Below are 72089 nucleotides of genomic sequence, written 5' to 3'. Positions count from 1 at the left end.
GTACCTCTGTAAAAGGGGGGAGAGGGTCCACAAAAAAGCAGGCAATGAAAGAAGACACAGGAGATGCGGAAGATGACAGATAAACAAGAAGAGGCAAGAGAAGCGGAGCTGCGGGAAAGGAGACAGGGACACCAAAGCTGTCAAGGCAGAAGGTAGGGAAAAATTGAGAGAGAGGAAGAATTTCAGGGAAACTTAGCATCTCTGTGTGCACCCCCAATGTGCAGACCCTCCCCTAAGTATGCAACTGTAAAAACCCTGTAATCAACTTTTACAAGCCTTGTCATGGATACTGGTGTCCGGGTATGGAAACATTGCCTACCACTGAATATGTCACAATAGGATTACATAAGTGACCTTTCCTTAAGTCATTTGCCTTATCCTTACTCTACCTTACAAATAGCTGCCCAAATAAATCAACAACGTAACAGTCACATGGCATGGAGCGTGCATATAACAAGATGCTAATTTCTAAAATTCAGTATAGTACAAGAAAAGCCCTGATTACAGGTGCCATAAGGGTACTTTGGTTTACATTTGCATTTACTTTGATCAGAGGTGTGGCATGGAATGAGTGAATGTATCATTTGTGCATTGTTTGGTATTCATATGTCCATCTGCTGAGAAAATTCATAACATTGTTGCTGCTTTTATAAGGTGAAAATTATATTCTTGTATCCCTTGCAATGATGATTGTCATTTGGGGTCTTTTGTTGCCCTTCCTGCCCCAGTGTCTTGCTCCTTCCTGCCCCAGTTCAAGCCATGCTTTTTTCCAACCTTCACATGCACTTTAATGCATATGATATCCAGCAGGTCCCTTTAAATTTACATGATGAAGACCTTGCAGACATATGGAGGAGATTTTGCAGAATCCCCTCATATGAATTTGTCACTTAGCCCACTTCTCATCTTCCGTGCAGGATATGTTTTCTAACGAGACCAGCCATGAGTATGCTCGGAAGGGAGTACTTTCACGCAACTGGTAGGCTGCTTCAAGCAGCCAATCAGTGATAAGAATAGTCAGACCACTAAGGAAGAGGGGAGCTGCAGCTTGGTAGCTGCAGTCCCTCCCTAACGTAAATAGTTTACTTTGATTCTTATTGGTGAGGCTGTCGGGTACAGTATACTGTCTTTCTAACATCTCCCTGGGGTGGTGAAAGAAAAAATAGGAACTGGTTAATCCACGTTGCTTACTAAGACAATGTCAGCGTCACTATACTCCCTGGGCTCAGGTTATAACCTCCTCACCCTGTGAAGAGGAGGATAAACCAAACCTCTTACAAAACGCTGATAGTATCTCTACAAAGACCAACTTGTTCCAGAAGATCTTGTAAACTTTACAGGGACACCGAATTCTACATAACTCGAGTTCTGAAGAAAGACATAGGATACCAGGTGTGTTATCATCGGGAATAGAAGGCATTTCTTAAACTCTCAAAATACCAGAGAAGAAAAACTATGTTTATGTGTGTAGGTTTTCTAGGACGACAGCAGCCCGTGCGAAATCGCCTGCATATTCAGAAACGGCATACAGGTGTGAAATATTTGGGAATGTTAACGTTCACAAAAATATGTAGATTATTGGGAATTGTAAGGAATATAATGGGAGATTTTTTAAAGTGCTGGTCTTTAGGAACTTTGTCAGTTTATTGGTTTACTCTGTCATTGGCTTATTTGTGTTATTGAAACAAATACAAAAATGTTTTTTTGTGGGTTCACATATTAACCCATTTAGACAACTTTACAAAATAACATAAAAGCCAGGAGGTAAAATAGACACTATATCATACTTATTATCATTTATCTCTCTCTCTTAATAGTACATCTTCTGGAGGGCAACAGGGCCGGTTAGTTTTGCGTTTCTGTCTCATGTTTTTGGGTCATAATTTTCTCTGCTTACAAATACATAGCAGTGAATGAATAATTTTTTATACTTTTTAGCTTCTCACCAAATATGACACAAGCATGATCTATATCCTTCTGGAGATACGGTCTATGAGATTTGAAATCACAAACAAAAACAAACTGGTACAAAAGGAGCTTACAATCTAGCTACTAAGCCAGTGCAACACAGGAATAAAATAAAAAGCACAATCAAAGCTATTGTTGGGGGTTCTGTTTTTATTTCCTGTTTTCATTTTAGATCTGGTATGCAGGCAAATACAGCTGATGTCATTTTAAAAAGTTTCCACCCAAACACATGGCAGCTGTTCCCTTCATGGGAACAGTTCCCGTGAACTTGCATTTCTTTTTTTATAGCTTGCTTTTGTAATGATGTTCAAAAAGATATTGTATGAAGCGCACAGATCACATAGGCATTTAGAGCTTTAAAGAGCAGTGACTCTCTTTCTTTGTAAGCTTTTTTTTGATCAGGGCACTCCTCAACTTTTCTTCTTGTGAGTAAAGTTTACTTATTGTACAGATCTGTGGGATATGATGTAGCTACATAATTCAATAAATAATATCTATTTTGTTTATTGTACCCCCATATTGCAATGTAAACTTTTAATTGCTCATGCTCTGAAAATGTCGGACATCACTTTAATATAGAGCACTCCCATTCAAAGCACCAATAAATTGTACTCGCTCAATTCAATCATCCAGTTTTCCATTTTAGAGCTGTGTGAGTTGATGTGGGCTTGGGCCCGGTTAATGGCCCAATGATTCACTCATCCATTCTGTTTTTAGCCCATGCGTCCTGAAGCGGCTCCCTTGTAAAAAGTGCTTGAAGTTTTAATTATGATGAATGGTGTTTCTGTGGTTTTAGTCTTCTTATTCTCTTTGCAGATGTCCATATACCATCTGTAACTGTGACAAAGAAGCATTTGTTACATCTCTAATTTGTGTCTCCCAATAGGTGGAAATGTATACTCAGCTTTTATTTTTGGTTTGCATTGCTGGATATTGTGTGCCTGTATTTGGTTATCCAAATGGAGCTATAAGCGATTCCTGTGATACGATGCTTCCAAGACATGGAAATAATATCCTGCAGACCAGTACGCCACCCTACAACATCAGTGTGTCGAGAACCACATTCAGTCCTGGAGATGTTATTACAGGTAAAGCCCATGGAAACACAAAGCTACACCCAACTAACCAACATGGCCGTATTTCCCAAAGCACATATTTACCTTGCAAATGTGTCTGAACTAGAAAGTAGTACTGGATACAAATTACTAGACTTGTTGAAGTCTTTGTGTTCGTCTCCGGGGGGGGGATCTTCGTATTCTACTAATATTCACTCGTTCCCGTGTTTGTATAAATTCATCACATTCGTTTTTCTCTTCTTTTTCTGCCGTTTTCCAAGCCTGTCTTAAGACTTTCGTAGTATAGCTACTAAAGCTAATAGTGTAAGAAAAACAGATCCCTAGCACTCTTAAGCATCTCGGCTTCATCGGGGCGGGGAATCGCTAAGAGGAAACCCAGCTCTGGCGCCAGGATTTAAAGGTCTGTAAGAGCCACACTATTGGTCACTGGCAGGGGCTCGTCTGACATCATCCAATAAAGAGCATTTGCCCTTTCCCATTCATTCTTTAGTGTAAATGCAGTTATGTCAATGCTGCTGCTAACTGTTACAGTGTAATACATTTGTTTCATTCATAGGTTCATTTTATGAATGAGGGACAATGTTGGATCATTCATATAAATCGCCAGAAGCAAACCTATGACTCAAACAAATAAATACATAGAGGTTATATGTTAATTTAGTTTATGGACAGTGATTCTCACATATCCTAAAATTTAATAGGAATGGGCTGGGGATGAAAATCAGCCCTAAAAGTTTTAAGGCTGGGGCCAATGAATGATGTGTACAGTTGCCCGAGGCACACACATGGTTGTGTACGGCTGTCATGCCCTAAAGCACTGGATTGGCAGCATGAGCAGCAGTTAAGGTACATGACAGGCATTACTGGGCAGCGACCTTCTGGGCACTTACCTGCTATACTCTATGATCATACTGCGCCCAACAACGGTACACCAGTCATCTCTCCATTCCCTTCCACCTAAAATCCAACCTCAAGTTGTAAACTTTCAGTGATACATTTTGTATTCAGTACAAAACCTCCAGTAGTGTCATTTTTACCACCATCAATCATGACTTTCATTTCTGCCCTGGGCTGTCATCTGCTTTATTTAAGAAAAGGAGGGACTATAGAGTTCCCCTTCTCCCTCTAGGACTTTGGCACTTGATATGTTGATGTCACTCATAACTAGGGGGCAACACATTATTACTAAAAAATGCATCCCATGCCTAGGTCACATCACTAATAATGCTTAGCAGACCAACCCATAGGTCTATGGTGTGTACTACAGAATTACTCTAATATCTGGTAACCTGTAACTTTGTTTCTCCCTTCAAGTTACAATACAATCCAGTTCTTCCGGTTTCAAAGGATTTCTCCTGCAGGCAAGATCAGTGGGAGGCAACAGGATTGTTGGATCATTTACAAGCACAAATGGGAACTCTCAACAACTTAACTGTGGACAGCCAGTGAGTTCTTTTTTTAACTCTACCTCTTCTCGTTAATGGTCTGTCTCTCTACAGTAAACATAATAAATATTTAATGGACTTCACCAACATATATTTGTCTTTAATATTAAAAGTCCTTCATTGGGGCCCACAGAAAGTCTTGTAAGAGAAAAGTCTCTTTTATGGGCCATTAACATCATTAGTCGGACCACCCTAGCCATCTTGCTAGTCAGAAGCTCGAGAGGAGGACTTGTGCCGTAGCTACTGAAAATATAGTTGATGTTAAGATTTAAAAACACAGATATATTTTAAATATATTTTGGTTGCCTTGTGTGTCAGTTTAGTCTCTAAGCCATTTTCTTTTATTGTTTAGAACACGGCACTCAGCCACACGAACAACAATATAAAAACATCAATCACAGCTAACTGGACAGCACCCACAGGAGTTGGACCTTTACGCTTCAGGTATATAGAAATGATGGGATTGGAGGTTCTACATCCTTGCTTTTGCAAATGGTCTATAAAAAATATTTTTCTTATTTATGGATTTTTTCTTGTTTGTGGGTTTTTATCTTGATTTTGCATAGTTTGAACTTAAAGCAACATGGGTTCCTTGAACAGGGAAATCCACCATAAAGCAATTCCGAGTTGGTTGTTTGATACAACTCAGCTCCAGACAACTGGTTAAAACAGAGCTTACAACAAGATTCTACTAGTTCAGCAATTTTGGGAAGTTTACAGTAAAGATTACCCTGAGCCCTGAAATAAATGGTTCGTGAGAACTACTATAGTTTTTTATAACTAGCCAGATCTGAATTGGTCCAAAAGCAGTTTAGTATGGAAGATTCTTTGCTGGGTTTGTGGATCCTGTGTGCCAGGTTATGATATCCCATTAGAGTGTTTTAGCTATCTTCAAACGTTCAAAAGACTCCAACAAAGTTTCTTGTACCTGTTACCCTTTTATATAATTCTAAGGGGTGAAGCCTTATTCTGTTCCAGTCACTTAAACAGTAGCAGAGATGTAATTGCATGTCAGCCCTTAGACATAATATTTATTTAATCTCAGTGGATTTGTGACATTTGTAAAAAAAAAATATATATATATATATATATATATATATATATATATATATATATATATATCAGTGAATAGTCCTAAGAAAACCCTTTATATACATATTTGCACTGCGATTGCATAATTTAACATCTCCTCCATTTTTGGCATTCTTGAAATACCTTGAAGTAGCCAGTTTAGTAGTCACAAGTCTCCCATTTTTTCTTAACAATCCTGCAACACAGCTGAGCAGAACCACACTGGCAATTAAACACACATTAACCTGAAAATCTGAGAAGTTCTTTATATTTAGTATTACTTTATTGCTTGAGCAATAGTTATATAAAACATATATTTTTGATATATATATTTTCTAGGCTTAAGTGACTTATTTAATTAACATATTGTGCTTCAGGTGTTTCTAAAGTCAAATAAAAACATGTCTTTATATTCAATTTTTTTTTATTTATTTAAATCAATTTCTGCTTTTTCTTACAGAGCTACTGTCCTGAGCAGTTATAGCACTTTCTGGCAGGTTGAGAGTGATATCCTGATAGCAGTAAGTTTATGTGTGTTTTGCTTAAAATTAACAATGTTTTCCAGTCTGATAATAGTCACATGCCTCATCTGTTGTTTCAGATTGTTATGTTATATACTACTTGATATGTTCTGTCTATCCGTTGTACGGCGCTACAGAATATGATGGCACTATAGAAGACAATAAATACTAATAATAATTTCTTGAAACCCATAATTGAAGAATTTCCTTTAAACATTTTGATTACTTAAAATTACTAAAAAGGCATAGACCTCATGTTTGGTACAGTTTCTTCTATTCGGGATGCAATTCTTCTAGACAATACCTTTTTCTGTAATCTTCAGAGTCTAAATTTAACAGAGGTTAGGCGCTACCCCTCACTTTGCCACATTGTGATCAGTTGTATTCTAGCAGAACCATCTCTGCTGAAAGTAATTTTCATTATTTGTTCTCTGTTTTGTGTTTCTAGTTGCAGATATCCAATGACGCGTGTGGTTCGGAGAAGTTCTGCCTCAGTAGTCCAGCAAACTGCAGTCCTAACAACACCAACTGTATGTTCATGTCTTCAGTCCCTTCTGCTGATGGCTACGTGTTTGAAATGAGTGGTCCTACGTCTGGATATCTTGCCATTGGGTTTTCTGATGATCAGCTCATGGTAAGATGTACAAAGCAGACTAGACTACTGGGTAGGAAAGGCACATTCTAAATAGAATTGGGAATTAAAATTGACTTTATAATAGTAAATGAGAAACAAAATGAATCCCTTCTGATCAAAAAACTGTGGGATCTATCTTGTCCCTTATTATGGGGTGGGTTATTTTTGAGTGCCTTCCCAGTAAAATTGTAATGTTGGTAGATATTGTATTTTTGACTCTGTTGATCCCTGTCTCCTATTATATTCACATATTAACTAGACTTGGATTTTGTCCTATGCACTGTATATTGGGTTTACTGAGCCCTTGTTTCTTCATTGTTGTAATAGTCTTTTGACTGCTGATATTTTTGTGAGAACTCCCAGATAAATGTATCTCAAAAATAATAACATATCTTTATGAATATAGAGTAAACTGGAGTACTAATCCCAATTTATATTGCAGGGAAATGATGACGTTTACCTGTGTACAGTGAATTCTAGCGGAAATATTTTGGTTCAAAGAGCCTTCAACACTGGACGAAGTTCTCCGACTATTCTTACTACGGTAAATACAAAACCCACAGAGAGGATTTTTGATAAATTCCTCCTATGGGTTAAACTATACAAGAGATTTTGCTTATGATCCTGCTGTTCTGTACCAAATATATATATTCCAGAGGAGTACTGGTTACTTTAAGCCTGGGGCTATGCCCAACAAACATGTAGGCTTGGTGCGTCCAGTCCATAAAAGTCCTACACAGAATTGATCCAGTCTTGGTGGCCAAGACTTAAAACTTAAAACTTCTTCCTGCAGCCCTGTCACCCCCAATTGCTTAACATGGAATTGCAGAAAAACCTTGTATTTTGAGTTCACATCCTTCTTCAGCAGTGCACTTGTTCCCATGCTTGACATCTACCTTGTTTACAGGTCAGAATACTAAAAAGTAACAATGCCCCTCATGATTACAGAGTTCCCTCCATCACAGAAAAGAAAAGTCCATTCATTATACGTTAAAATTACGTTATTATCGAAGAAATTCTCTCTGTAATGCCTATGCCATTACAACATTAACTTGCGGAGACCCCTAATCAATGCATCACCCTGTACATAAAAAGGTGTACATGAGGCTCAAATACTTTTCCTTTCCAACTTTTCACTTCATAGTAAATTCAGCCCACTGTTTATTCTCGGAATAGACTATGTATTAACATGTCCATGCTTTTGGTAACTGTGTCTTCTCCCCCATGATAATAGTGCTTGGTTAGGGTTAATCAATTATTTAATCAGCCCTTTTGAAAAAAGTGAAATATTGTCCAGACTGTTTGTTTATACTGTTTTTGTTTCTTTAGTACACATCAGCATCTGTTGTGACTCGGAGTGTAAATGGGATTTTGCAATGCTCCCTCATTACCCAGACAAGCATTTCCACCCAGACAAGAGCCACTGCAGGTTCTAGCTATTACGTTTTCCTGGCCAACGGGGATTCTCAAGAAAATGGTGAGAATGGCAAGAGCAAAGTCAAAGATAACATGGGAAGAATATGTCTCATTGGCATACGTTAAGCTGAGCCCAGGTTGTGGCATAATGGAGGGTCAGGGCATGTGATAACATTTTATTAGACTACACTTACTTGTTGAGGTGGCATAACCACCCCATTACCATCCATATTAACATTTTCAAGGTCAAGGTCTTAAGTCTTCTATTAGATTTTTAGCTACTTTAACCGTTTTACATGTTTTATGGTTTATAGTTTTTGTGACAAAACAAGGGATTCGAACGGTTTTGGAACCTGTCTGTGCTCATAACTATGAAGTATGAATAATTTAGTTGCGTTAATAGTTGGTAATACACTACATGATCATGAATTTGGCGATGGGACATTAAGAACCAAAGAAAAACACTAAGGATTCTCTTTGTTACTCTATATTTAAACACCTGTGATATAAATAAATACATGTAAAACGCCGCATCAACGTAGACTAACATATTACATACATAATACCTTTCGTGTCTACACACAAAGAATAAATAAATAAAGCCAAATTCATAGGAACACATTGAAAATATTGTCTAGTTCTAATGAGTGTCATCTTGGTTGGGTATTTCATAAAACTTGGAAACTAGGTATATATATATATACATTTTTTTTATCCTTTATTCTTATTAATAAACACTATAAAGAATGATCGGTTTGTCTTAGTCTGTCAATTCTCGTCTTGTCATACCCCTTGAATATATGTATTGTATTAAGCACTGCGTAAACTGTTGGCGCTATATAAATAAAACATAATAATAAATAATAATAATGTGTTCCTTGTTGTGTGTAGCCTAGTAACATAATCTTTTCTTCACAGGACAGATTCTCAAACATGCAACAAGACCTATCATATCTAACACAAGAGTTGATCTCTCAAGTTTTTTGTCATCCGGTATACAGATTGGAGGAAATCGTGTAATTCTGGCACATGGTGAGAAAAAAAGATGCCCTATTTTACAGTTGTATTTTTTACTTGAATTTTCCTTATTTAAATTTGTGTGATGTATATGCATTGTTCATTGCTTAAGACCACACTAATATACTAGATAATATAAATATTATAATCCGGTTTCCCTGATGATATAAACTATTATGTCCCACTCCCTTTTTACCCCTTAACGACAAAGCCTGTACATGTACGGGCTCAAAATGCATTGTTTTCAATGGGTTTAGGGACCACCCATTGTCCTTAAGGGGTTAAATGCAGCACGCTGTATGAACAGTATCATTATAATCAGAACAGTAGCTGAACCTCTGTTTGGGTGAATATTTGTTCCTCAGGTGCTCTGATGCTAGTCGCTTGGATGACGACAGGGACCATTGGCATGATTATGGCTCGTTACATGAAGAGTGCAGCTGGAAAGCCGTTCCTGGGAAAGGCTCTTTGGTTCCAGGTGAGAAGAAACTGATCATCTGATTCACTTTCTTATGAAGCACACAAGCAAAAAAGCTTGGCTCTCTGGAGCTTTCTGCATCATGGGGTTAGAATGGGTATAGGTATTCCTATGTTATGCCTCTATAGAATAATGTTTTCCTTCTTTAAGGCCTTGTCTGCTCTTTGGACAAAATTTCCATTAAGTGGATTTGCTTTCTGTGTTACTCATTGGGATTTTCTTTGGCGTGTCTTTTGCGTGGAAAGTATTGGTTGATTTGTATAGAATACACCATATAGCTCTGTGCACGTCTAATGTGTTTCAGACCATAATGTTAACCAGCTTAGCTTTCCCTCCAGTGTGCCTCAAATGAACCATGTTGATTGGCTCTTTTGTTTCTGTGTGTGTGTTTATATATAGATATAGATGTATTTATATATATATATATATTTATTTATTTATTTTTTCTTACAGGTCCATTTGTTTCTGATGATACTTACTGTCATTCTCACAATCATCGCATTTATAATGGTTTTCGTAGAAGTTTCAGGCTGGGTAAATGTGAGTATTCATGATAATTAGGAGAGCTTTCACTAGTAACCTTTTTAACCCCTTAAGGACAATGGGCGGTCCCTATACCCATTGAAAACAATGCATTTTGAGCCTGTACATGTACAGGCTTTGTCATTAAGGGATTAATGCACCTATTCTACTGTGTAGCAAGATGGCAGCCCTCTGATACATGAAGGAAGATGAAACTAACTTACAGTTTAGTAGACTCTTGCAGTAGTTGAACTCAAACATCTCCACACAGGGGGAAATTGATCCTTTATGATGCCAGGCACAAAATAAACAGACCTGGATGTCCTGCAATGGTTCTGTTAGGTCAAATAATATTCTTTGGATAGCTACTAGAAGCTCTGTAGCAAAGCAACTCTAAGATGGAGTCTGAGCACATGTGAACAGGAGTGGGAGGGGCCATGAAACAATATTCAAAGCAAATAGCTTTATGTATAAACACTGGAAAGAATGCACATTACTTAAGTAAGAATGACAACAAGATAAACATGACAGCACCTGCTTCACAAAATTACATTGGCTCTGTATGTATGAGCGCATATACAGTAAACAATCTTATGACGGTGACGTGTTTATATAATGATATAGGATATGTGCTAACAAGAGAAGAAAGTATCCCTAGGCACAAAGAAAGCCTATTTATTTGGTATTATTAAACATTACAGAGTAGTGCCAGGGCAGAGCATCTTCTCGCACACACCCAGGATACCCTACAAACCTGGATACTATGGATCTCAATTAAGGAATGTCCCAGGGAAACTAGTGACATTGCAGAGGAGAAGAAGCAGCTTTTATACAGGACTGGCTTTACAAGGCAGGCAGCCACAGTATGTTGTCAAAGTGTTGCCACACGAGAAGATCTATCCTACTGATTTCAAGAAGACAAAACACATAAATACCGTTACATAGTAATGTTCGCTGATAGACTTCATCAATTGTCTATTGGTGAACCAAACCAGTGAACCAGTGTATCTTGCTGCATTACTGCTACAAATTATCGAAACCCATTATGTTGTGTTTTATTCACACAGGGGGCCCATCCAGTACTTGGATGCATTGTGATGATCCTCTCTTTCATTCAACCTATTGCTGCTTTCTTTCGCCCAGACCCAAAGAGTGAGAGGTATATTATAATGAATAAAAAAACGTTTAATTCAAATTCCACACTACTAAGCTATGCAATCTTCGTGAACAGCCAAATTCATTATGGAGGAGACTTATTTATACAAGAGGCAATCTTCAAACAAAATGCTAAACTACAGTTTTAAAGGTCAGATGTAGGAATCTTTTCCATGGTGTGGACTACAAAGCTCCATGACGTTTAATCAGCCTGGTGTCTGGTAAAGCATCTGGGAGTTGTACTTAACGTCAACCGCAGCTGTTCTTTCTTAACCAGTTGTTTTGTTGTTGTAATTGCAGGCGTTTCATCTTTAATTGGGGACACAGTATTAATGCACTTGTGATAAAGGTGTTGTCAGGTAAGATAAGAACTTCCATAGCCCAAAATACCAAGCACAATAGAATAAATAACCCTTGGTTGTTAGAGATCTAACTGTCTGATGCTACAAAATATTTAAGTATGTAAAACAATAACCGTATAAAATAATTACGTGTGTTACCATGGAAATTCTTTAATTTGACATTCTTCACCTTCTCTTCTTCTGCTTTGTCTGTAGTGGCCACTATCTTCCTAGGTCTGCAGTTAATAGACACATCCCCAACTCTTTGGTTGTCCAAGGTGATGGGGGGATTTTTTGCATGGGAGGTTTTATTCTATATCATCCTTGAGACAAACATGCGAATAAAAACTAAAGGTAAGCAACCATTGGCTTGTTTGGCTACATTCTGAAAGTAATTCAAAAGTAAGATAATTGTAATGGTTTCATATTTTTACATTTGAAGAGCCAGGCAAATCCACAGCACATTTTAAAGCAATGTATTTATTAGTTTTCCAGTATTCGATGGCTAAAATTGGAATATACTCCAAAAAAAATGTTATTTTGTGGGCAACATCATATTGGTGATGGATTAGATGGCCAACAATTTTGGTTCGAGGTCCCTACTTAGAAGGGAAACTTTTAGCCTAACTAAATTATATAATTGCAATTACCTATAACTTGTGCCTTTTATTTTGTCAATTATTGTGATGCTTTGAAGATACTGTTCACAACACGGAGATTTGTTCGGATTACAGAAGTGTAGAACATATATTTACCTCGGACTCTGCTCTAGGCCTAACCCAAGGCAGTTCCTCCATCTACTCCCTTCTTGATTGCCATCCTTGCTGAGGAGCAAAGGGATGTGAGTTTATATCACAGTGCACCATGCCTTTAATGGATCCCAAGAAAAGTCTTCTTTAGTGGATCCCAAGAAAAGCGGCAGGGAGACTGTCACTTCCTTAGGCCTAGATGGCCTAGGCCAGGATACATCACTCAATTAGGGGATCCACTTCAAATTTTTACCATCCATCTTTGTATGTGGGGTGAAGCTAAGCGTAACTCCCCACACATTTGTAATATTGCTTTAAAACATATTTGTTGACGCAAAGCCTTAAGAATGAAACCTTAATTTTGCTCACAAACACACATTACTAGCAGCGTTTTTTATTTTAGAGCTGACGATGGTATATTATGCTGACATCTTTGTTACGTTTTCTTACAGAAGTAAAGGAAAACAGTGAAAATAAGGTAAACTGTGTGATATGCTTATTTTTTGGCAATATGTCAACTTGTGAAGTATTGTTTATGATCCAAAATGTATGAAAAAAAACATTATAAGCAAAGTGTTTGATAAGACAAAAAATATCAATGAATTGTGCTATTCTGAATAAAGTGGGCACAATTCTTGGAGACTTAAAGTTGGGCCTTGGCCCACATTACAGGAAACCATGAAAGCAGCTCTGTAGGCTCACATGTAAGAGTATTTCTGTCCACTCCATTATTTGACTCCAAGCAATTATGATCTTCAGAAGTGACCCCCAACTACTGTCCCCTGTAGCCACTTGCCCACTTCATGGCTTTTGGAACTGTGGAAGTACAACCTAAAACACTCCTAGGTGCAGTGCTAGATTATTTTGATTCCATATAATTTTCTCCTGCTGTAGATGGGAGAGTAGGGTATCACAATTACAAATTCTATTACCTTACTTGAAGTTCTGTTTTTCTTTTTATTATAGATTGCGAGTGAGACAATTGCTGTGGTGGTTTTCATCTGTGGAAATTTGGCTTTCCTGATATCGCTGCTGGTGGGCATCGGAAGTTCTTAAGATGTCTGTTGACGGTTCCACAGTCAAGCAAATAAATCTCAAATCATATAGGGAAGAAAACATTTCTACTCCCTGAATCCGAATGTTATTTATGAAGTGCCTGGGAATTAAGTTTTTCATTATACTGGACAACTGATACGTTTACAATGATGAATCGCTCGGCGTGGTTCAGAAGGGCCTTCAATGGCTGGTTTTGTAGAACACTAAAGAAAAGACACTAGCAACATGAACAGTTTATATGTTTGATACGTTTGTATATTTTTTCATTGCCCTGTAACTATTTTATATATGCATTTTATTTTGTTTATTTTGAGTGCAGTTAATGTGCTGTTTTTTTAAAATTGGTAATCCCTGCACAAAACTTATTTTAAAGGTAGATATTTTTTATAGTCAAAGGCAACTTTCCACTGGTATCCATTTGGATGTGTCATGAAACATGTAAATATGTATGTACTAAATAAAACTATAAAATCCTAATGTCGGCTTCAAGGTTGAGTGATGGCTCAGATGAGTGAAGACTGTTAAAGTAAATATACAGCAACATGGTGGATTTTCTACACTGATGACTCTCAGCAAACTCATGGCATTAATGCAGTACAGGTGCACAAAGAATAATGGTTTGCTTTATACTCTTAGAAATTAAAAACACAAATGCTTGGTAGGCAGGGTATATGAAGGAACCGGCACGCATGTGGTTAGAAATGAGTGGGACATGCTTATAATGGATGGTGTATGGTCTAAAATAGACAGTACATGCAGGAGTGAATTGAGCTTTCCTATTGTGTCCTGGGCTCCATTTAGTCATTAGTACAGTAACCCAGTAATATAGGGGTTTAAGACTGCCCTTCATCTTGTAACACAATGTTTACTTATTTATAGTACTGCATCTACTCATTTTCTGGAGAGAGTGGATCCGGATCCCATGTAAGAGGAGACACCAGTGGTCTACATGCCCAACTAGTGCAAGGAACATCAATGGAGGGGAGGAAGGGACTTTAGCCAGTTGGCCCTGGCTCATGCTTTACCCCTCAACACATAAAAGCCTGAACCAGGCATTTGTCTAGAGCCCACGTTGTCTCCTAACTCTAATTCCACCTGCTTTTTATACCATTCCCTTACTTATCTTTCTGAAGATGACAAAACGTTTCCACCAGTGAGGTATAATAAATTATTGAGGAAGAACAATCCTAATAACCTGTTTAAATAGCATTCTCCTAGAGTGGTTAGGATATAATTTATGCTACTGTGGCCATATGTTGGCAAACAGGTTGTAAAGAGAAATCAGCAGACCATGACCTATCTGTTCCTACATATCCAAACTACTGAATTATACTTTCTAGTTAAAATCAATTATTTATTACACATTACTTCGTGTATTTTCTACCTTTGTGCTCTATAAAAATTCAGATGGTCATTCCCTAATCCCCTTTTCATACAGTATCCAATCAGAATGTTCTGGGGATTTCCACACCCTGGAGATAATCCCAGGGGATTAATTATATGAAACAAATATAATCTGCTCTATATGTGCGGTGGTTAATTCCTTCCTTACTCTTGAGCTCAATATAGAGTGCCCTTGCTTGGCAGTTTATAATTTTTATATTTATTTGTTCATTTGATTATTCATGTATACCTTTTTGTAATTTTATTTTTAAAACAGGCTGTGCAGTTAAGGTGTTGGGACCCTGTGTGGCTGGGTAGATGGGGGTATGATCAAAGTATGTAGCAGTGTAGCTATGGTACCCTCTAACGATAAAGTGAGTTGTGTTATTCCATTCTGTGTGTACATACTCCTACCTAGCATGGCCCTAATACCATTTTAAATGTGAATACATTCTAGAAGACAAAATAATTATTATGCAAGAAAGCAAGCATTCTTACAGACCCCAAATGTTGCCCGTAGTCTTACACCCTTAACCAAGAAACTGGAATGCTGGATAAAGAGCTTATGACAATGCCCTAGGAGTTAATAGATACTTTCTTACATACACACTAGGCACTCTATGGTATTAGACGTGACAACTTAGGGTTGTCTACTTTCTCTGTGTCCTCCAAATACGAAGACACACAACACAAAGAATCTTCCTCTTCGTCTACTAATCTCCCTGGTCCCTTCCCCATCTACCTACCTTATCTACGCAGCATTGCAGGGGTTAACGGAAGCAGAAATTCGTAGGTTCACAGGGGTTAAAGGGCCATGCGAACGACTCTATTGGTCGCCTGCAGGGGCCTCCTCTGGAGGAGGCTACTGCTGGCAACCAATAGAGTCGCTTGTAACTCCAAGCCCGTACGAACGACCAATAAAGTCGCTTGTACAGACCTTTAACTGTTGGAGCAGGGAGACCAGTGGTCTCTCCCAGCCAAGTTGCAGCACCAGGATTTTAAAAGTCTGTACGAGTGACTCTATTCTATTAGATGCTTTCCAGGGGTACCATTGCAGTTACCTAGAGCCTGATGTGTCGTGGTTTGCTAGGATCCTGAGTAGGGAACAGGTCACAGTCCAGGACTTTGGCAAGCTGATCCTCAGATTGCTCAAAGACCGCTTGAGGAGGAGGATTCATCTGCAGCCTTCAGGCTCCTGTCTCCCTCAACTTTTGGACTTTTGCCATATCTCTTTCCACCTTTTCCCCTCTCCATATTCCCATTCTCACGGGTGTCATTCCCATCACAATACCACTTTTTTAGCCCAGGAACTGTTTAATGTTTTTACTTTTTCATGATTGTAGTTACCCCTTTGCACTATGAGTTACCTCATGTCAATGCACGATTGTTTGTCTTAGGTGTACTTGTTCAATTATTAACCGTACACATATCTTGTGCCTGTATATGTTTGATTTGGCTGTCGGTCGCAGACTACCTTGTGTATAATAGGTATGTTATGTTATTGAATAAACTCAATCAAGTTGTTTAGCCCTAGATGGCAGAACGTCTGAGATAGGGGAAGAGTTTGGAAGAATGGTCTAATCTGGGTTCATGCCAGTGAAGGTGTTTGGGTGATGGGTACACACTGTGTGCACAGTGGTGGTGCTGGTACGTGCACACATTATCGTCCTGTCCTATTTTTATAATGGCAGCCCAAGGCTTGGGCTGTAATGGCACATTTTTTATTATTCTAGGCCTGGGATGGGGGCAGGTTCAGGGGATGCACAAAAAAAACTCCTCCTTTGGCACGCTGCTGATGAATGGCCCTGTTACAAGGGAGATCTATGATCTCCCCAACCAGGCCATTTATACTACTGCATGAAAGGGCACCTTTTAAACACAAGTCTCCAGTATATGCATATCATGGTAGACAGACCCGGACATGCCATCTAGGACACAGGGCAAATGCTTTAAAATGTCAGGGCCTCCATGACATTGTGGTCCCAGAGATAACCTCATAGCATGGATCATGGCTGCATTATTCTTAACCATTTAGGATATAGAATCAGGTCATCTCAGACTGCCATTTTGGGCAGAGTTAGGTGATATACCCGAGGAAATATTTACTGTTAAGGCAACAGTGACTTAAAATCTGAAACCCTACTGAGCAGGCAATCACTGTAGAGCAGGTTATTGAGGCACTGTCTGCTCTTGGCTAAGGTAATTTGATTTGTCTTTTTGTATGTATTTTACATAAAATACAATATGTTATAAGATGTGCTACATGCTGTAATGTGTGGATTATATTTTTAATAATAAAGGTAGTATCCAATAGCACGTGTCAGTCTCAGTAGAAAGGAAGAGAACCAACAGCCTTATAATCTGATTCTGTACGTGTTGACCATGCTGCAATGCCCCAGAGCTCTGGTTAGCATATACAAATGGCTTATGGAAGTGATTAACTCTAAAGCCAGTAATTGCCCTGAGATAAAATCCATTTTATTTTTCTTTGCACTGTGTGCAGAACTCACATCCACACCTGGGAACTCTTTTGGGGTTTAACACAAATCTCAGGCCGAACAGCCTAATTCTAAAGGTCACAGATCTAAAGATGGCTTTTAATTATTCTACATTCATGCCGGTTTACATCCCCCTCCTTATAAACTGCAATTATTTATAACCGAATGCACAAATATGCCTTCAATGTAAAGATGTTTAAGTATTAGATCAGTCAATAACTGGCATTGCTGTAAGGACCTTTTTATGTAAATATCATATTATAATTTCTGTAATTGAATAGATTGGTGATTTCCCCTTATGAATCAACAGGTTAATTTACATAAATGCAAACTAAAAAGCCTTTATTATCCTGCCAAAATATTTGTTGTTAATGTAGTAGCCAAACCTGTTTTCGCAGTTAACATTCTTAATGAAATTGGTGAACCCATAATTATGGAAAAATAACAACAAAACTGATACAATATTTATATGTTACTGTTTCTGTAAAAAAAAGGTATAATGCATTTGGCTGCCATCTATTATTAGACAATAATATATACAAATAGATATTATGGCCTTTATATGAAATAAAGGCCATAATATCTATTTGGATAAAGTTACTAAACTGGCAAGATTAGATATGTATTGCTCAAGTCATTATGTGTGAGGCTTGGTTGAAGTAGACCTTGGTTGGTATTATACTTGTGCATTCAGAGTCGTAGGAATTGCAAATTTACCGAATTTTGGCAAATTCGGCAACTCTTACAAAGCCACGAAACCAAGGCCAGACCCCCCCATGAATCGGCCGAAAACAAAGAAAAAAGCTTTGAATTTTTGTCCAAAGTTGACAGATCCTTTTGCTCCTTCAATCTTCTGAGAGGACATTACCGAAAGCCATTTTGAAGCAGTTCACCTTAGAGTGCCACCATTTTGAAGGAAGTTCACACCAGGTTACGTCCCATCCTCCAACCGGATGAGAGGTCGTCCCCAAAAGCACCGCCATTTTGCAGAAGATGAACTTCCACCAAAATGACGGCACTTTTGGTGACCTTCTCATCCCCCATTGTAGGAACTAGGGAGAAGACATCACCGGAAGCACCACTCTTTTTGCGGAAGTTCGCTCCATATTATTTCTGGGGAGATGCGGACGAAGATAGAAGATAAAAGAGAGAAGATGAAAAGCAAGAAGATGCATAAGTGGAAGTGGTTGGTAGAGAAGGTAGGGAAATATTTAGAGAGTATGAGAGAGAGAACAAGAATGAGAGGGTGAGTGAGAGAGAATAAGCAAGATTCTTGTTTGAACCGAATGGGTAGGAAACGTAATTTGTTGCCAAAAAAAGCAACAAATGGGCCAAAAACAAACCAAAAAACTTGTCGGAATAATTTTTTGGCCCATTTGCACATGTCTAGTACTGACAGTCAGCTTGCATTTCACACACACTAGTTTGCTGGCCAAGTGCCTAGTGTACATTAAGGGAGAGTTGGCCATGAAAATTGCTAATAAAACAAAACAATCAGAGCAGAGAAATGTCCACACTTTATACTTACATGGAACTAATTATACAAATGGATTAGCTTACAGTAGTATTAATATTAAGCTTGAATAAATAATGTAAAATACCGAAAGTAAATCCTTAAACCATAGAAGAAAAAAACAATTATTCCCTACAGAGTCAATAAAGCTTGCTACAAATTGGGGAAGCCTGTGATACTATAAGAAAGCCTGTACATAGTTTAATATTAATTGTTTTATTTCCAAAGTATCTTTGCTTAAGTTAATAAAGAAAACTATGAGCATATTTGTTATCGTGAATAAAAAGAGATTTATTTAACAGGTATATATACACCAACATTCCATTTTACAAAAATAGGGCTTTCTGGGGGTCAGTACCCATCTTTAGTCCTGGTCATACCTGATATAGTGTGTGGGAGCAGCCGCTGGCACAAGTACTGTGCTACTTCCCTGATCGTCTCTCAAGGGGTAATATACCCATTAAGAGATATCTATTAAAACAGTATGTGGGCTATAAAAACAAAAAGCTTTCAGCGATTTGGGTATACTTGTTTGAGCTCCTACCAATCTAAAAGGGCTTTAGAAGCTGATCATCTGTAAATTCTGCTGAGAATTAAACTCAGGTTTTAAGGAAAAACTGTTTCTCCGGACAATGCACGCTGTAGCTGAAGGTCTTCACCATAAATGTAAGTAGACATTATAATACACACTTTATTTTCTGTTGCAGTTATAATAATTTTTAAGTCTACCCTAGATCACATTTGAAACGTTCTAGTTTATCAAGAGGCACTCGTTAATGCTTTCCTTTACCAGGGGCACTCAATGGAGACACATAAACATGTTCAGCAACCAAACTGACTTTATTTTTCATTTGTGTTGATTAGAAAGTATATTTTGATAATGGGTAGATACTTATTTGACTCCCAATGTCAAAAAGAAACAGTTGAAATTAATTTGTCATCAAACAGATTATTTTATTTGGCTTTGGATAGCGTAAGGGCGGACTGGGGAATGCAGCAGCAAAATGCCATCAAACAGTAGGCTTAAGTATGAATCCAGCTTTTGCCTACTATACAAACAAGTAAGCAAGATAAACCTGGAGCACTAGAAGAACGCTTAAGAGAAGATGACCTGGTACCTGCAGCAATATACAGTACAGTATATGTGAAAACCATTAGAATATCAGCCAATGTTGGCAGCCAATGGCGCACTCTGTAAAGATTGGTTAGAATTGAGTATGGGGTGCGGGCAAAAGGCTTCCATGTTGCACAAGTCAGCCACTACGGTTCCTGAAGTCAATGCTTACCAGAAAATTGTACCTTTCACAAGAGTGATGCAAATTCTGCTCACAGTAACTCTTAACTATACATTACTAAAAACAGATGTTTGCACCTGTACTTCCCAATGACAAGGATGCTATTTGGTTATTGATCAATATCATGGAATGAGGAACTTAATTTACAATTTAATCGGGGATTTTCTATTGTTCGTATGTATCATGTTGAAACCACCAACTGATATGGGTCACAAGCGAAGGAAGTTATGATGCAATCAAACGGATGCAGCGAAAATGTCTTAACAACTCGCATTCTTATTTATCCGAATTGTTGGCCAGTTTACAACACGTTTAAATAGGTTGGGATTTTCACAACCTTGAAAGAGTCAACATGGTTTAAAATGATTCAGCATTATGTTGATTTACACTAAAATTACATATCTCAGAAACGCATTTATAAACATGTATGTGATTTAACCAAATACCTACTCACTTTTAATTTTTTATTGTAATGTTTTTCATAACAGTAAAACGCGTCTCTGACCTGGTCCTTCTGCCTTTAACTTGACAGGTTTGTTTCAAGAATAAAATCCCCCAAATTACTGAGACCCCCCCTGTTCTAACCCTTCATGGGCCACTGTGTTTCTGAATTTAATAAAGCATAATCTTCCTTCCCAGATTTATATTATAATACACAAAATGTTGTATATACACAATATCACCACGGCACTGTTGGAGCCACTTTCCCTAAACTCCAACAATTTTTATTTCATACATAATATACCTACATAATGGGTAACACTACTCTGGACGAGCCATGATGGTAAATCGGATTTTTAAAAAAACATCATGTAAATCCTCCTTAATAGTTATCTTTTCTTCCTCCGATCAGGATTTGCTTGAGTAATCGTTAATTACATTTCTTTAACTAGCACTAGCAGTTTCCGTGGCGCTGCTGAATTAGGAGATTAGCATTTTTTTTATTAGTTCAGTCTCGCTAGAATTTCCCTTTTCCATTATACAAGCAGGCGCCTGCTTTCACAGCTGACCTGGATTTCCAAATGATTTGGTCACCTAAATTATCATATAATAATAGTAGGCGTGATACTAATGCCCAGATCTGTAATTTTTGTTGCTGACCGTCAACGTCATATAGAACTGACACATGCAGGGCCGCTGTGATGCCATCTAGTGTCAAGAAAGACTAGAGTTTGATCATCATCACGTCTTAATCTGTACCGTTTGTATCCAGTTAATACAATGAAAGTATAAAGTCACAAGTAGATTTCTTCTCCTTGATCAGTTTTGATTTTGATCTAGCCATATTTTCTTGCCCCAAAAAATCCAGAAAATGTAATTGTGTTATTGAAGCAGAAAAGTTCATAATGAATAGCTCCCCGGCAAAGCAAAAAATATTTAAAATACCACTAGAAATACAATCCGCTGAAGATTCAAAGAACTTCAGTTGGAATTCTTATCTAAAATCATCAAGAAACGATAAAAAAAAAATACAACATTTTTAAAACACATTTTTATTGGATGTTTTGAATGTTTTTTTTCTTAACACCCCAAGGACAAATGAAGTCCCAAAAAGCACTGATGAATACAAAAGCGACCAAAGACATTGTGCCACATGTGACGTCTCCTGAAACATTGTGTACCTTGTGATAACATAAGTGGATTTGTGTTGTATATAGGGAAAAGAAAAAGTGTCGGTGCGCTAAGCTAGTCTCAGGCTCAAATAATACGAATGTGTAATACGAGGCCTACCAAACAGGTGTAAGCATGCTGCAAGAAACAGTGTATTGGCTGTACAATGTATACAAGAAACAAAAACTGTCTGCGCTTCTTACCCTAATAAAGTTGGCAACAAATATATAAACATAATATAAATGAGAGGTTTTGGTTATATGAATTGTATATGCCTGAAACCCAAACAGGAGAAATATTTTTTTCCCCTCAAGAGTTCCCATTTTCAGGCCCATTCTTGGATCACATGAAAGTTCCAACATGTAACTGCTGCTAATTTACTATTTGTAAGGCCTGTACATATTACTACAATCACAGACTGGAAGAAAGCAAAGACTTTGTTACAAATGCATTTATATTATTTAATCTAGCGAGTGTCCTTGGCATTTGTGATGGCCAGGTCCTCTGAGGCAACTACGCTTCAGACACGCTCAGTTGAAAAACAGAAGGCCTTCACGTTGGACAGGTGTTATAGTAGAAATATTTTATGTACTATATACACAACAATGAAAACACGGCCCATTCAGCTCTATTTAGTGAAAGGGACACTCCAACCATCATTTGCACTTTTAATGCATATGATAGCTTACAGATCCCTTTACATTGTCGTGGTTTTCCTCTTGCTAAAGCAGCATCCCCTGGTATGTATTTGGCCATTTCCCCGTCCCACAGCTAGCAGGAGATGTGTTCAGTTGAGTACATCTCCTGGCACGTGATATCCCTACACATCAACTCCAGTGTTGGCTCTGCGAACGCTCCAGGCCGGGGTCTAACGAGACCCCATGTGCATGCATAGAAAGTGCTCCCTTGAGATAATGGCAGCTCTTTCCTGCCACTGAACAGTCGCTTCAAGCACTGGCACCATGAGAGGGGAGACGCACCTATAGAGCTCCAGCTTCTCCAAAAGGTAAGTACATGTTTTTCTCTTTCCAGCCTTTAACAATCCATATGAAATATTTGAAATACTTTGAAATACTTTGTAAACACTTACAAAGACTCAAACACTTTCCTCAAAATTTGATAAAATTAAATAATAATAATATCTGTGACTTTGTCTTTGGGGCCCATGACAAAATAGGATTCCTATAAAAAGGTGCATAGGACAAAAATAGATTCTTTAGCAGGTTATTGGTGATCAAAGTAGCTGCACCTTCAGTTAACATAATAATTAATAATAATAAAATACAGTATTGATTTTACCTTTGTAAATGTACTCTTTATGTGAAAGTTAAATGGTGTAATATTATATTGCCTTTGATATATTTTTCAATATTTATCTTTATGATCCTTATACGCCTTAATTGCCATAAATTCACAGCTGTTACATAACCCCTGTGATTGATTTCATCACAATACGTATTTAAGATAAGCAAACATGCCAGATTTACATTCCATGCAGACCCCATTTATAAAAGGGAATACATAAACAAAATAAAAGGAAACTGGGTAGGGCATGTTCGATATTATCCACGTTCTAACCAAGGCTTTTCAGTATTAGAAGTACCGTAAAATGTTTTAAAAAAATTGATTTTTGGCAAGTGTTTTAGGATTTTTTCTACACAGTAGAGGCCACCGATAAACAATGACCCAATTTATGTTCGGCTGCACACATACCAGTGCATATTTTTTATGTTCTAGAGGGCCACATCCATCCCTTATGTAGTACTATATATATATATATATATATATATATATATATATAGTAGTTTAAGGGATTGTAGCGAATGGGGCAGGTTTTTTGATTTTTACATGTAATGCTAGGGCATTGAGATGTAAGAGCTTTAAAAATATTTATTTACTTTCTTTTGCAATGTGCAACGTGGATAGAGATGCCCTTAGGGATCTCACATACATCTTATGTACACCAGTGGTGTCACAGTGGCATCACTGAGCTAACTGTATTGTTTATTTATTTCCCATTTTTACTTATCTTTCATTAAAAAATAACACTTTTTACTTTTTCATTCATTCATTCATACAAATTCATGAACTGATCACACTGTGATCAGCAAGGAAGACTCCATAGACTCCTGCTGGGTTTCTCCTGTCCTCCAGTAACCTGATCTTTGATGCAGCGGCAGGGGGGTGTCCTCATGACATAAAGATATGTACTTTTTGTACCTGTAGTTGACCCACTAATGGTGGCTGGTCCTGGACATAAGCCCAAGGAAAGTAACTAATTACAAAGAAAAAGATAAACTGGGGCTGCCTAATATAGAAGTTAAAACTTAACTTTTATTTTAATCAATCTTTATAAAAAATGAATACAGACAGAGATATACTTTTTTGGGCAATTAATTGAGTTTCCGAATAAAAAAAAAAAAGCCCACTGAACTTTGTCCGAATGGACCATTCCAAAATTTTGGACCTTGTGCACATGTGCCTATGTACCAGTAGATTAGAGAGATTTTGTGCTTGCTGTGCTTTATGTGCGGTTGTTGCAGTAGATTTATTTGAGATATTGGTCAGTGAGGAATAATGACCAGTATTGTAAAACTGATTGACGTCCCAAAAAATATTCCATCATCTGTGTGTTTTTTAATTTTTCTATCTAGTAAGCGGTCATCATTGCTACGGTTTAACTCTCTACTATATGCTACCTTTAGGTGTTTATGGGGATACCCATTTTATCTGAAGAGATTGCATGTTAGGTCTGCCTGTTTTTTTTAAATCAGATATGAGAAAGCAATTGCTTCTTGCCCGGAGCCTTCCCTTGCGGGATGCAGCCAGGACTCCACACTGACCGGTGACGTCGGCGGGCGCTCCCACTGACGTTAAAGAAAAAATGGGCAGGGAGTGGGGCATATCAAGACCCCGCTCCCGGGACCCGGAGAACCGGAGGAGCGGCGCTCACCCGGCAATCTCGGGGTCAAACCCGGAGAGTTCCCAGGTATGCTTGTTTCTCATCTGCCCCTGAATCGCAGATCTCTCCTTTTTAGATTTTTTAGCCTACTTAACTTGGCAAAACAGGTTCTTTTTCATTGATGTTTAGACTCAATGGGACTGGCAGTAATAATGCATGGTTGTGTCTAATTAAATTTCATCTAATTATCAATTACATTTGGTTAATTGGTTGATTTAGTAACTATGGGGCAATTACTTTTTCACGCAGGGTCAGGTATGGTTGGATAGCTTTTTTCCTTGTATACATGAAACCATAATTTAAAGGCATTTTGTGTTTCATGGGTTTTCATTGTCTAATATCAAAATTAATTTGATGATCTAAAACATTTAAGTGTGACAAATATGCAAAAAAAAAAAAAAAAGCAGACATCGGGAAGGGGCCAAATACTTGCCAAAAGCACTGTAGATCATATATTAGGAAACTAGCGTGCTTCAGCCAGGACTGCCAAATCCACCATCTTTAAGTGACTCGTTAGTCCCCATTACATTTTATGGCATTATAATAAATGTAAAGTTTTAACTGCTATATTAGGCTGCTCCAATTTTGTCTCTACTATGTGATTAGTTACTGACAATGTTTGTCTATGGAGGTGGCATGTTCTTGATTTTATACGCATGTTAGCAATGGGTGTTGCCGAAACACCTAACAATAATTAGGAGAGTGTCTACATACTTTTCTTCATATAGTGTACGTGTATTATAATATATATATATATACTTGGTTACGTGTGGACTTTCAATTATCTGACTTTCGTGCATGACTTGATTTGCATGATGGTCCCCTCTTGATAAAAAGAAGAGAACCCCCAAATTCCTTTGATTGTGGAGCCGATTTATAGGCCTTCTTCCTGTTGGAACCCAGATTGAAATCCAAGATGCATTTTATCACATGAGCTGGTACTGCCAAAAAGTCATAGTTAGCACAAACACACACTCTCTCTCTTGATCATGAAATGACCATTTGACAGAGGACGACGAGTTAGGTGACTTTGACTTGGTTTTCAACGTTTTATTTATTTCTTCATTTTAATTCTGTTTTTGATTACTATTTGTTCTTTTTTCCGTATAATAGAAAAACGTGACAATGTTTTGCAGTTATTTCCTGCATGTAATTCAGCTTTGTGGCTTCTGTCTGCCCTGCCACTTGGTACTCCCTAGTAAGAAATGGTACAGACTACTGTTGTTGTGAGACTTTGCTGGTGTCTTGTGTATTGGACATCGGTGGAATGTATATCTCGACCTTGTCTCTATGTTTTAAACATAGTTTCAATGAACACTATTTGGAAAAAAAGCCATTCAATGGCAATATGGACATTTCAAGAACAGCCCCGTAGGGAAAGAATTGGACGGAGGGGCCCCATGAATGAAGTGCCGGACGAGGTACCCCGTGGAAAGCCTGGTGTTAAGGGTTAAGGCATGACTAGGCAAAATTTTAGCACCTAAAGTGTTAAGCCTTTCAGGCACGTGCAAGACCAGACGGGAGGGGGTAATTGCCCTCCCTGAGGGGGTATATAAAGGGGGGGTTTATGCTATAGGGTCAGCATTTTAAAAAATATTTTCCCGCCCATCCCTCCCTGATTTTTGCATTAGCCGGGGGGCTCAGGTTTTTACGCTGGTACGGTGCAGGAGTTAACCATCTAGGTGTGGTTACTTGTGGTGCACAGAGGTATAAGTGCAGAACACTCCAGGGGCAGCTGCCCCTGTGAATCGTATGGTCGTGTGACTGCCGCGCTGGGGGACGCCGGCAGTTCCAGCAGGGATACAGGTGGATACGCCCATACCAGCAGGTTACTTCATGGTTATGATTGGTTAGCATTGTGGTTGTTATTTTGACGGTGAAATGTTTATATACTTGGCCAAAATATATTTGGCTATAAAGTTATCAATGTTGTAAACATTTAATAAAGGTTGAGTGTCGCGGTGCTGTGTTATATGCGGTCCGCACCGCGGACAAATAAAATCCATAGTTGACAATTAATAAAGTTTTGAAATAAAGAATTGTCTCTTGTTTTATTTAGAAGGTGGGGGGGGACCGAAACTGGACGCTACTTCATTCAAGGTAATGTTCACATGGTAATCTAATAACAACCTACCAGCAGTGTTTGCTCAACATGTTATAATATGATAAATTCCTCTATAAACCACCTTGTATTTATTTTCCTAATTCCCTACAAACAACAACTTTAATTTAGCTGTAGATCAATTTTACTGGCCTAAAATGGCTTATGTATTGGAAGATGGGTGAGCCTAGGGTTATTGGCGCCTAGGTGCAGGATTTCTTTAGTGCCTTCCCTGTAAGTAACACACATACCTAAACACAAACTAACACACATACTAATACCCAGACTTGCTCCAACAACCATACACTCTAACACTCTAGACTCTAACACCATATGCCAACATACACACTTACTAGCACTGTACACTAAAACACACATACTCAAACACCATACACTAAGAGACACACAACCAGCATAACCCAATACACACTCTAATTCCACACACTAAAAGACACACACGGACACTCTAATACCCTACACTTACACAAACAATTACTTACCTTATGGGAAGTTTCAAAGACAGCCTGCACCATTGTTACGACTACTGTGACCCAGGAGCGCTCACCGCAGGAGTTCTTCACCCTGAATTACCAGTGCTGGGTTCCATAACTAAACAGTTAGACAAACAACGCAAACCTCGGTATACAGCTGCAGTCATATCATGAATTAGGGAAATGCCGCTTTTACGCAACACTAATCTCAGTTAGCGTTATTTCCCAATCACAATTATTTTAGTTTCCATTTACTATCCAATTCTTATCACTAAATTATCATTTACTCTTTGATGTATAGTAGTAAATAAATAACCTAATTATCACATACACAATATTCTTTGTGTAACATTTCCTGAAAGTACTGACCTGCAAGTAATTCAATTTCTTTTTAAAAAGAACGACGTATTATTTGACATCAATTAATTACATATTATTATTATTATTATTATTGTTTTATATAGCACCATCGAATTCCGTAGCGCTGTACATATAAATAAAACTTGGCAGTGTAAGCATATGAAACTATTAAACTGTAACTTAGGTGGTGACGATTGGGGGAAAAGTATGGATGCTATGATGGGGAAAGGAGTCTTTATAAGGTTAGTAAACGTAAGTTAGACTATGTGTTAATAATGGGGGGTTTTTCGAACAAGAAAAAGTGACATTAGATGTTTTTTGCAAACCTTATATATTAACTGTATTATATGTCGCAAAATATAACGTTCTTGCGTTTCGGGTCAGTCCCAGGAACTAAAGGGAATATGGGCGCCTTCTATGTTTTTTCATTATATATTATAGAAAAGCAAACAAAGCATGGTTCAGACACTTATCTTATTAAACTATATCTGCTTCTACTACATCATTCCCACTGCTTGAGCCTGTTAAACTTTGTTCAGTAGATCTGAATTCCTTTATGAGATTGTACACCCCACCCCACTCCTGCAGTATAAGAGGCACCGAGTTCACAAGCTCCTTATGTTATCTCGGTGACGTAATGACTTTTTTCCCTATAAATCATGATCCTTTTGATTTACTAGAGAACAAACTGAATCTTTGCTGTGAATTGGAGGTGAGTTACACAGCGCTACTTTATCCATATACTGTACAATTAATATGTAATACAATAACGAGAATTTCTTTCTGCCTAGATGTGAGATGTAAATAAAATATTTGAATAAAAGTTTTCTAAGAAAATAAATGAAAGTCCGAAGAGAAACACACAAAAAAGGGGAATGTGTATATATATATATATATATATATATATATATATATATATATATATATATATATATATATATATATATATATATATATATATACATACATACATACATACATACACACACACAGGAATTCACATGTATATTTATAATTATATATATATAATTGGATATTATAAATATACATGTCTATATATGTATATATGTATATATATATATATATATATATATATATATGTATATATATATATATATATATATATATATATATATATATATATATATATATATACACACCGGTATATATATTACTACCCTATAAAACCCTATGTGTCATAAAAGATGCTGACAGTTATAGTAGTCCTCCTGCATGAATACCCTTGGCTTAATATATGGTCTATGCAAGACACATATTTACATATGTATTCATATGTATATTATGGTATTCAATATTTGCTCGTTTAACCTGCTCTTCTGGTAGATTTTGTAAATTTGTCTATTTTATCCCAATATTCTTCTAAAGAATTCCTTTTCACTTGGGCCAATATGGCTATATCTGTTTCTCCTATTTGTTATTTTTTGGCTCTTCCTTATGTATTCTTGACAGCTGCTGGTTTCCTTCCAGGTTTTGTATCCCATACATGGAGCTTTCTTAGGATTTAATAACCCAAGCGGTTTAACACTTATCAGTTCCAAGGTGTATCATACAACAAAAGAATACTGTAGCTTTGTAAGAACAAAACAGCGTGCAGCTGGCAGCCCATCACAATAGTTTGTGGTCCTAGTGGGAACCATTAGGAGGCCAACAAATTAGAACCTTTGCTTCAGGATCCAAATCTCAGAATTCTTAAGTGATTCTCGAGTGATTTGGGATTAACACCTTTCACAAGTTCCAGGAAAACTGTTTTTTAAAGTAAGGCAGGTCACTGTAATGTGTGAGAATTAATGGTTTCATAATGCTTAATTAACTGCACATAGTGGGTTTGGCCGGTTACTTTTCACCTAGTTATTCAGTTTGTAGATTTACATGCCTTTTAGATGTTGTTCAATTTGTACTGTGTCACTTGGTGATAGGTAGATAATGACAAATGATTTTATTTATCAACATGTATAACTCATTTTCTTTGATACAAAGTGAAAAATAGAGTATTTACAAAAACAAACATACAAAACGTACAACACACAACTGATGGACTATGCAACTCTATGCAAAGGTGACAAGCATACTGTCACAAAGCATATTTTTTTTATACATGCAGATCCAATGCATGTTAGTACAAAGTTGGGATTTACTCCAACCTCAACATTTACCTTTAGGTTGTGTAGATATCAACAAAAGAAAATCAGATGACCTTATGGGCAACACCATTGTTTGTACATATGTTTGAAAAGGTTAGAAAGGTCCCATGATATCAATCATTTTAGTTGAGTTTGGAAACAGGACAATTCCATTGAGTTCCAAGCTTCAGTTTTCAACCAAAATTAAGAAAACTGTGGCATTTTTGTTAGGATTTTTATCTAGAAATTATTTTTTTCTGCAAGATGAACATTGAGTTTGACACCTATCAAGCGGTATATGCTACTGCAATTTACAACATACGTTATATTATATATATATACATTTATATTGCATATTGCATATGTTAAGCTTGTCCATTTAACAAGTAATAGAAATAGTTGTTTAAATAGATAGAATAAGTGAAACATATTACATTTAGCTTTTTATATGCATGCATGGATTGTGAAAACACATTAAAATGAAGTAAGTGTGTTTGTCCGGAGCTGAAGACTTAATGTGAATTCCTTATTCCATGCTTTATATGAAGTTGTATTGTTTTCCCGTTTTACAAGTTAAAAGATGCTGACCTGCTTATGTTTTATAGTCAATTATGTGGCTTTAAAAAAGCAAGTGGATAGTTAAAATTTGTAAACTTCATATGCAAAATTTCCATTCTTGTTTTACACATTTTACATATAATCATTTAGTCCAAGGTCCATCTCTTAGTCGTCCAAGCTGTATAGACACATGGATATTTTAAAAGGATGCTTCTCTTAGGTTACCCTACCCCTGATGTCCTTGTTAGGGCGAATTTAATTTGCAGATAGTTATGATAGCAGTGTAGTTATTTCATCATGAATTACAACTAGATGCTACATGTATCAAATAGACACTACTTAGGAGGATCTTTACTATTAAGCCCTAAAGACTCCTAGTTTGGCAGCGATTTAAGTATAATTTCAACTTTTTGGCTGAGCAATAACCAGAACACCATAATGAGGTTCGTCTAACATAATTTGGGCTGGATTTCCTGGTTCGTGTAGATGTTCCCCTCTATATGTACGCGGGACTACCAGCCAAACAGAAGCCAAGAAAAGCCAAAGGACTCTGAATGCCGCATAATCTCAACACCGTATACAGAGGCCCAGGGGACAAAACAGAATCATAATGAGACTAATAAGTGATAAGATGTTGTTATATATGGAATCAGAAGCACCCATTAATAATGAAAAGTAAACTAAGCCAACCACGCAGGCATTTATTTGATGAGACATACGCAGAAAAGGGCTGGTAAAAGGTAAAGCATAAAACCGACAAGCAGACTTGGCCAAAGTTGCACATTCTACGTGTTACATATTATTAATCATCACAGGAATCCACAGTATTTTTTGGGGAGAGGGCAAAATATGAGCCATATCCAAGTGGCAGGGCATGCAGTGTATGTGTAGGGACTTTCAAAGAGGAGAAGCAAGTGCTCCCTTTTGCCCCCTTCTTGGTTTGCTCTCTATGTGCATCCATTAATTGGCTACAGTCAATGAGTGCAGCAGGTTTAGCCTTTTTCCATCTAGGACATAAATGATAATATGTGTCTTGCTTATTAGTACTGAATTGTCTGCATTTCCATTAAAGTTTCCAACAGAAGAACGTTATGTTTGAAACTGCTACTTAAACACTGAGGTGTGTGAGAACTGGGTAAGCGAGTGACTCATGTAAAAACACATGTAATATTTCACTTCATTTAACCAAACAGTCACATTTCTACAAACAGGAGAAAGTTGTAACATAATGCAAAAGTGTTTTGGTTGATCAGATTTTGGATATATGAGTTTATGCATATATGAGTGTAGGACGTAGGGATCCACCAGAGTAGGGGTACAGTGCGGACCCCCTGGATATTAGGCAACAGTTGTTCTTAAGTCATCAACACTGATACTCACAAAGAACACTCAATGACAGCTGTGGAATGTCTGCTTCATTTGTCCTACTAGATTTACATTTCTGCTCATTATATAAAATCAGCAGCAGAGATAAGGTTGCCACATACAGTTGCCAATATTTGTCAATGAACATCAATAAAAAAATAAAATGGAACTATGCTACTAGGAATAAGGTGCATGCAATAACACAGCTTGGAAGTTTAATCATTAAAATGTTTTTTAGCCAGTCTCTTTAGTAACTCAAAGCAGTGATTTAAATGTGCACAGATTCAGTCTACTCCAAATGTTGTCTTCCACCCTTGTGCAAGGTCACACCCACCCAATTAAAAAAATAAAAGGTTAAAAACACAAAACATTCTGACTTTTGTAAAACGATTATTCCATTATTTAATTTGTACCCAAATAGCATTGGATCCTCACCACAGAATGATCAGAACCTTAGATGAAAATCAATTAGAAGATACAAATTTCAGGAGAAACATTCTGCTCCAAATATAAACTCGGTGAAGAATTCATGTTAAAAAAAACAAGCACTGATAGAAAAACATGCAAAACTGTATATGTGTGTGTCCCGTGATCTAGTTTGTCATCGTAAAGAGTCATTCTGTCATTTTACCAAACAAGGTGTTACTCTTTTTGATCCTCAGGATCATATCGTTACTCTGGCCGATGTAAAAGTCTCCGTTCCAGACTTCAGAGGCAAACATACAGTGACAAAGTGAGTAAGAATATATTTCTGTGACCTTGACCTTACTCTTTCTCTAACATTAATTTGATGATACTGCTCCCACATATCTCTTACTCCTGGTTGTTTTAAGCCTTTTTGCCATTTGCATGTCTATGGCTGTGGAGTGAAAATGTTAAGTAGAGTTTAAAGTAGGATCTAACCTATGAATAAGGCTTAGATCAGTTGTGGTCACTCTACAATGTCCTAATACCATTAAAAGTCTTTTAAATTAAGCATCCAAGCTTGTTGGTAGCCAAGTGTATACTTGCAATGGTAACGCGAGAAAATATATATACCTTCTTAGAGCAGCAGAAAACCAGATGGTGAGAGTACATACCGAATATTTTCCCTTAGTCCTCCAGTTCTATGACAAAAGCTTTGAGCCAGCGGGCTCTTTTAGGAGGCAGACAGAGGTACATTAATAGAAAATAATATGATATGTCACAATGTAAAATCCAAGAGCCATTGTCATCAGCTTCTTGCGAATAGTCCAGCTCTATGTAGTCCTTGGATGATCTAATTTTCACTTGGACATAATATTATCTTTCATGACTCAACCCTTAATGAGCATTTTACATAGCTCTACCTTTATTAACTGAGTGCCTCTGTTTTTCATGGTAAAGCAAACCATTTTGGGGATTCAGTTGAGAAAATTGAAAGCAAAATCACTATTTCCTAGTCTTTATGTTTAAAAGAGAATTGATTTTGTTCAATCCACTTTCTTGATGTAACAGTTATTCATCACACTATACAACCTTGAGGATTCTGAGATACTACCCTGGCATCAAAGGGATTCCCTGCCTCTACTGTCTACTCATTGGAAAATGGCCTTACGTCTTCATCCTCATAAGAAATAAAACAGTTACCTTTTATAGATTTTTTTTCTACACACTATACGTTTTATAGATTTGTATTACTCTGTAAATCTACTGAGTGCTTTGTTAAGGAAAGCTGATTCTATGTTTAGTTGCACTTGAACTCTAATTTATATTCCATTTTTGATCAGACAAGAAAATATTTTTTAAGCGATATTGTCAAGCTATTTCGCAGCTTGTTGATACGTGTTATTTTGAAAATGATAGATTTGCAAATATAACGCAATATTGTACACACAAAGATGTTGTAAGACAGCAAACATATTTTTGCAAATAGCATACCACAACGGTAGTTATTTATCCTGAGCTTTAGCAAGTAAAGATTGTGCGTTACAACAAAAAAGGATGCAATCAAAGGAGTGTGGAAATGTTGTAAAACTATAAAACCTCCATTAGTTTACAAGACAATAAGGTTTGCACATGTGTGCTTAGGAGCCACTATGGCAAAGTTAGTATTGAATAAGCCAGGAGTATGATCATATCACGGCTCATAAGACATACCTCAGAAATGAAAAATGCCTGATATTCTTCATAGAAGCCTCTTTAGTTACCCATTGTAAAAAAATGGCTTTGCTCAGAAGCAGTATAACTCAACATAAGTCTTGGAAGCTTTCTAATGTACTGTGCATCCCCCTGGAAGAGTATTATCCAAGTGGTAGTCTGCAGGTTGAATTGAGTCCTCAGTTGACTGGATGGGCTGCTGTGGGTTCCAGGCAGGACCAAACCTGATGTCTGATTCTACCTTATTCAAAAGTTCAAAGGAAGAGCAGAAGTCACCAGACCAGCCAAATCTCCCACAGCCTCTGTCTTTTATTAGTATTCTTTCAATAAGCATCAGACTCTATTTAAGGAAGTCAACTGCATTGGATTGGGTGAACTTCAGCAAACCCACATTTCCTGAAAATCTTTTGGGTTCCTCATAATAATTTGTTTTTAATGATAAATAATGCAATAGTTGCATAAGAGCAGCCTTTCTCAGAAGAAAAAAACACTCCATTGGCTTTACTTGTTGGCTGATTCACATGTAGCACCATGCGTGCCCAGGTAAATATGGTCTAACATTACTTAATACTGACTAGTGCTAGAGGCAGCTAATGTCAGAACCCAACAGTTTTATCAATGGTCTGCCTCTGGGGAAAAAATATCTTTTGTCATGCTTTCCCTTTTTTTCAGATGAGGTTTAGTGGCTTTGTTGTTCTTTTCTTTGGACTCCACATTACCCATGTCACCTGCTATAGTTCAGGACTTGTCAATGTAGCATGTGAAACTATGACACCGAGACATGCCAGCAACTCTCCTCAAACAAGTGAGCCGCCATACACAGTGTCTGCATCTAACTACTCATTCAGCCCTGGAGACCACATCACAGGTAAGTACATTATTCACAACACTCTATTAAATCCATATGTGTTTACCTTGGTACTGTGTTAGACTTTAAACACATCTTACCGAGGCCTGAGGTACCCCATCATTGTTAGCTGCAGTCCCCCCTTGGTTATTCTGGAGGAAAGCAAGGGGCTACATATCCCTTTGAGGAATGTGGCCCAAAAAGAAAAAGATTGAGTGATCCTACTGTAAATGGCCTTACAAATAACAGCCACTTCACCTGATGATATAACTAGCGGTACTAGATTAAATCATTTCATCACTGCAGAGGTGGGTCAGAGTATAATATTGAATAACCAGCATCTGCTTGTTAAATCAGTAAATCCTTGTTGTACCTGCACATAATCTGATTGATAAGTGATTTTTTTGATAATTTGAGGTTTTTGGAAGTTTATTAGTTTTCCAATTATGTTTTTCTATTTGCCCCTTCTGCAGTTACCCTTCAAGCAAACCCAAATGTATTCTTCAAAGGATTCCTTCTTCAGGCACGCTCTGTGCCAGGAAATAATATTGTTGGGTATTTTAATGTGACGGACTCCAATGCGCAGACCCTTAGCTGTAGTAACACAGAAGTGAGTAGTATTGTGAGTGTATCCCTCACCCTAAGCCCCAACACACCCTATTCTTGGTAACTTTCTTTTTGTATGTTACCAATATTTACACTCAACATGCTAAATCAGAACTGAGCAGCTATTTACTGCGTAGCAAACCTCAGCTGTAATTCCGTGCAGTCACGGCCTAACAATACATTGGGGTTATCCATCATACGATGCTTGTGCAAATTCACATTATTTCCATAGCAACCAATGTAATGGTTGCTCTACTGTGACCAATTTACACCAGGGCCGTTCTTTATACATTTCCCTTAAATTAGCAAAGTTTTACCCCAATATTTGTTTTTAGCTTGATGTAATAATTTCTATTGTGTAACCTCATAAGGGAGGTTGGTACCATTTAATAACACCTGAATGAGGTAGTAAAAGACAGCCTTCATTTCATAGTTTATTAGTGATGAAGCATAAATGCATACAGAAGAATTTAATCAAGTGATGTAGACCTAGGCCATGTTTATTCTTGTACAAATAAAGGTTTTTTGTACCGCTGAGCATGTGGTCTTTTTATCAGGCCTCAGCTGTCAGTCACACCAGTGCCATCAACAAGTCCAATATTTCAGTACTGTGGACAGCACCAATGGCTTCTGGGGATGTAAACTTTAGGTAAGTGAGCTGTAACTGTTAAATCGCATATTTTTACATTGTTACTATTCAAATATTGCTATTATGTCCTGTCATTATTGATTTGAATACCGTATGTTCAATGATTTGAACAAACATAAGAAAACTTGCTGGTGATGTGTGAGAGTTATTCCACCTTCACCATTAAGGTTTACAAAGAGATGGGGTGACATGGACAACAAGACGATTATCTGACCAGTTATCCAATAATTTTATGAAGTAAGAGTGGTAGCTTTTTTTGGAACAGGTCCCATTGGGATAACCGTATACATAGGTGCTACGAGTGTTATACTTAGAAGACACTTTGCAACGTTCTGTAGCCGATCAAGTTTGTCTATGCATTAAAGCTTGAGCCCATGTATCTCTGTTGAGTGTGTATGATACTCATCTACAAAGTATTAACATCAGTGATACAAAATGCCAGGTCAACTGGGATGTCCTTGAATATTGTGTAGGTCACTGTTCCAAAAAACAAATCCTTAAAGGGCATTGCTTTAACACACATGAGTGACTTTTCTAAAGTCAGCAATGCCATGCACAAACTGTATGAGCAGTAACCCTGTATTGCTCAAAGTTAAAACCGACCTAGATTTATCAATTACTTTTCCTGCTGAAATATATTACCATAGTTAATCAATAACTAAGTATCTGAAGACTTATTCTTATTCAATAGATATTTCTTTCAGTCACGTCCTTCAGGTATTTCTGCCAGTCATTAACATACACAGGCTTGCCTGTTTGCTCTTTGATATGTTTTTTTTTCACAGTTGCCTGGGTACAATGTCACATTTTGGTCTCTTGCCCTTTCTGAAGTCTCTAAAAAGACACCCGAATATTAAGTTGGGATATATATATATATATATATATATATATATATATATATAGGGGAGCTGCTTGACTTATATAACATCTGGTGCTTGAGACTATTTAAAGAACCAGAAAAATCACACACACACATACTCTAGTGACATTGCACATTTCAAAAACATGCATCAATTTAGCATGATTTGGCTGGCACATTGTACAAAAGTACATTTTATCTCCGGCATATATCATATGTCCATAAGTATGTGGACACCTGCCATCACATCCATATGAGCTTGTTGGACATCTCATTCCAAAGCATGCAGTTGCACCACCATCACTTAATCTGGATTTGGGGATGTATACATACCTTTGGTCATCTAGTAAAATCTAGCATTTGCAGATGACGTGTTAGCTTTCCCATTCCTATAGTTTTAAGATTACAGCCTTTGTCTGCTCAATTTGCTGTAGCCAGCAAATAATTAACAGAGATAAATAAGACACTTCATTTACTTAATTACTAAACACAATCACTTGGCGAGGACCGGACATCTGGCACATTGGGCAGATCAGGTGCAGTAGTGTGTGGCCAGTGGCTAGATATGCCCTGTCACATGCTTTGTGAGCCGCGCTTAACATCATTAGGTGGCCACTGGCCTTAAAGTGCCAGAGCTGCCTCATTATCCCCAGTCTGGCCCTTTGCTTCATTTCTTAATAGTACAAATAGATGTACAAAAACATGTCTCAAGTATTTTTATTAAAATGTGTCACAATATTTGTAGAGTAATGGAACAATTTGTACCCTATTCTTTACAAAGATACGGTAACTTGTAAAAACAGTGGATGGGTTGATGTTAAACAGTATTTTTTCCTATGTCTACACAGACTGCACAAATGATGTGAATGTGTGAATTATTTGTTATCACTTTGTACCACTGGTTATTACCACAGGGTATAATTATTTTCTATTTATGCACAGATAGTAATTTTGTAACTTTATTTATTTCACTTAATGAATGCTTACATTATAAATATTAGCTTTTGGACAACTGAGTCGCAGAGGATATACAGAGGCTCATGTATATACTGTATGATTTTGAGTCTCTTAAATGCAATTTTCCAAAAAGGAGTTTGTGCATATTATACACACGCGCAGAAACACACCTGCATATTGCATACAAGAACATACAATACTTCACAACACTCAAATTATATCAGTGAATTACAAAGTTTCTTCCTTAAATGCCCTGACGTCCTTGCTTTGTTCACTTGTATCTAATCTTATCTTATATAATATAACCACTAATATATGCATTACATGCCTTCATTCTCATGAATACCTCACTTATCTTATCCTGCCCTAAAGTATTTGAAAGTAAAGCTAACAGTACTATAAAGGTGTTATGATATTCCATGAACTTACAATAAGATACATTTTTCCCTTTATTTTTACTTATGGTTAATTGTGGATGTTTTTCATGTCTTTTCTGGTGGTGGTAGTGTGATGACTAACATGTTATTGCTCTTCGGTGTAGAGCCACGTTTGTCCAGTCAGGACCTATGTTCTGGGTTGGGGTTGAAAGTCCTCTTCTTACAGTAAGTATTTTTAAAATTCATCTAAAGCTTCTGTATCATAAAGTATTGGTTTGAAAACCAGATTCCTAAAACGTTTAGATTGTGTTTCTTGCTTTATTACATATTAGCATATAGTGAAGGGGACAATTTTAGTTTCAACTGTTGGGTGACTCTTAGTCCTCATTTGCTATTGTGTGACTGCTGGTAGACAAGACATATTACTTTACTGCAACTCTAATTTAAAAGCCAATGACAGTGTGAAAATCCAAGTGCTGTTGTGGAGGCATCCAGCCATGAAACACAGGGGTCACTGTGTCTTAGTTTAGCCCTGATAACTGTTTGGTTCGCTATTGTTGTCTTAGTGACAAACTACAAGAGAAACACATATAATTTCCCCAATCATGATATTATCCTTAAAATTAAGGGGAATGCAGGACATATGTCATAGATTATTTATGTATGTAGATGGAGAAGAACCGCACAACTTGGAAAAATAATATTATGTGCTTCATTTTCTAACTGTAGGTGGTATCTAGTTCCAGCCCACCTACTAACTCCACCTCAGCTTTGCCATCATTGTCACCAACAAACCATTATGCTACCAGCAGCTCAAGTCCTTCAAACATCTCTACTTCAACCTTGCCATCGTCAACGTCAACGTATTATGTTACCAACAGCTCCAGCCGATCGAACATCACCACTTTCAATTTCACTTCAGATGCACCAACTATGTCCCAAACGACTCTTCGTGTTGCTACCAGCCTTCCTCCCACTCAAATATCTAGTTCGTTATGTGGCACACAGAAGGTTTGTTTCAGTAGCCCAGCAGATTGTGACCCTTCCAAAAGTATTAACTGCTTCTTCATGTCCTCTTCTCCAGTCAATGGTGGTGGATATCAGTTGGAGATCAGTGGGCCATCGGATGGATATGTGTCCATTGGGTTTTCAGATGACAAAATGATGGTAAGACCTTTAGGATACATATATTTATCTTGACATTTTTGTTAAAGGGATGTCATAAACCATAACAATGCTTAGATTTTTCATAAGGTATACATTATTTTTCGGAGGGCATTGTACAATTTATTCATACATATGTCAGGATAACCCAAAAAGGGGCCCTTTTTTGGGCAAGGACTTGTGTTTGGAACTTATGGACTGTGGCAAATCAGTAAGATAGGACTTGAATATAAATGAAAAAATTCAGTAAAAAGTGGTTGTTTTGAGAAAACATTTTCTTTTTTAAAGCAATTATTATTGGTTTAATATTATGTAACAAAGTACATAAGTTACTTAATAGTTATTATTTTGTATTTCAGGGTAATGATGACATTTATATCTGTGGTATGAATTCAGCTGGAGGGGTTGGAATTCAACATGCATATTCAGAAGGGAGATCCCGACCTCTAACTCTAAACCTAGTAAGATTTTTTTCTTTTTTTTTTGTTAAAATGAGACTGTGACTGCACTCTACCCTAGACAGCAACAAACGACTGGACAGGAAATGTACTCATAAGCCTAAAATTACATCCTGGGTACACATCCTAGAGATGCACCCTGTGTCATTATATACCGTGATTATAAGACAACCCCCCAAAATCTGAATATTAATTTCTGAAAAAAAGAAAAAGCCTGAATATAAGATGACCCTATAGGAAAAAAGTTTTACCAGTAAATGTTAATTCATCTAAACTATGTGAACAATTGTTTGTTAATAAATGCTTTGTTTTTATTTCCTTTTTTTTCAACCTGCCCCCCCAGTTATGCACATCTGCCCCAGGCTTGCCACTCTGCCCCAGAAATGCCTTATACCCCCTATATGCCACTGTGCCCCATGATATGCCTTTTAACCCTCTAAATGCCACTATGCCACATGATACACCTTTTAACCCTCTATATGCCACTGTGCCCCATGATATGCCTTTTGACCCCCTAAGTGCCACTCTGCCTCCAGAAATACCTTATACCCCTATATGCCACTCTGGCATTTAGGGGGTTAAAAGGCATATTATGGGGCGGAGTGGCATATAGGGAGGTATAGGGCATTTCAGGAAGCAGAGTGGCGTATAGAGGGTTAAAAGGCATTTCTGGAGGCAGAGTGGCATTAAGGGGGTTAAAAGGCATTTCACAGAGCACTCTGCCTCCAGAAATGCCTTATGCCCCCCATTTAACACTCCCTCCCCCCCTCCTCCAAACTTACCGGAGCTTCTGAGTCCCCCGGTGCTTATTGCGGGCAGCGTGTAGAGCTCTACGCCCGGACAAAGCACCGGGGACTCAGAAGCACCGGTAAGTTGAGGGGGGGCATAGCACAGGAGGATCCAGGTCCCCTGCATCTGAGTCCCCGGTGCTTAGTCCGGGCAGCGTGTAGAGCTCTACGCGAATCGCGTAGAGCTCTACACGCTGCCCGGACTAAGCTCCGGGGACTCAGAAGCACCGGTAAGTTGGGGGGGGGCATACACAGGAGGATCCATACTGGACTGGATCTTAGTCTCATAGTCAGACCTATTTGAGGTCTGATTATAAGACGACCCCGATTATAAGACGAGGGGTATTTTTCAGAGCATTTGCTCTGGAAAAAACCTCGTCTTATAATCGAGCAAATACGGTATATGGTTGTAGGTGGACTGTATGTGAGATGTGGCAGAACATTTCATATTTATCCCCACATGCTTGACAACTCTTATTTAGCTACAAATGTTGTAATAATACAGCTCCTATAAATGGACTAATGCCTGTGCCACAAGATACAAACAACCAATACATTTTCACATATTTCCACACAGACTTACATGCCCTTTGTCCTTACTCACTAGGGTGATGTGCAAGTTAATCTGGCATCGTATAGTAGTGGGGTGATGCAGTGTTCATTTGTTTCAAGAAACAACATCTCAACACAACAACCTTCTCAACAGACCAGGTCCCTCAACAGTTCATATTATATACTCATGGCATATGGGGCCTCAAACAATGGTGAGTTATATTGATCATTTCATAATGAATTAATGGATAGAGGATTTTTATAATTAACTAAAGACATAAATCCTAAACACTCTCCTAGGTAGTTCTCCTGCATTTGAGTTTTATTATCCAATCTATAACAGTTTACAGAGGTAAATGCTCACTGTTCCTTTGGATGGCATACCCAAAAAATTGGGTATTTCCCATTTTGACGAGAACCTCCCTACTATTGTAGGGAAGAAAACACAACTTACCCTAATACAAGTCACAGCAGAAAACCTTTAGTAAGGTGTAATCTGTGGTCAAGAATAATAATTAAAATGAGAACAGAAAATGTAATGACATTTCTTGGTTACTGTAAATTACTTATGTTTTACTAGATTATCTTGTAGGAATCCACTAGTTAGTGCAGTGCTCCTTTTCCTTCAAAAAATGCTGCCCCTTCAATCCTGAGAGTCCTGCCTCAGCTCCATGACCATTGCTCAATGGCAATGGCTTTTCTGAGCATAAGGGCACAAAAACTGAATAGACAGTAGAGAATTGAGTTGATCTTCATGTTAAGTCTTCAGTGGCTAACCTTTGGTTTGGGATTTTTGTTCTCAAGGGCAGATACAGTATCATGGCACAACTGGGACCTTCATCAGTGACACCAAAGTAGATCTTTCTGTGGCATCTAATGTGACAACTGCTTCATTTGGTGTTAGCCCTTTGGTCAAGGCTCATGGTTAGTATCATCTTCTTATTGTTATACAAGCACCTATACAAACAAATAGAATACACAAAATTTGACTCTAATACAAAACTACAAGTTGGAAAAAGGTTATGAAACAATCCAATTGCCCCAAATTCCTAGTTGAAAACTCATGAGTTTCTCAAACCCACTGATCATTCTTCATGAACTTCACAGAAACCCATTTAACTTGGGAGCCAATAAGAGATACCAGCTGTGTCTGTATGGCATACCTTTTTTCTTTTTAATAAAATATATTTCTAGAGATACTGGCCTGAAAGCCATTATGTATTAAACCCACCCTAAAGAAAAGGTAGATTAAAACCACACTCTATGAACTAACTTTTTAGCTGGGCTCTGTGTTCTCTAATGACTGCAGGATCCCTGATGCTTATTGCTTGGATGACTACTGGTAGTTTGGGGATGATCTTTGCACGGTACATGAAGGTCTCTGCCAAGCAGCTGGTGTTAGGCAAAGCTATCTGGTTCCAGGTATGTGTCAGAAGGTTCCTAGATTTTTGTATATGGACAATGTGTTATATTCATTCCTGGCTTGGTTTGGAGCTCCTGGAATCTACCTTATGCCCCCTTCCACAGCTATTGTGTACTATAGGACATGCTCTGAACATTTTCGAGATATTAATTACCACTTAATGATTCACAGATGAATCCCCACAACTGCTGCAGTCAGGGCTGCTTTAAATTCCTAATGGGTGCGGGTGTTTTAATAGTGGCTCCCTTTCCTGAAGATTACAGCACAAAACCACTACTAATAATAAGTAAAAAAACACTCAACCTCTGTGTGTTGCCTACCACTGGCTGCCTTGGTAGTCATCCTTTGGAACTTGTTGCAAGAGTATGGCACTCCCTTGGATAGTGGTCTCTCTGCTCTTGCCCACATTGTAATCTACAAGCCATCTCTTGATGGAGCGAAAAAGATTACCATACATGAGCAGAATGTGGTTGTTCTCCATATGCCAAATACCTTTCTGAAACAACACTAAAGAATAGGCTTGACTACTATACTGTAACAACCGCAACCTTTTATTCTTTTTCAACAGTCTCATGTCGTTCTCATGGTTCTTACGGTGGCTGCAACAATAGCGTCCTTTGTTATGGCCTTTGTACAGGCAAACGGGTGGAGCAATGTAAGTTTATCAACCAATGAAATATTTCCCCTTGTTACGCATGAACCTAAATCTATTACTATGTCCCTGGACTCTATACTTAATTATATGCTATAATTGAAGCCTATACAAATGATGCATGCATGCAGAGCTATAGACCTATACAAACCACCACTAATACAGGAAAATATCTTTTAATAAACCAAGAGAGACCCCATGTCCAATATAAAACAATAATAACAATAATTGTTAATAAGTGGGTCAACTCCTGTCCCCATCTTCCCTGTCTGCAGTAGGTTAGGGTAATAAATCAACCTCAAGGGGTATAGTGCCCCTTCCTATCTTTACCGTGCTTAGTGGGATGGGAGGGTTAAAACTAATTAGACAATCCAAAAATCACCTATCCATTGGAATGGAGGGGTTAAAACATAACTTTTTGGAGTCCATATAAAAACTAAACATCAAAATAAATAATAATTCCATACCTAATGGCAGCGTAATGGCTGCTGGTTGTGTTGACTGGCCCCAAGTGATTTGGGGATGAATTACATCCTCCATTTAACTAAATAGGTCCCGGAGGTTGATGAATTACCATTCACCTATCACACGTAGAGTGGGGAAGGGTTGTGAGATCACTTTGATCCTGTGGACCCCCCTTTTCATTTTCATTGCTGCTGCTGTCTACCTGACCTTCTTATTCTCGTCCAATATAGTATGCCAACAACCATGCTATCATTGGGTGCATCGTCATGGGTCTAGCGTTCTTTCAGCCCATCATAGCTGTCTTTCGACCTTCACCTGAGAGCAGCCGGTTAGTAATCAACGAAAACTGCAGTCCTTTGATTGCAGGGACAAATTTACACCTGAGGCACAAGTACTACAGTTCTCATGAACTATAAGTGAGAGCATTATCAATGGAGCTTAGGCAGAATGAAGGTGAGACATGAATAGCTAAGGAAAGTAGAGCAGAACTGGACTACTTCTTCCCAAATTTCAATCTGCTGATTAAATTATGTCAATGTTTCTCAACCTAAGTGAATCGTTCTCTAGATAAATAGTAATGTTGCAAGGTACAACTATGCTACAAGGCCCTCAGAAAAAGGATTACTACATATAGCATTTCACGTGATGCAAAGATTCATTATTGTTGCAACTAAAGACAGCCGGTAATTGTTATTGACTCAGCTTACAACACTAAAAAGATGTATTCCCCATTTATTTCTTTGCCATGGTACTCATTCTGGCTCATTGCTTACACAACCCACAGGAGAGTCATCTTTAATTGGTTCCATGTCCTCAATGCCTTTGTGATGAAAGTTTTGGCAGGTGAGTGGCTAATCCCCTTTAATGATTCACAATAGGAGTCCTGAATTATGTAATGTCTGTATATTTGGGACTAGAACACGTAAAACTTCCATTTCCAATACAGCAATGAATTTAATATAGGAACATGCTCTAAAATTGCTTCCAAACACAGAAGAAATTAGAAATAGCACTTTTTTATGGGCTCGGGTTGATATAGATTCAGCCTAAGTAGGACCCTGTCTAGGACCATCTTTCCAAAAGCAGAACATTAGATTGTGAATTAAATATGGTCCTCATAGACAACCATGGCCCTTATCAAGGTCCACGTACCCCACTAAAATCTTAGCATAACCCACCTAAACATAGAAACATAGAAGTTGACAGCAAATAAGAACTGTTCGTCTCATCTAGTCTGCCCTAATGTAGACACTCAGACCTTAATCAGTCTTTGGTCTCGTCATTGATTCAGCATAGCTTGAACCGTATCCCATTCATATTTACATTCTCTCATTGTAGCTGCTCCATTTATCTTCTACCTTCTCTGTAAAGTAAAGCTACGTTTAGCCATGCCCAGCAAGAAATTATTTAAATTATGGGGACATCTGATATGTACAGTAACTCTGCCCTTGATTAAGTTCATTATTTGTTATATTGGACCAAATTATTATTGTCTCTTGCAGTGGCCAACCTGTTCCTGGGGTTTCAGTTAATAAACGGCACATCTGGCTGGATGGTCAAGGTGATGGGAGGCTTTTTGGGCTGGGGAGCTCTAAACGTAATTCTCTTCGAGATCAACGCATTCCTGGCAAGGAAAGGTACCCTCAAAATAAATTGTCAATAAGCAAGGAATTTAAAAAAAAGCATCAGTTATTAATAATTTTCACAAAAACTGACATTTCTATAGATCCATGCCATATTTTGTGAGGCTGGCAACTGGCAGCTGTTTCCTCATGAAGTTTAAATCTTGTAATGGTTAATTTCACCCTAACCAATGCTTTGATGTAAGTTATTTGCATTTAGGAAACATTGCATTATAAATTCATAATTCCAATTCAGAATTGGGGAAAAAACGTAATCACCTAAATCATTCAATTACAAAAAAGTGTGAATATGAAAATCTCCTAAAACATAGCCAATGCTGCCACATTGATTCTGTTTTAATGACTTAACACCTAAATAAAAGAAATTTTGCCGATGGAAGGGCGCTTAATGTCAGTGTCATAATTCATTATGATTATCATTTGGCAACAACATTAACATCCTTATTGATAATAATATAATGATTTTTAAACTTGCTGGGATTAACAAGTGTTGGAATTCATCCACAATTTAAAGGAATTACTTCACGGTATAAAAGGAGAAAATGGAGCTCACACTGACATAGGATACGTGGTCAAGAGAGCAGTTTGCTAGCCATGCTGACCTGTTAACTTATTTATGGTCCTTGGATCTGGACCAGATGACCTAACTTCTTTGTGTTTCTTCTTTTCAGAAAAGAAGAAAACCTGGAATGCTAATGAAGACTCGGAAGGCTTGGTAAATTTATTTATTTCCTGTATACTTAATAGTTGCAAAACTAAAGAGGTGTTTTCTACCGGACATAAACCTCTTACTTTTGTGGTAAATGTTGCTATACCCATAATTTATCTGCTTGTGGGACTCTCCCATTATTCGGACTCTAGTGTAGTCGCTGCACTGCCCCACCTTTGCAGGCAGTGGGGATCATAGGCCAGATGGAGAGACCTATCCCTGACTGCCCAGGGAGCTGTAAAACCAATATAGATGTATGCATTGCACTTCCCACTTGGCCACCTCATAATGCTCTGCAGCTGAGGTGGCTCTTCGGTTAGGTGGGGGGTCATGCCTCTGTATCCACCTTCCAGTCCTAGCTATCCTTATATCTAGCCAAACCTCACAACACAGGTGTCCCTATTTGGACACCTAAAATGTTGGGTCATATGTGGTGTCTGTGGGTTGGAACTTTAACTCTTCTGCAAATCTCACTTTAAGTACATAGGAAGTAAGTCTCCAATATTGGACTGTTTTATGTTCTTATTGCAGTTAACCTGTTAGGTGAAGGGGAATATATACTAAAAAGAGAAAACACTCAACACATTCCCAGTTTGCTCTGTGATTCATTTCCATTTTTTTCCCCAGGTAAAATATGAGTTTTATCTGCTGCCTATTTACCTATGTGGGAATCTCGCATTCTTGATAGCACTGCTTGTGGGAATCGGACAATCATAGGATGAAGTCCTCAAATCAGTTATACACGAATTCTGAACCTACAACTTGTGAATTGCATGACTTATGAAGAAAAAGAGAATTAAGCATACAAAACAGAGGAGTAGGAATTACTAAACACATGTAGCTGCTTTGTTATGGATCATCTTTTTACACCATTTAAAAATGTTCAAACTTACCAAATATGACCAACCATCCAGGAAGAGGTGGTCAGATGGAAATCTGCCCTATCAAACCATTGGTGGTTAATTGGTAGCTCTCCAGCCGTTGTTGAACCACATTTCCCATAAGCCTCCTTGGCTCAAGCTAAATACTGAACTTTAGCATGTGTAAGCATTTATGCCCATGTTTACCCAACACTAGAGGCCAATGTACATTGGGGAGCTGTGATACCAGTCCTACCAACTCATCTCAAGAGGCACAACTCCAAGGATTATTCTAGAGAAGGGAGAAGGCATTTGAGGTGGCACAGCTCCAGCTTGTGCTCCTCACCCTACTGCTGAGCCAGAACTCGGCACTCCTCACTGAACAGGTTTAGTTTCTTGGAAACGCTGCTAGGACCTTGGCTGGCCAGGGGCAGTAAAGCAAATGTGATTTGGTAAACTGATTTGCTTAAAATGGAAATTTATACAACTTTCATATTTTCATATTTGTAACTAGTAAATTATCCTCCTAGGCATACCATAATAATCATCATAATTAACTGGAGCTTGCAGTGAAACACACCAATAAAATGTATAAGTTAAGGTAACTATAATAAATGGATCATGTCAATTACCCATTTGTCATTACTGCGCAGTAATATATTTCAGTACGACAAAACTCATGCCTGTAATAATACCTTCTGTAAACAATGAATCACTTCAGTTGATACATTATGTTAAATTATTTTACACTAAATACATTTTTTATTGAGCAAGGTCATATATCCAAGACAATGATACGTTGGCTAGCAATCAGAATGTGCATCATGAACATAGTCAAATGCAGCTAAAAATGTACATATTTTTAAACTATAAAATATAATGCCCTATACTGGCCCAGCTGCCTAAGCAGCAGCCTGTAGCCTGTAGGACAGGGCCAGGTCTTCTATCATTATACATACCAACCCATATATACCAACTGTCCTTAATTCTAAAGGACAATTCTAACAACCACGCTTTTGTCCTTACTGACAGCTACCTTGCAAAATAGCCTGATTACTGGGACTGTCAGCAGAATTTTCATGCATAATATCCAAATTGGATGCAATGCATTCAGAAAAAAACCACTTGATGGTGCACTAGGTGGGTGGTGCTTATCACACCCAGGAAAGTTGGTATGTATGGCGACCCTCCATTCCAAATGGCGGAGAAGCTTTCAAAGAGTCCTGTCATAACCATCTACAGAGGGAAAAACCCTAATTAATTAGAATAATGATCTCATATAGTGTGAGCTACTTACCATTCATTATAGTTTAAACATTTCATTGTCATACAGAAACCTAGCACTTTCCAAATAGGATTTAGATGTATATTATTAAGTAATCCTCTAGTTTATAACATCAGGATAGTTCACAGGACTCCCGTCTGCAAAGCAGACACACACCTAGACATATTCTGACTCATATTCTTGTAAAAACTTACACTGACTTTTTATGTGAACTTGCACATTAAAGCAGTTGTTAAAACACGTCTTGGGAGTCTCCCTTACAAGTCTAAAAAATAATAAAAAGACGTCGTTAACTTTGTTTCGATTAACTGTAACTGGCTATGTTATGTTGCATAGTGTGAAGGGAAACTACGGGAGAGTGTGTACATCAGAAATGTTATACATTTCCAGGGCTCAGGGCGAGTGGAAGATGTGGGTAGCATCTGTGAGCCCTAAATCCCACCTTTACTGGAGGTGCCTCATCCTCTACGTTCCTTTTCATCAGCTGAGGACAGAGCTACGGCATCATAACCTGAAATCACAAGGTCTTGTGCCATACAGGAAGTCTATTTTGATATGCCCCCTAAACAGCTTTAACATATCAACAGCCCTGCCAAGGACATTTCCTTATTCCTGATTTAACAACGGCAGAACCTCCTATTAGAGGGGTTTATTCACTGAATTGTTAGTTGCGGGTTAGATGAATTGTCCTGTTGAAGGAAAGGCCAATTAGGTCATAAGATAATGGTAATGAGGTGGGGTTTCTGGAATGACTTTTCAGAATCACTTTGTCAGGTTTTCTTTATGGTAGAGAACCCTGGGAGTGTTCTGAAACGTCTCCAGACGTTCAGTGCCATAATGAACATTAATGTTGCTCAAACTCACCAGATTAGATTAAATCCCTTATAGCCAAGAGGATTTTACAGCCGTCACTCTACTTCTTCAACGCTGGTTATGTGTTAAATTGCCAAAATCTCTTTAAATATAGCAACCAGATGTCCAATTTAAGCAAAGATGTGTAAAACAAGATTTATCAGAGAAATACATTATCTTAATATGGTCCTATGACTCTCTTTGTCCCATGAGAAGTTACTTAATTGCAAAACAGACAGTCCAGTAGAAATATTATTGGAAATTCTTAATATAATATGCAGTCAGGTAATTAGCCTTACTTATAAATGAGCACATGCTATATTTTATACTTATTCTACGCTGTGTCTCTAGGTCAGACATACACACCATACATTGCACGTTCCAAACATATAGGGAAATTCCAAGCCCTATTAGGACTTAAATAGAGTCATACCCACTCCGCCAAAGAGACAGTACATCACCACTGTACTAGCAAATAAAACTATTTTGTATACAGGAGAAACAGGTCAAAATATTTGTTAGTTGTAGAAACCCGAGAAGTTAGATTAAAATACTTTCCGATACAAAACTTGGCTTAACCTTCAAATAATTGAGGACACCGTTGTGCCGCACTTCAAACCACTGAACATGATTACGTCTCTTTTTTTTTGCATTTTCTACATATGAAAACAATGTAGACTGTTACTAAATACAAACGAGGGGGTTATAACTGGGGTAATAATGGACACATGCGACATAGATAAAAATATATTATTTTTTTGGGTGGAAGATTTATCACAGACAGCAGTTTTATTGAATTATTTTGCCTCACAATAGGCTTCCATCAAATTGGACCCAATCATCTGCCATTGTACCCGGTTAGTAAACCCAGGCATATAATGATTATGTTAACTCGTTGCTGGCATGATCTTGTCACTTAATGGCAAAAACACTTTCCCAATCATTGACATTCATTTATATAACTTTATGGGATTAGGTGATAGCTAAAATATTTTTTCATCATACAACTGTGTGCCTCATCTCTTCAGCATCGCAGCCATTGCATTGATTTGCTTTACATAAAAAGAACAAAAAAATCATACATTTCAAATCCATATCTGGGAAATACATATTTGTAATTGTTAAGGATATTACATATGCTCTGGTATATACCCCCATCTGCTGGTCATAGTTATTTTTTGTCCATTGGATTTGTATACTGTGATAGTACTGTGACATTGCCTTATATTGCCTTAAAATCATTTATATCTAATCAAAACGTATAGTTATATTTAGAACACCCCTAGCCCCTGGCTATTATTGTAAGTTCCTGCTTGCATGTGGTTAAATGTGTATTTAATATACCGTACTTGTGTGATTCCAACAAGATTGGGTTAAATAGAAAAATTATCTGAGGCGTTGTTTTCAGATGGAGATGCTGAACATTAAATGTAAATAAAAACATGGTCCTGGTGCAACCTTTATAAGATAATCTTATCGCCTAGCAACAAGTAGAATGGGACAGTCAACAGGTACATTTCATTGATTAAGCGCTACGTAAATTGTTGGCCCTATATAAATCACATATATTACTGGGCTGTAACTGCCACAGGTTAAAAGGGGCAGTTACCTTAGAAGATGCAAGTAGAGGGAGGCACTTGAGTGCCTGGTGGCAATGCTTCGGATGTGACTTCAGCACAAATACAACCATTGACCTTGCCCTAGACGTCAAGATCCTAAATTATGGGTTTAAAACATTGCACTAGAAGGATTGCAAATAATCCCACAATGGCGTGATTATCAATTTAAATGTTAACATTTTAGGTACTTTTTAAGATGTTCATTACGAAACACTAAGTGTTTGATATGTATGCAAAAGAACATGTTAGTGAAATTTATCTTGCTTCAACAGCTCATTTTATCTGACCAGGAATCAAGGCTGGACTTGGAATGAAACCAGCCTCATGTTTTTTATTGCGTGGCCAAGCTCTTGTGTCCACACGCCACACCCCCTATATATACTTATTTGAGTAACACTATTTGCCATCCATAATTATTTTTAAAATTATATTTAATTCTTCCTTAATAATAACAGAATACCACATTCTTATTAAAACCCCAGGAACCTAAAGTGTTCACACCAACATCACAAGCAACATGTCCCACGGTGCCCCCTCTACAGTTGGAGTGCCATATTTGCCCTCAAACAGACACTGCTGCCTCTCCAATCAGAGGTGTAACAAAAAATGCCAGGGTCCCTGTGATTGGAACCCCCAAGCTCCTCCCACACACACAATAGCACACCTATACACACTACATACTTACATATGCAATTACAAAGACAGTAACATACTAATATACATACACACACACATACAGTTACAAATTTTCACAATGACATACCTACACACACAGTATCATACTGACACACACATTGTAACATGCATACACACATACAGGATCACACTTACACAGACTAACATCCTTACACACATGCGTAATGACATACACACATACAGCAACAAACATACTAACATTTATTTACTCCTACACAACCTTTGTTGCCTCAGGACGGGTTAGGCCGTTGCCAGCTCGTGTGCTCCCTCAAGGTAGATCTAGCAGAACGTTCGGGGGGAGGTGGAGCTGGTGCTAGGGGTCCATGTCTCTACTACCGTGGGGTGATATAATGTATTTTGCATGACCTCGCTGGGTGCTTAAGGCCCAATACACTAGTACCGATTGTACCCCAGTACCGATTGTACCCCACTAATAGTGGCCCTGGACCAATGTAGCGTACAACAATTTCAAGGGATCTGCACACCCATCTCACCTTAGCTAAGGTCTGTGATCATGACATCACCATCAGAAAGACACTGGACAAAGGTGAGATTACCAGCTGAGTAGCAAGGCAGAAACCAATGATGTCTACTAAGAACATAAATGCTCATCTGGCAAAAAAAACAAACATGGATTCTCCCTCGAGTTCTGGATCAACATTCTCCAGATAGATACGAGAGAAGTAGAACTTCTGAGTGACTTTGGTTATGTTTTGCTGCATCAGAACGTGTACAACTTTCTACCATTAAAGGAACCGTGAATTCCATGTAATATAAGAGAATTCTACAATGTCAGGTCTACTGTCCTTCAGCTGAAGTCCAAGCGACTCATACTCCTTGACTCTGATTTAACACAAAAGAAGGTGTACATGAGAATAGTAAAGAAAAGTAAAGTTTTTGTGAAGTCTATGCAAAGTAAAGGCCGCAACGCCCTTGAAATGTTGCAGCAGGATCTGAAAGAAGCAGTCCATGCTCCGAAACCCACAAATGTCACTGAGTTAAAGCAGACCTGCATGAAGAAGGCAAAATTCCCCCACTGCTCTGTGCTAGAATTACCCATAAACTCGAGATGTGTGTGTGTGTGTGTGTGTGTGTGTGTGTGATTACAGAAATTACTGCCAAAGGTAGTGTAACTGGGTTAGAGTTTATGGGGCAATTACTTGTACACATTGGGACATCGTGTTTTGTGTAACTGAAAAATAAATGACATAAGAATTGAAATTATGTGGTATACGTCTTCCCGGAAGCAGCTTTATATCTACATTAATATTAGGTTTTGGTTGATGATCCGATAGCCTTGAGTGCCTTAAGTATACAACGCAGAAAACCAGGAGTCCGTCTAATACTATTCCACTAATAGGCTGCTGAACAATCTTAACCCCTTAACGTCCATTGCCGGGTCAGGCACGTCATGCAAAACGGTCACTTAACGACCTATGACGTACCTGACACGTCATGAGACTTAAACAAGCTTAGAAAGTGATCAACGATCACTTTCTAAGCTTAAACGGTGTTGCTGTAATGCCTCGATGTCGAGGCATTCAGCAACACCGAGATCGGCATGATGGGCCATGTCTGGCCCCTCCCCGGGGCGTCAACAGCCGCCATACATTGTATGGCGGCGGACGCCCGTTTTAAAAGCGTTTAGGAGGCGATCAACGATCACCTCCTAAACGTCAATGGTGTCGCTGGAATGCCTCGTTCAGGAGGCATCCAGCGACACCAAACACTTACCTCTGGGTGGGCTGTGACCGCTCCGGAGAGCGGTCACAGCCGCAGCTGCACGTTGTCTTCGCCATCCGCAAGATGGCGGCGGCCCGGGAAAAAGAATTATAAAGTTTTAAAAGTTGGCTAGACGGTCTCCAGACCCTCTAGTGAACTCTGGCTCCACTTGCAGGTTGAATACAGGTACTGCATTCAACCATACAAGTCAATGGAGCCCAGCTTTCTAATCACTATGTGATTAGGAAAATATTAAAAAAAAAAAAAAAAAAATATTAAAAAAAAAAAAAAGGAAAAAGAAAAAGCTTAAAAAAAACATGGTAACATTTAAAAATTATTATGCTTTAGAGGAACTATCCAGTTCCAGCAAAATGTAAAAAAAAAGTCCAAAAAGAGTAAAATAAATAAAATAAAAAAATAAAGTTTATTATTATGAGCAAGTGCTAAAATTAGCACTGACATGGAAAAATTTAAATAAAAGCATTTCAAATACCCAAGGGGTGTCTAATTTAAAAAAATGAATGGTTTGATGGGGTAAATTGGAGTGGCCGGGCTCAAAGATAGGGCATAGGCACAGACTGACCAAAATGGGGAAAAAAAAGCGCACTTCCAAAATGTGGCATTTTAACCCCAAACACCAGACAAACCCATACATGTGGGGTATGACTGAACTCGGGAGATGTTCCTGAATACATATTAGGGTGTTGTTTGATAGTGACGTATACCTGGAGCTATAAATTTATACCCAAAGTATAATTTGTGTGAAAAAAATACAAAACAAAATACTACCACAAAGTGTGGCAAAGGCTGGTGGTAGAATCTGATGCATGGAAAGGGTTAAATACTACCATTTTAAGTACCTTGGGGTGTCTAGTTTTCAAAAATATATGGTTTTATGAGGTAAATTGTAGTGGCCAGGCTCAAAGATAGGGCATAGGCACAGACTGACCAAAATAGGGGAAAAAAAGCGCACTTCCCAAATGTGGCCTTTTAACCCCAAACAGCAGTCAAACCCATGCATGGGTGGTATCACTGTACTCGAGAGATGTTGTTGAACACATATTAGGGTGTTGTTTGATAGTGACGTATACCTGGAGCTATAAATGTATACCCAAAGTACAATTTGTGTAAAAAAAAATACCAAAAAAATACTAACACAAAGTGTGGCAAAGGCTGGTGGTAGAATCTCATGCATGGAAAGGGTTAAAATACTAGCATTTGAAATACCTCGGGGTGTCTAGTTTTCAAAAATATATGGTTTGATGGGGTAAATTGAATTAGCCGGCTTCAAAGATGGTCCTATTAGGACATGGGGGCAGAATGACCAGATGTAAAAGTTCCAAGTTAAAAAATGTGCACTTCCTAAATGTGGCGTTTTACCTCCCAAACAACCCAACAAACCCATGCATGAGGGGTATGACTGTACTCGGGAGATGTTGCTGAACACATATTGGGGTGTTGTTTGAAAGTGATGTATACCAGGAGCTGTATATCCATACCTGAAGAGCAATTTTAGCGATAAAAAAACACAAAATAAATTACTACCACAAAGTTTGACAAAGGCTGATGGTAGAATTAGTGCATGGAAAGAGTTAAAATTGTAGCATTTGGAATACCTTGGGGTGTCTAGTTTTCAAAAATATATGACTTGATGGGGTAAAATGCATTGGCCGGGTTCAAAGATACCCGAAATGGTACATGGGGGGAAGAATTACCAGATTTGGAAAAAATGGTTTTGAAATAGCAAAATGCTACTTGTACTTAATGCTCCATAACGTGCAGAAAAAAGCAAAAAAACATAAAAACATTGGGTATTTCTAAACTCAGGACAAATAGTAGAATATATTTAGTAGGTTTTTTCATTAGCTTTTTTGGATGAGTAAAAGATTTTTGGGGTAAAAGTCAGAAAATGTGTTTTTTTTTTACATTTTTCATCATATTTTATTACTTTTTTTATGGGAAATTAGATAATATGATTAAAACAATGGTATCTGAAGAAAGCCCTTCTTGTGCTGAAAAAAACAACATATAATTTGTGTGGGTTCACTAAATGAGTGAAGAGAAAATTACATCTAAACACGAACACCGCAAAAGTGTTAAAACAGCCTCGGTCCCAATGGTACAAAAGGTAAAATACAGCCTGGTCCTTAAGGGGTTAATAAGCTGACTGAGACCCATGACATATTAACCCTTTTAATTGGCTGTGATGAAGATTTAATGTAGTGACTAGCTAGTTGTAACTAAATGGCTCCAATACCGGTCATCATAGAAACTCTGACTTGCCAGATAAACTTATTAGAGCCACCTGTATTCAAGCAGGGACATCAAGCACAGCGACAAAGTCATATTAGGGTAAGGTGTACTTCCTCCTAGATTTTGTTTGTATAGTTATGGAAATTACCCAATTTCAGGTGTACCAGCTCCCCAATATGCTGTCACGTACATGACACATGGCTTTGTCAACTCACATGACTGTTTCAGTTCTGCCGATACCTGCCCGGCCTCTGGGTGAAACTGTGTCCAAATAGTGATGTCCGGATCATGAACGAATCGTTCATTTGATCCGGTTCTTTTTAGTGATCCGGATGAATCGGTTCACTAGACTGAACGATTCATTTGTAGCGATTCAGTCTGTGAATCATGCAGCTGTAACCTGATCCTAGAGCTGTGAGTGATCTGCAGAGCACTCAGACACAGACTCTGGGGTCAGGTTACAGCTCATTAATTCACACAGGAACGATGACTCATAGAGTCAGAGAGTAGTTCAAAGAGTCGAATGAACCGAAGAGTCGAATGAACCGAAGAGTCGAATGAACCGAAGAGTCGAATGATTCGAATCTTACAGGGATCCGAATCTTACAGAGATTCGAATCATTCAGAGAATATTACTGATACCATACTTTTATAAATAAAGACATTAATAATGTTCACACTGCCCCCAGGATTTAGATTCCCCTGAGTTTGCCCCCATTTACCTATAACTGCACCTACAGTTAACTTTATTAAATTTATTAAATTAACCCTCAGTCATCAGCATAAAATTAACCCTTATACCCCATCAACCATAACTGCCCCTGAAATTAACCGTAAAGATCCCATTAACCATAACGGCCCCTGAAATTAACCCTAAAGACCCCATTAACCATAACGGCCCCTGAAATTAACCCTAAATACGCCATTAACCATAACCGCCCCTAAATTAATTGCATATTCTCCAGATAAATTACCTAATAAATTGGTATGGTTGATGGGGTCTTTAGTGTTAATTTAGGGGCAGTTATGCTTAATGGGGTGTTTAGGGATAATTTAGGGGCAGTTATGCTTAATGGGGTCTTTAGTGTTAATTTAGGGGCAGTTATGCTTAATGAGGTGTTTAGGGTTAATTTGGGGGCAGTTATGCTTAATGGGGTCTTTAGTGTTAATTTAGGGGCAGTTATGCTTAATGAGGTGTTTAGGGTTAATATGGGGGTAGTTATGCTTAATGGGGTGTTTAGGGTTAATTTAGGGGCAGTTATGCTTAATGGGGTGTTTAGGGATAATTTAGGGGCAGTTATGCTTAATGGGGTCTTTAGTGTTAATTTAGGGGCAGTTATGCTTAATGAGGTGTTTAGGGTTAATTTGGGGGCAGTTATGCTTCATGGGGTCTTTAGTGTTAATTTAGGGGCAGTTATGCTTAATGAGGTGTTTAGGGTTAATTTGGGGGCAGTTATGCTTAATGGGGTGTTTAGGGTTAATTTAGGGGCAGTTATGCTTAATGAGGTGTTTAGGGTTAATTTAGGGGCAGTTATGCTTAATGGGGTGTTTAGGGTTAATTTAGGGGCAGTTATGCTTAATGGGGTGTTTAGGGTTAATTTAGGGGCAGTTATGCTTAATGGGGTGTTTAGGGTTAATTTGGGGGCAGTTATGGTTAATGGGGTGTTAAGGGTTAATTTTAGGGGCAGTCATGGTTGATGGGGTGTTAAGGGTTAATTTTAGGGGCAGTCATGGTTGATGGGGTGTTTAGGGTTAATTTAATGGTGAGGGTTAATTTAATTAATTTAATAAAGTTAGCTTAAGGTGCAGTTGCAGGTAAAGGGGAATGTAAATCCTGGGGGCAGTGATTATTAATGTATTATTTATAACAGTATGTTGATATTCTCTGAATGATTAGAATGCCAATGAAGGCAGAGAGTCGTTCAAAGATCCGGATCTTACAATGATCCGGATCTTACAGTGATCCGGATCTTACAGTGATCCGGATCACTGTAAGATTCGAATCTTTGAACGACTCTCTGCCTTCATTGACATCACTGGAGGCAGGGGGGAAGATTCATAATGAAAGGGGCGGGGCCAATCGTTAGTGTGCCTGCACGGAGTTACTGGAAAACAGTAACTCCGTGCAGGCACACTGAGTGATCCGAAGATCCGGATCATGAATCGGATCATTTCAGTGAACGAATCGAAATGATCCGATTCACTTTAATGATCCGAACTTCCCATCACTATGTCCAAATCCCCAGCACTCAAAAGGTTATCGTTTTGTGATGCTTTAAAACCGGCCATGACGTATAATGGATTGCAAGCTTTTGAAACTATATAGGGCGCTTCTTTAGGCGTATTATACCAGCCATATGTTCACACATTGTAATAATAGCAACACTTCCTGTTCGTCTGGCATGTCCTCATATACGTACTTAGTACATATCTTATATACCGCCCGTAGCGTATTCCGTCAGCACAGCCCATGTAACCCCTCCAGGAAAGCTACGTCGACTTATTTGCCGCCAGTAAATAAGCAAGGCGTGGCCAAGCCTTTTTTCGCAATGAGCAGGATAATGCACGTCAACAATCCCTCCTCCCAGCGTTGACCACCCTTGGATCCTAACGCACAGAGGGCGTAGCTACATCCGTGATGGGCGTGGCTACATCCGTGATGGGCGTGGATGCTGCAGCAGGAGGCCACGCGGGTATGGCTTGTACTTGTTAGGGGCGGGGCCGGATCCCGGAAGTGCTGTGTGTATGTGTCAGGCTGCCGGGCGAGCGAGCTGAGTGGTGGGTCCGCTTGGTACGTATACACTGCTCTTATAATAAGATATGTGCATGTATGTTCAGCTCCGTGTTCTTCCTATAGTGGCTGAAAGACATGTGTCTCTTTTAGTCCCTGTACATACCCTGTCTATTGCCAGCGTCTGTAATATGTTTATATTTCTGAATACACGAGAGTTTAGCGCCAATTTAATCTCAGTAAATAGCCGCTATTGGTGCTGGCTGGGAGACTATATGCAGCCAGTGTGATATGTGCGTTTTGTTGGCATGTGGGCCCAGAGGGAGAACTGCAGCCAAGCTTTACTTAATGATTTACTAGAATGGAGCTAAGGGGTGTCCCCCCACCCCCCCCATGTTGCCATGTCTGATTGGTCAGGGTTAGTGTGAGGTCATAGGTTAGTTCTAATGTGACAAGTTCACAGAAGATAACTGTTTCTTATTTAAAATACATCCCCTTAAAATCGTGTCACTTCCTGACTTTAATTACGTGTTACGACTGGCTGTAGTGTCCGGCGAGTATCCTACTGAGGAGGCTGAGGGTTTGGAGATAACCCAACTACAAAGGGGCATTATTGTAACTGATGAGCTTCAGACGCTTTATAAATTAATAGAAAAAAAACATTTTGATCTTGTTAGATGAGAAGCTTCTGATCTGCAATGTAGGTTATTCGAGATTGCGGTTTGGTGTGTACCCCCCACCTGTGTACAGTAAGCCCGGTAAACTTAATGTGATACTTTGGGGTCCATTTGCTTAATTTTTCATCCAGGGGGGCTGGCCCTGCATGATGCATAGTTCAATGGGTTAGGAGACTGAATTAACTATACATCCTACAGGGTCAAGCAAGGTCTTTCTACAGCAAAGGCAAACTGGGGCAGCCCTTCTTAATGCACAGCGGCCAAGGGAATTGAAACCACAACTCTTTCCAATTCTCCTTGTCAACTGTCCCTTTAGTGAATAGACCCATCTGTGTGCTGAAAGCCCTGCCTTTACAATCCATCACCTGTGTAGCCTTTTTAACAATTCGGTGGGGATTTTCTTACAGGAACCCGTATTCTGCTCAGCATTGCACTGCTTGCCTTGTTGTGTAACAAAGTGACGTAACTGATGTCCCTTGATTCTTGGGGTCAAACGACCGTTACGCCTGGTTACTATCCTGACATGACCCACTACATCTTATAACATGGAAATAAAAGCCCATGTTTACCAAAGCAGCACTTGGGCCAAGAATCTGAGTGTGGCTTCCATAAGATGCTTATAGAACTTATAACGGAGTTGTGCCGTGGACAGAAAATGCGCACAATTAGTAAAGATGATAGATTTATTGGCTACCTGAATGGCATTAGATTGCAAGCTTTTGTGACTACTTAGATCTCTTCTTCATGAATATTATCACAACAGGGCATTCAGACAATCGTCTCCTGCACTGCTTGTTGTTGATTTTCCCGGCTGGTGCAGCTGAACTGTTTTTTCGGTGAATGTTATTGTTATCACTTCTTGTAGACAGTTCCCAATATATTTATTATTTTTACTATATTTTATTTATATAGCGCCAACAATTTGCACAGCACTTAATAAAGGAAGGAGCTTCAGATTGCATACACTTCAAGACAGCTGAATATCAGTTTATTGCACATGGTCTGAAAAGGTCGGTAAAATCTACCAACAACCAATGATCAGACATATAGGAGCCATGAGATGTCATGGAGAAAGCCTTATAGGAGTCATGATTTCATTTCCCTTGGAGTTTGTTAAATCCTGCCACATAGCCTTATCTTACATTAGGATTAGTGCTGGCAGATTAAGTCCGTTACCACCCAATAATGTGAAAGAGAAGATAATCAGAAACTGCCCAACCTGCTTTTCTTCTACACACTAAGACGTTTGTGTGCGGAATGCAACCTGGTCCTTTCAGACTTTGAATACAAGAACTGAACACCGACAACCTAAATGAACCAGGAGCTATATTATCCCCCTTTTTTTTTGCCTTAAAGTAAAACTCATTTAAAAGGTTTGTGAATGTAAATTTCTTGTCGAGCGGCTCGTCGTTGTCATCTTAATTGCTCAATCGTTTGGACAAAAGGATCTACGGACAGAAGTGTTCAAAAATGGTTTACATTGTAGTGTCCCTTTAAATGATCCTTTCTCTTCATGTTGCCAAAAAGTAGCTCCTAGTTTTGGAGAAACTATTCAAAATACAGTGATTTAATTTATTGTAAAACCATGCCACTGTGATAAGAAACATGGGACTATATATGTGATATGCACGCATAATGACATGTTTCTGCACTGCTACCTTTTCAATGCAGTACAGCGATTCATCATTTTATTGATAAAGCCGGGGCTGGAAAGACAGATGTTAAAACATTATCATTGCCACTTATATTTTCATAGATTATTGATGCGTTTTCCCTCCTCGGTATATATGCACTCTATCTACTTGTCACAGTCGACACAATTCACACTTCGTTATGTGATTTAGTTTACTCCTTTAAAAGAGACAGTCTAGTGTCCCTGACACCCCTACTATAGAGGAGTGCTTATTAACAAGTACTCTGCAAGTAGCCCTAACCCTCTGAGAGTACATTCTTCCATTAAAACAAGCACTTACCCTAGAAGTTGCAGTCCTGCTGCAAAAGCTGCCCTCTTCCTCTATAATCTGGCATTTCTTGCCACTGATTGGCTGCTTGAACCCGTCAATCACTGGCAGGAGAGTGCTCCTATGGAAATGAATAAGAGAACTTTCCACACGTCCACAGCTCGAGGTGAGTTCAGCCAAATACATTGACGACATTTACTTGGGGGGGGCAAATGCATTGGAGAGGTTCCTGCAGACCCCCCCCCATGCATTTGAACAATAGATCACACAGCGGTAAAGTGCATATGGTGACTTTAAATATGCGTCCCTTTAAATATGTAACTTTTATTAAATAACAATGATTTTCATTTCTGCATCAAAAATGATTATTATTCTTTGTTAGATATAGTGTATCTTTATCTCAGAAATCATGGTCGGGATCAGTTTGAAAGTGTTTGCTTATGGGAGAGTTGGATCTAGCCTTATCTTCAGAAATGTTTTGGCTGTAATTAGAGCTTTTGTAGCTTTGCCCTCGTGCCATTGTCTTGGGTTTTTGTGTTGTGTGTACAAAGACTTGCTGTTTGCACTGAATTTGCTGCCAGCGCACAGTACATACGGATGAGGTTTGTAGCATCCTGGAACTAATGCTTTAATGCTAGCAGCTTTAAGGTTCAGTCTGCGCTAGACCATAAACCAGACCGCCTCCATCCAAGCGTGTACACTGCAGACTTTGTCCTCATTTATACATGCGCATACACAAACCTATGAACAATCTATGTGATGTCAAAGCTGCTCATCCGGCATGTTTACTAGTCGGAGTGGATTTATTTGCCTGCTTGTCTTATACAAGCAACTTCAGGAAATTCTGCATTTTCTTTTAACTTCTTGAGACCTCGGACATTGGAATGCCTGACAGTGAGCAAAAGGACACAGCAGCAGAACCCGAGTCTACACAATCTGTAGGTATTAATTTGGTTCTCGATCATGGATTTGCAAAGATTAAAAGCGTTAAAGGCAATAAAAAGAATCTCCTTTCAGGAGTTGGCCACCACCTTACTCTTTAACCATTCATGGATGTTCATTGGGTGCTCAGGATTATTAGTTGTGTGATTCCATGGTAATTGGGTAAATTGTAAACCTTTAGTTGCTTTTCTTCCTCAAAGTCAATCCTTTTTTCTGTCTTCAGAACATTAAACGGGTGGAGAGCATGGGCAGCACGTGGTGAAGCCCATGCCACCACCTGTCTAGACTACGAGCTGTATCCTTCTTAAGGTTCAAAGCTCAAGTACCTGGTATTGACTGCTACAGTAATCCAGTAATGCTTCGTATTGATATGTCCCCATGGGGAAATGTTTTATAATATTTTTAATGCCTCTGCTTTTTACACCTGAGTTTGCAATCTTGTTATTCGGCCACAATACTTGAAAATCCTGGTCTATGGAACTAGAGAACTTCCTCTCATCAAAAGTTTTTCATACTTGCTGCTGGTAGATCACCAGTTGTGAATGATGAGTTTTGATTGGTATTATGAAATAGACCTCTAAAACGGATGAAACGTATAAATAGGTGACCTATTCATTTACTTACCTCCATTTATATAGCATTTTACAACATACTGCATTTATTTCTTTTGAATATACCTTTTATGATTGGCGACACCAAACACCAAATTTGTTAATAATTGTATTGATTGATCAAAGGAAATCCCCCCTTTTCTTTGTGGGCAAACACCATGATTCACCTATTTATATGTTTCTTTGGCTTGCACGCACAGTGAGACGCGTGGGGTTGCTTCACAGCACCTTATAAATATCTTTGTGGCGGATGGGGACACCAGTGCTTATATACATCCTTTATAACAGTGGTGCTCAACTCATGGGTCGCGGAGGGTCAGGGCCGGACTGGTGGCATACCGGGAAAATTTCACTTTCCTGGGGCTGCCTTACACATTCTAGCGGCAATCCGCGAGCAGCAGGCTGTCAGGACCGCGGCCGCAACAATCAGGGCCATCAGGCAGCCTCCGGTCCGGCATGTACTTTAGTATTACTCCCCGACCGCAGAGCAAGTTGCTTGATTGGTTTGTGGTTGCTGTCTGCTCCTAGTGAATAAAGTTTTTCTCTGATTGCGCCTCCCATCTCCCTGTTGCAGCCCGCGGGCAGCCTTTCCACTCCCGCATCTTTTCTGAAGTTATTTTTGGGTCGCGACTTAATGACAAAAGACAAATGTGGGTCCTGAGGATACACGGGTTGAGAACCACTGCTCTATAACACCTTAGGCATCTAAAACTGTCTGGCGTGGAAGTGATTTTACCCCATCCATGTTACGTATTACATAGTTACATAGGGTGAAAAAAGACATGCGGCCATCAAGTTCAGCCTTTCCCATATCTGTTTATTTCTTGCTGTTTCTGGCTCTTTCCAATGTTGCACAAACCCTTGACCCCAGAATGGCAGTCAGACCTCTCCTTGGATCAAGAAGCTGTTTCCCCATAATTTAAAAATGATATCCCTGAATATTATGTTTTTGCAAGTATACATGTTATGGCGGGGTCCGCAACCGCCGGTCCTACTAATCGGCTTATTTACAGCTTCACCCAAACATACCGGTTATACGCCATTCAGTTAATAGGACCTGACAAGTCTTTGTTTGAGAACGGCGCGTTTTGCACCTGTTACACGGCATACCAGGAAACGCAAAGTGTTAATAATACTTTACTGGAAACACTGGTTTCTTCTGCCTGCCGTGCAAATAAGAATAGATAGCAGGGCTTGGTTTGTGATCTGTTCAGACACCACTCCCTGTGGAAGTTGCCGTAGAGTCTGCAGTTCTACATATCAAAATTAAGATTATCTCTATCGCCATACAGGGTTTTACCAAGTTCCATGAAAAATCTCATACTTCTAGTTTTGTCCTGTTGTCTGTGGTGTGACGGCACCATATAAATGTATAAATAATAAAATAAACTGATTGGCAAACGCAGAAAAAAGTAGAGCCTGGAGTCTTCGGTGCTAAAACGTAGATTTTATTGATCCAAAGTTAAAACCATAACAAGTCGGGAAGATGGAGAACGCTGGGGATCTACCTGATTACCGGTGTCTGGCGGGGTGGGCGATTTGTGTCGGCACTTTCTCCCCTTTGGCTTCTGGATAAACCGGATGTCCTTAAACAGGCAGTTTCTGCCCCAGATTTCCATCAAAGCGAGGAAGCACCTTGTAAAGTACACAGCTTTTTCCTATATGATGATGAAACTAAACGCTCTCGCACATACAGCTGCTATTTAAACTGTCAACATTCAGAGTATTGCAGAGTGAGACCCCTTGTAAAATCACACCTTGGGTGTTGCGTGTGTGTCGGAAGCAATAAACAATATTTGTACATTTTTAAAATTAGAGGGAAGGTCTGGGAAAAAAAACATAATAATTGGGGCGAAAAACAGGGTTTTTTTCATTTTTTTTCCCAAAGCCTTATTTTTTGTCTCAAAAAATTTAAACAAAATCTTCTTTTAATAAGAAGACAACTTTTATGAAAGAAGCAATGTGTCCACATCCGACTGCCACAAATAAAGCCAGTTACTTCACTTTTTTAATTTGCAAATGGTGCTAAAGTGCAAATCTCCCCGTCCAATCCATGGAGGAGGATTAGAGGAGATCTGTTGTTTGTTTGTTTTTTTGTGTTGATGGTTTCTTCATTTATTTTGTTGTATTTGTGGGAAAGGGGGCTTTCATGTTCTCATGTATAGTTGAAATGTTCTTAACATATACAGACCAAAAAATAAAGTTTTAAAAAACAGATTTAGTTTATTATTTACTGAATAAGCTGTACTTTTATTTCAAGCATGATACTTTTATATACACTAAATTTCATGTTCCCAGTGTAACAAAATCATTTTACATTTTTGTAAAACTGGGAACATTTCTGCAAAATCTCTAGTTAAAACAAATGTTCAGGTGACGTCTACTCTGGATATGATCTGGTGACTTGATTCCCTTTGTTTTAATTTAGCAGGCTAAGCCTGATCTCGGCATGGCGTCGCACCTCAAGTATATCTCTCTGGGAGTTCTGGTCTTCCAGACTACTAGCTTGGTCCTGACCATGCGCTACTCCCGTACGTTGAAGGAAGAGGGTCCTCGATACTTATCGTCTACTGCTGTGGTGGCCGCAGAGGTACTGAAGATTGTGGCCTGCGTCCTCTTGGTCTATAAAGATAACAGTAAGTAGGGGGCATTACGGCTGTGTTGTCCTAATCAGACTACAAATCCTGTAGGCAAACTTTCTCAGTTTGGTGTTTTGCAAAGTTTTTACGTAGTTTGTTGAGCCGCCGCACGTAGGGTACTCAAGTCTTCTAATGTGAAGCATCCGCACCTTTGGTTTACTTTTGAATCCAATGTAACTTTAGCAGGTTTGCTAAACACCCCCATGGATATTCTTTGTAATTAGGATTAAATCCAACATAAAGAAGCAGCATAGTCTGTCTGAATCACCGAATATAGTCTTTCTTTACTCTCCGCGGGAAAGTGTAATTTTGTCGTTAACCCGTATTCCCAATAATAAAAGAAATGTAGCACCTCGGAAATAAATGAAAATAACATATTATATTGGGTTTGAGATGAAACGGCTTAATAGCGCTGCGCTGTTAGCCTGGCTTGCAGTCTGAATGCCTATTAAGGAACATTGCCTTCCACTTAAGAATACTCTTTGATTTTAGCTATTGTGCAGAAACCTTGCTTTTCCTTTGAACTGTTTGCTATTTCCTAGCGCTGCTTGAATTTGATTTTTACAGATTGCAGTATTCGGGTGTTAAATCGAGTACTTCAGGATGAGATCATCAATAAACCAATGGAAACTTTAAAGCTCGCAATACCCTCTGGCATCTACACGTTGCAGAATAACCTGCTTTATGTCGCCCTGTCTAACCTCGATGCAGCCACATATCAGGTACAGAGATTGTTTCCACTGCAGCAAAAACAACCGGCTGTCCTGTTTCATATATCCAGGGCCTGCCTTAGGGGTGTGCGGCAGCACAGGGCGCCATGGCAACAGGGGTGCCTGCCTGGGACTTAAATTAAATTAAAGCATCGTTGTTTTGTTTTTTAACAACTTTCTTTAACATCCTCCATATTGAATACAGTTGTTTTAACTTTATTTAACATGGAGGATGTTAAATAAAGTTAAAACAAAAAAAAAAAAACGATGTTTTAATTTAAGTCCCGGGCAGGGGCGCCGAGTGGTCACTCGTGAAGTTTTCAGCGACTGCTTGGCGCCCCTCACTCTCCGTGACTCCGTCGCGGTGCCGGCGTTTCATGCTGAGGTGTAGTCCGCACAGGGCACCAGAACACTTAAGGCCAGCTCTGCATATATCACATACTCTAAAGAGGAACCATTATCTAAAAAGTTTCAGAGGCAATCACAGATCCAATGTTTTTCAGGGATCAATGGAGCGAACTGTTTCCATACAATCTGAGAAGCACTTTGGTAGCAAACAGCTGCTCCGTGACTTAGCCGGCAGCTGCCTACTAACATTATTCAGTGCAGAGCCCCCGATATCTCCCGATGCCTGCGATCCTGTGCATCTACATGCATTCCCAGTGCATTTGGCTCTTGGAGCTTAAAATATAAGTTAGTTAATAAAAAAACAAAACTTCTAAATAAAATTTTAAAACTAATATAACCAATGAAACATAGAAAACATATATCATGTGAGCATTCTCAGTCCTCAAGGGCTGGCAGAACAAAGGCTTTCAGAAGGACTAAAGGCACTGTTCCACTTATTTGGATGAATTTACCACTTTTGTAAGTATATGTAGTTTTAGATACATAATGCCTAGCCTTGTTAAATATCTGAACGCTTTCCCCAATAACTCTTTAAAGGGACACTGCACCGACAGCCAGCACTGGTTTACATTTCAAGGGGTACAATTGCCTGCGTGCGTGTAGAGAAAGTGCTTTCCTGTCTGTGAATGGCTAGATTCTGCAGTATTCTACATGCATTTGCAATCATATGATGTTGGAGTGTTCGTTAAAGAGGACGATTAAGCAAACTTGCCTATATTAAATATAACATTTGCACAGTTGATCCCTTTAAAGAACCCCTTAACCCCTTCGTAACCTTTTGGACATACCAGTTGTTCCTTGTGTGAGAAGCCCATTAGGTCGCTTCTCCCTGCTGCTACACAGGAGATCAGGGTGTCTATTGTCAGCCTGGACTACTCCCTGTCAGCAGAAGCCACCATTGCTGACTTCCTGCTGAACAATCATGGGCGCGCCATTACATAAGGAATGCCCAATCAGGCGTTCCTTTCCAGCATGCGTCACTGCGGTCCTCCGCTGGAAGGTCACTTGAGGACAGAAGAGAACTTGGCAGTGTCTGTGTCGAGCCTGCTGGGATCTCACAATGCTCCCCTTGCTGGCTGATAACATGCATTACGATCAGCATCGCAAGTCAGTGGGTTGAGATGTCCGATGCATTACCTTGATGCTTAAACAGAGCGTAAACAGCTTAGAGGAAAAAAAAAAAAGGGTGCTGGTCTCTTAAGATGTTCTTTGGTCTTTATTTTGCAGGTCACATATCAGCTAAAGATCCTCACAACCGCGCTGTTTTCAGTGACCATGCTTCAGAGGAAACTTACGCGGAATCAGTGGATTTCACTGTGTATACTGATGGCTGGTGTCACATTGGTTCAGGTACTTGTCTTTTATAGAACAATAAGTTGGTACAAGAGATGGTTTGACTGTCGGGTTCTTGTCAAGGACCCTCTAGGTTGATACATTGTCAGGGGCAACTGGGGTATACAATGAAGCAAAAAAAGTTTGAAATCCTAAAGAAAAAAAAACAGCCATAAGAGAATTTAGTACGTCCTGTCGCCCTTGTTGCTTCATTTATTCTGTTGCGTATGTTGGCACTTTCAGAACTGTTTAAACTGGTGCCAGTACCCATTCTCTCTGCACAGTTGTGTTTGTAAATTCTTTTTTACAAATTTATATATAACCAGGAAGAACAAATCACCAGTGTTCAAAACCATACCTGCAAATGTATAGATTAAATAAACATGAATCTTAATTGATTTATATCGCACCATTGTGTTCCTCAGCACTGTACACCGGAATATGATGGCGCTTTATAAATCAATAAATAATAATAAAGCCTCCTGTTGCTCTATTACACAGTGCCCCTTTTGGATTTCTTTCTGCATATTTGTCACGCTTAAATGTTTCACATCATCAAGCTAATTTCATTAGACAAAAGATAACATGGGGAAAAAACAAAATGCAGTTTTTTTATTTCATATATAGAAGGAAAAAAGCTATCCAACCTTACCTGGCCCTGTGTGAAAGAAGAATTGTCTCTTTAGTTACTAAATGAAGCAATAAGCCATTTTTAATTGATTGGATTCAATTTCACTAGACATGATTGCTGTCAGCCTCGTTGCATATGGACAGCAATTAAATAGAACCTGCAAAGTGAAGTAGGCTAAAAAGGTCTCCAAACGCTGCGCATGATGCCGCTCTCTAAAAGCTCTATAACGGATGAGAAACAAAGTCACTGACATCTACCAGTCACGAAAGGGTTACAGAGCCATTTATAAGGCTCTGGGATTCCAGCGAACCACAGTGAGAGCCATTGTAGAGACATGGAGAAAACTTGGAACTTGTTCAACCTTCTCGGCCTGCCAAAATTCCTCAACAAAGGCAGCAACGACTCATCCAGGAGGTCACAAAAAACCCAGACTAACATGTAAAGAACCACAGGCCTCACTTGCCTTGGTTAAGGTCAGTGTTCACAATTCTACAATAAGAAATAATTGTGGAAGAATGGCATCCATTTGCCAAAAACATCTTGATGGCTGCCATGACTTTAACCTCGTCAAATTCTAGACTTGAATGCGATTGAGATGCTGAGAAGCTTGATTTAAAACAATTCTGCCATGATTAATGGGCTAAAATTCCTCCAAAGCGATGGAAAAGACTCATCGCCATCGTTTGGTTGCAGTTGTTGCCGCCAAGAGTGGCAGAACCAGTTATTAGGTTTAGGAGGGCAATTACTTTTTCACACGGGTGATATAGGTTTTGGTGAACTCTTTCCCTTCAATAAATGAAATGATCATTTAAAAGCTGCATGTGATATGTGAGTGTCTTTAATTATTTCTTCTTTGTTTAGTAGATATTGCTCAGTTTCATGCTCTGTCCAGTAATTTGGGATTGAGCACAGACATAATCTGAGTTTTATAGCGGAAAGAATAGACTGAGTAGCTGGACCCAATGGCTTATACCTGCCGTCCGATTCTGTGCTAAAGCCTTTTAATACTTGTGTGTGTCCTTTTCTCACCCCAGTGGCCCAGTGACTCTAACAGTTCTCCATCGAAAGAATTATCGGTCGGCTCTCGATTCGTAGGTCTCATGGCTGTGCTCACTGCTTGCTTTTCAAGCGGCTTTGCTGGCGTCTACTTCGAAAAGATCCTTAAAGAGACTAAACAATCTGTATGGATACGGAATATACAGCTTGGTAGGTTGTCACACAGGTCAAACGTAATTATAACGCAGAAAAGGCTTGTTCATCAAGTTCAGCCAGCTCATCACCTTAGCTTCTTTTGTGGAAAAATAATGCAAAAAAGGCAGAAACGTCTTTCAAAGCCAAATGGTTCACCCGTGTAACTTTAAATTCAGTTTTACATTTCAAATGTTATCCAATCCTTTCTTAAATGTGTCTAGATGTAATAGTACCCCCCTCTAGAATTCCATGTCTTCACTTTATTTTGCTGATGTGTCCCAAATGTTCCTGCGGTATTCCTTGCATAAAGCTGTTTCCCCAATTAGTCACTATTTTTATTTATTTTATTTATTTATAATAATTAAAAAAAATCTGCATGTTTGTGCCAAATAATAATATTTTTGCCTGAAATATAATTGTAAACATAAAAGACTAATATTCTGATTTAACCACATCAGTCCCTATTAGAGGGGGGAAAAAACACTTCTAAACACAAAAATATCATAAAACACTGTATGCCACTGTATTTTTTAAAATGGACTGCAGATAAAAGCAATAAAATCTTATATAATTTTAATTTGTCATCCAGTGATAAAAACCCATCCCGCTCTGTTTTTTTTTTTCATTATTATTTTCTAACGTTTAACAATTGTAGCTATTGGAGTAATATTTATAATAGTTTTTTTATGCAAAAATTGTTTTCATTCAAAACTGGAGGCCACGCCTGTTCAATATATTTTAAATAGACATTAATTCTGTAATGTGCCAGATAGGGTTGGGTGGAAGAGGTGCGTAGTTCATTGTAATACAGGCAATCCTCATTGCGTACTCGTCTTGTTTTTAATTGCCTCTTATTATAACAAATTGCTGATATTTTCGCTCACAGGAGTCTTTGGTGGGATATTCGGTCTGATGGGAGTGTTTATTTACGATGGGGAACGTGTGTCTAAGGATGGATTCTTCCAAGGCTACAACAATCTGACGTGGGCGGTTGTAGCTCTGCAGGTAATATATCAATAATGTTATATGTTTATACGTAATGTGCATAGTTTATAGTCCTTTTTTACTCCATTTAAATATGTGCAGCCATTCTTTAGAATTATATCCTCTCCTATATGCCTCTGCTGAATGAACGCAGCATACCTAGGTATGCCTTTCATTAAAATCAAAGTAGCAGCAGCCAATCACATGCAAGCTATTTGAACATTCATGTTTTGGTAGCATACATATGATTGGCTGCTGCTTCAGTGACTTAAATTTCCCCTTTAAATTAACTTTTACTAGTGTAACTGATCTTCAGTTCATTGTTTCAGAAAACATCTCACAATATGAAAAATAAAATTGAATCTAAGCAGATACTGCTTATTTTATTTCTGAATATTACATTTGTTAACTGGATGCGAGGAGTAATAAGTCAATAAAATTGGGAGGTCGCCGATTAGGACACTGTACACGCAGAAGCAGTGATTTAATCATTGATCCGATAACATTTTATTAGGTTAAAAGTAAATATTGTAAAATAAATCTAACTTGTAAGTGACATGCCTAGGCCACTGACATTGACGTGCTGTTACGTTGTGATATTGGGAATGCATATAATAACTGAGCAGAAAAATATAATATAAGCAGAACCTTCCATGCCAACGTTGGGTTTAAAGTCCACATTGTTATCACGGCCATAATTCCCTAAAGGGTTAAACAATCCAAAAAGCATACAGAGTATATATTATCTGGCAAAGAATGTCAAAAGCTTCTAGATAATGAGCATTAGTATTGTGATTTCAGAGTACTAGTCACGTCGCTCTTAAAAGCGGACCTGTCGTTGATGACGTCTCTCCAATGCACCCGTCCCGTTAAATCTAATCTTGTTCCCTCTGAGCTTCGTTCCTTGGTATGAATTCTGCCCCAAGGTCACGTTTAGATGCATGCGGAGCTCGATGTTTGCACGGAATTAAACCGCGTTGGATGAGGTGTAAAATGTACTTGTAGCGATTACAGTGATCTGATATATTTTCTGCCCTTTGCAGGCTCTGGGCGGTCTGGTCATCGCTGCCGTTATTAAATACGCGGATAATATCTTGAAAGGTTTTGCTACGTCTTTGTCCATCATTCTCTCAACACTGATTTCCTACTTCTGGCTGCAAGACTTTATTCCAACCAGGTGATATTTCTCTCTTTATTTCTTATTATCCGTAGAAGTGCCCATCCTAAAGCATTATGGGAACACTGTAAATAGAGGGGGGGGTATAGATACGTAGTGAAACAAAATCCTGCCACACGTTGTTTTTTCGGGCCATGATTGTGCATCCAGGTGCCTTGGTGGAGCTGGTAATGTTTTTACAGTTGCTATAGCAAAAGATGTGGTCCTCCAGTGTGCTGCCACCGGCGGGATACACGCGTTTGTGCATATGTGATTTATAGGTTGCTGGCCTTAAAGCACCGGGGCCCGTTTTAAATCCCGGTCCGTCCCTGGGTGTTACAATCAATAAACCTTGAGGTTAAACAAATATATTTCTTATAACGGGCAATCATTACCAACATTAAGTAGATGAAGCTTTTGAGCGCTAAAATAATCTGCATACTATGTCCATATCATAAGTTTTCTTTTTTAAATAAGTTACGCTCACTTTTTTTCTTTTCTTTTGTTTTTTTTTTTTACTTTTTTCCACAGTGTATTTTTCGTTGGAGCGATGTTTGTGATTTCGGCGACATTTCTTTACGGCTACGTCCCCAAACCGTCCGTGAACCCAATCAAAGCATGAGGGCCGGAGAGTGGAGAGTTACGGCCCCTTCTCTGCTGTTCCATGTTGTAGGAGGAACGGGGCAGAGTGAAGAGGAAAACTCAAGCCAGATGATGCTGCTGAGCGTGACCCAGCCACGAGACGAGGACGCTCTCTTGTGCATTGGACGCTAATTTATTTTAAAATAAAAATGATATATTTTTTTTGTTAATACTTGAACTTGGAGGTATCGAT

General features: G+C 38.6%; 3 protein-coding genes across 11 annotated transcripts in view; all 3 read left to right on the top strand.

Moving 5' to 3' along the window:
- Positions 1 to 13926, top strand: part of LOC128500629 (putative ferric-chelate reductase 1) — a 16742-nt gene extending 2816 nt beyond the window's left edge. Inside the window, exons 1-16 of one of the 4 annotated variants that reach the window (XM_053469839.1) lie at positions 1265 to 1392; positions 2855 to 3056; positions 4359 to 4489; positions 4842 to 4933; positions 6021 to 6081; positions 6530 to 6715; positions 7158 to 7259; positions 8045 to 8192; positions 9050 to 9163; positions 9514 to 9626; positions 10080 to 10166; positions 11216 to 11307; positions 11604 to 11662; positions 11861 to 11998; positions 12849 to 12871; positions 13360 to 13926. In XM_053469839.1, the coding sequence (XP_053325814.1) occupies positions 2861 to 3056; positions 4359 to 4489; positions 4842 to 4933; positions 6021 to 6081; positions 6530 to 6715; positions 7158 to 7259; positions 8045 to 8192; positions 9050 to 9163; positions 9514 to 9626; positions 10080 to 10166; positions 11216 to 11307; positions 11604 to 11662; positions 11861 to 11998; positions 12849 to 12871; positions 13360 to 13449 (1632 nt within the window). In that variant the 5' untranslated portion in view covers positions 1265 to 1392; positions 2855 to 2860 and the 3' untranslated portion in view covers positions 13450 to 13926. Of the gene's footprint in view, positions 1 to 1264; positions 1393 to 2324; positions 2394 to 2854; positions 3057 to 4358; positions 4490 to 4841; positions 4934 to 6020; positions 6082 to 6529; positions 6716 to 7157; positions 7260 to 8044; positions 8193 to 9049; positions 9164 to 9513; positions 9627 to 10079; positions 10167 to 11215; positions 11308 to 11603; positions 11663 to 11860; positions 11999 to 12845; positions 12872 to 13359 lie in introns of those variants that run through there. The other 3 variants (XM_053469836.1, XM_053469838.1, XM_053469837.1) reach the window with 3 other exon arrangements.
- A 14409-nt stretch (positions 13927 to 28335) lies between these two features.
- On the top strand, positions 28336 to 46854 carry LOC128500672 (putative ferric-chelate reductase 1). Its single transcript, XM_053469912.1, has 16 exons — positions 28336 to 28375; positions 34518 to 34713; positions 35166 to 35302; positions 35856 to 35947; positions 38305 to 38365; positions 38870 to 39307; positions 39664 to 39765; positions 41158 to 41314; positions 41907 to 42026; positions 42412 to 42524; positions 43094 to 43180; positions 43873 to 43970; positions 44427 to 44485; positions 45145 to 45279; positions 45957 to 46000; positions 46622 to 46854. The coding sequence occupies exons 2-16, from the start codon at positions 34518 to 34520 to the stop codon at positions 46709 to 46711; spliced, it is 1929 nt and encodes a 642-aa protein (XP_053325887.1). The 5' UTR covers positions 28336 to 28375; the 3' UTR covers positions 46712 to 46854.
- An 11141-nt stretch (positions 46855 to 57995) lies between these two features.
- The window catches only part of SLC35A3 (solute carrier family 35 member A3), a 14351-nt gene continuing 257 nt past the window's right edge, over positions 57996 to 72089 (top strand). Inside the window, exons 1-8 of one of the 6 annotated variants that reach the window (XM_053469696.1) lie at positions 57996 to 58072; positions 64635 to 64839; positions 65410 to 65564; positions 67188 to 67310; positions 68958 to 69129; positions 70001 to 70119; positions 71142 to 71275; positions 71786 to 72089. The exon at positions 71786 to 72089 is cut by the window's right edge and continues 257 nt beyond it. In XM_053469696.1, coding sequence (XP_053325671.1) covers positions 64653 to 64839; positions 65410 to 65564; positions 67188 to 67310; positions 68958 to 69129; positions 70001 to 70119; positions 71142 to 71275; positions 71786 to 71876 — 981 coding nt within the window. In that variant the 5' untranslated portion in view covers positions 57996 to 58072; positions 64635 to 64652 and the 3' untranslated portion in view covers positions 71877 to 72089. Of the gene's footprint in view, positions 58073 to 61460; positions 61593 to 61678; positions 61755 to 64631; positions 64840 to 65409; positions 65565 to 67187; positions 67311 to 68957; positions 69130 to 70000; positions 70120 to 71141; positions 71276 to 71785 lie in introns of those variants that run through there. The other 5 variants (XM_053469695.1, XM_053469693.1, XM_053469694.1 and 2 more) reach the window with 5 other exon arrangements.

Source organism: Spea bombifrons, chromosome 6, assembly GCF_027358695.1.
Source record: "Spea bombifrons isolate aSpeBom1 chromosome 6, aSpeBom1.2.pri, whole genome shotgun sequence".
Taxonomy (NCBI): Eukaryota; Metazoa; Chordata; class Amphibia; order Anura; family Pelobatidae; genus Spea; species Spea bombifrons.
Note: the sequence above shows the minus strand (reverse complement) of the source record. Positions and strands in the feature narration are given on the sequence as shown.

Coding starts and splice junctions, on each gene's coding strand:
- LOC128500672 (XM_053469912.1), top strand. CDS start 34,518: ATGAGGTTTAGTGGCTTTGTTGTTCTTTTCTTTGGACTCCACATTACC. Junction 35,303..35,855: donor TTAGCTGTAGTAACACAGAA/GTGAGTAGTATT, acceptor TCTTTTTATCAG/GCCTCAGCTGTCAGTCACAC. Junction 41,315..41,906: donor ATATGGGGCCTCAAACAATG/GTGAGTTATATT, acceptor TTTGTTCTCAAG/GGCAGATACAGTATCATGGC.